The 72,089-nt window shown below is 34.5% G+C and overlaps 1 non-coding gene across 1 annotated transcript; it reads left to right on the forward strand.

Moving 5' to 3' along the window:
- The first annotated feature begins 28,007 nt into the window (after positions 1 to 28,007).
- LOC139082117 (U6 spliceosomal RNA) lies at positions 28,008 to 28,114 on the forward strand. Its single transcript, XR_011537847.1, has one exon. It is a non-coding gene; the product is annotated as a U6 spliceosomal RNA (small nuclear RNA).
- Positions 28,115 to 72,089: the final 43,975 nt, after the last annotated feature.

Genomic DNA, 72,089 nt, shown 5'->3' on the forward strand with positions numbered 1-72,089 from the left:
GTCCTTTTGGGTCCCTTCATAAACTCGATAGTATTATCATATTATGCTATTTAAATTTTCATTGTTCCTACTTGGTTCACTAGTTTTTCACACATTTGCCTTATTTCCTGTTGCTTTTTTCTGTGAATCAATATGAGAAAAGAATTGTACTCCTGCCCTATCTCTGTGTGTTCAATTCCTATCCATTTTCAATAGCACAAATAAATATTGCTTCTTCCACATAAACTTATGTGATTATCTAAGCTGGAAATAATAGCACAAAAGTGTTTCAAGTGATAGAAAACTGAGTGATCATACAGCAGAATAAAACAAGCATAAAAATGAAAGATCAAAATAATACAATTAGATGAAATTGGGGTTAAGTTTCCTTAGGAACATAGGAAAAATATAGCTCAGACATAAAAAATAACATTACATCAATAAATATAAGAATGTATATCTACATGTCATCAAGTGGGAAAATGGCTTGAGATGATAGCAATAATGCAAAGTATCAAAAATTAACAAATAAAGATGGAAATGAACTTGAAATATGTCAAACATTTCAATAGGAAGTTAGTTGCTACATACTCACAAAAAATGCCAAAGAGTGGAGAAGAAAATATATATTTTTTTCTTGAAAAGAGAATTAACATTATAGGTTGAAATATGTCACTCTAATCTGGTAAAGACTTTGACACTTTTTGATATATTTGACTATATCAAATATATCCCAGTTAAGTATTTAAAAAATAAAAAGTCTTTGTTATTGAGGCATGAAATTTGACTCTCCTATGAGTTTGGGGTGTGGGCTAGGTTAGGTGAGAGGGAGGATGATGCTTGCTGGACAGAGATATTTCATTGGCAGCATCCAGTTGCTGAAGATAATGGAAATGTTGTGAAAAAGCTACATAGTGATTCAAATATAGAGGGAACACGCAGATATTCCTAAACATTAAAGAAATATATAAATGGCTCTACTTGGGGGAAAACTAAGTCATAGAGAGTAGAATGAACAAAATCAAGAAATAAATGCAGCAGCCATGTTTTGCGATGGCTCTTACAATATTACCAGCGGAGACATTGAATCTGCTTATGTTTAAAATTAAGCAAATACAAAATAAATATAGTATAAAATGGTGATTATTATAAACTTCTTAATGCATAAGTAACCAAATATTAGAAGATAAATGTAGTAGTTTGGAAGAGATATATGTGCATTAATTTCCTCAGTTATGTTAGGGAGAATTTATAGAAAATGAAATATGTAAATAAATAAAATTTTATTTCAGAGTTTTATTGAAAAACATAAAAAGAACTATCAGAATATTTAAAATTAGTAATAATATAAATAACCTAAATTGGGAGGGAGAGCATAAATAATCACTCTGGGGGAAGTGTATGTTTATTTTCTAATTTTTCATTTTTTCCTATTAGGGGTTCTATTAGTACTGTCTAAAGTTGATTAAACAAGAAATGGAATTCTAAATATATTACATTAGTATAGAACTGAGCCTACAAAAAAATACCAAAAGGTTAGGGGCCAGCCTGGTGGTGCAGCAGTTAAGTTCGAACGTTCTGCTTCTGGTGGCCCAAGGTTCGCCAGTTCAGATCCCAGGTGCGGACATGGCACCGCTTGGCAAGCCATGCTGTGGTAGGTATCCCACATGTAAAGTAGAGGAAGATGGGCATGGATGTTAGCTCAGGGCCAGTATTCCTCAGCAAAAAGAGGAGGATTGGCAGCAGATGTTAGCTCAGGGCTAATGCTCCTCCAAAAAAAAAAAAAAAAGTTTAGAAATACCCCAAGAAAAAGAAAGAAAATACATACATGCAGACAAATAGATAGAGACAATCAAAAAATATACAAAGATCCCGTAATCAAAATAATACATTGAAAATACAATACATGTGGACAGAAAAATTAAAAAGATAATTTAAAAACCTATTTATTCCACTTTTTAATGCATAATAAATTACCTCAAATGTCAATGTCAAAAAAATAATATTATACTCACTGATTCTGAAGGTCAAGAATTCAGAAGGGGCATAATAGGAACTGTTTTTCTCTGCTCCACCACTTCCCCATTTGTACAAAGTCTGGGAGATGGAATCATGAGAATTCTAGCTCACTTCCATGTCAAGACGTTGGTCCTGAATTTAGCTAGGTGTTTGGGCAGAATACCTACACATGGCCTCTCCAAGTTGCTGAGGTTTTCTCACAATATGAGGAACAACCCTCGAAACAAAGTCAGCTCATAACTGACTTTCCTTTTATGACTTAGCCTTCCTCCACATTCTATTTAACAGAAGCAAGTCACTAAGACCAGCCCACACTCAAGGGGCAGGGACTAGATACCACCTCTGAACAGAGCAGCATCAATGTGACTTTGTAAGAAGGAATGGAATGTGATGGTGCAGTTATATTTGGAAAATAAAGCCTGCTACAATTTAAATAAGGAGAAAAAATATGAGCAAGCCAATACCAAAAATTAAATTCAATGAATTAAAAATATATTTATGGGATCAATTACAATGAATAAAATTAAAATAATCAATTTAAATTTTTTCCTAAATTGCTTAAAGAGCACGAACTGTTTGGTATATAATAATACCATCTGAATCAAAGTGATTTAGAAAATTAAAAACCAAATAAACAACAACAAAAAATAAACTTATGATTACCTTCTGCTTACTCAAAGTGATTACTGTAAAAGAAAGCATATAATTTCTAATTAAGTTCAGTTTTAACAGCTTTCAGGTAATTAAAACAATAAGCACTGTATACAGACACTCAGTACCAAACACAAGTGTCTAAGTAAAATTTTATACATAATTAAATCTTCTCAACATCCATATGAAATCAGTATTATTATGATCTTATTTTGCAGGTGTGTAAAATGAGGCTGAGAGATATTGAGTAACTGGAAAAACAGACCTTAAATCTTGATCTGTCTCACAAGGTTCATAACTATTATTTTATTTTTAAATTCATTATTATTTCTTTATTTCTTTTTTTGGTGAGGAAGATTCACCCTGAACTCACATCTGTGCCAATCTTCCTCTATTTTGTATGCAGGCTGCCTGCCACTGAGTGCTGCCTGGCTTGCTGAGTGGTGTGTAGGTCTGCACCTGGGATCCGAACCCATCAACCCCAGGTAAACAAACTGGAACTTGCAAACTTAACAACTATGCCACCAGGCCAACACCCATAACTATTATTTTATATAGCTTAACAGTTACTACCAATAATTTTCAGCTCAATTTTTAAAATTTTGATTTCTCAATTTCAAATTAAAATTGACAGGGGAAGTTTTATCTGGTTCAAACAACTATATTTTAACTATGAATATTCATAATATACCTAAGCCAATGATAACTTTTGGCACAAAAATTTACTTGAACTATCAAAAAAAGAGATACCACTTGAAAAATACTCGCACTTTTCAAAATACTTCACCTTCTCTCAGTTCAGGATCTGAGAAGAGCAGGCCACTTTCTTTTCATGATACTACATAACTCTTTATAGTGTTTAGTTGTATGGACTAAATTTTAAGTCATTTAAGGACTTTTTACTACATACTTTCTGTTCTGCATTCTGTATAGTGCCAGCAAACCTGTGGGTGTTTAGTAAGGATTAACTAGTGTCAAATGGCAATAATGACTTCTACGTCCTTGAATATTGACACCGTTAAGAGTGTGATGCTTAAATGAGTCTAACTTTATTTATAATTTCTAACAATAGCCAGGATATTTAATATGAAACAACCTTCAAAGTGACTAAAAGGGGAAAAATTATCATATAATGCAGTAATTACCATACTGTATCATAATGTTAAGAAACTGAAGTTACAATTATCCAGACCAATGCTTGGTGAAGAACGGTTGATAGACTATCACAGATACCCATTAGGCAAATCTACGTATGCAAGGTATAATCACATGTTGGAAAGATCAGTATTGTAAAAAGAACACAGACTTGGGGCCAGGCTGGCGGTGTAGTGGTTAAGTTTGCCCACTCTGCTTCAGCAGCCCAGGGTTCACGGTTTTGGTCTGGGCATGGACCTATGCACCACTCATCAAACCATGCTATGATGGCGTCCCACATACAAAATAAAGGAAGATTGGCATAGATGTTTGCTCAGTGACAGTCTTCCTCAAGCCAAAAGAGGAAGATTGGCAACAGATGTTAGCAAAAAGAAAAAACAGGAAAGAAAGAAAGAAGAAAAAAACCCCACATACCTGACAAACCTACCTGGCTGTGAGTCTCAGCTCCATTATTTATAACTTCATCATATTATTAGGCTTCAGACACACTAATTTACTTACCAATGATGTAAACCATCAAGCCAAGCCTTACAAGTTTATCTTTATGTCTAAATAAACTAAACAATTGATTGCTAAATGAATAAAAGTATACAGCTATATTAAAGTATAGCTGGAGGTCTTGTTAGAGTTCTAAAGAAAAACAACAGGGTGTATGATGAAGAGAACGAAGGAAGAGGATGAGTGCTTTGGACCTGCAGGTCTGAATGTCTGAGGAATTGACAAACACTAAATAAGATCACTTTGTCACATGAAAAATTGCATGTGTAGCTTCCAAGCAACATTCACAGCCAGCACAATATAAAGGGAGGAAGATCTTTATTTAATTCAGGAACAAGGAGGTGAATATTAAGAGAAGAGCTTAAGGAGGTAAGACAGGAGAGTCCAAAAAGGACTTTTCAGATAAGACAGATGAAACAAGATTGAGATGGAGTCAATGGCGAGCTAGAAATTATGCTGAGAGATGAAATAAGATAAAACAGACACATTTCTTTGAAGATATGACTGTGGAGATCAATAGCAACACTGACAAGAGCGGTTCAAGGAGAGCGTTGCAGATAGAGGGCACATTTCAGTGGTTTAAATAGTGGATGTAGTACATTTCTTTCCAAAATTAAGCAGAAAAGATTACCTGAAATCCTCCCCAATATACAATAAGTAGAAGTTGTAATTAAAATACAACAAACTTCTCTTTAATGCATGGCTGATGGCAAACATATCATTGCGAAAAAGCAAAGCATATCCCAGAGCTATGAAGTGGATGCTCATGTTCGAGCTGTCCAGGGATGGTCGTGGAGGTTGGATTTGGCACTTTTAGTAACCAAGAGGCTTGGAAGTTTACAGCCACATGGGTAAAACAAATAAAGCTTATCAAAGCAGGAGGTTGGAACTAAGACTACAAACTAAAACCTCAACTTTCCAAGACTCAATTCATTACTGGAAGAAGAGACTGACCCACAGAGACAGGAAAACAGCAGAAATTTTGTCTTTATTTTTGAGGCCTTCGGATACATAAAAATTATCGCTGCCTGTATGTGAGTGCCTCTTTAACCGTAATACCTTGAATGAGGTGTGGTGAAGCCAGACACGCATCAAGACAAAGAAACCAGAACAAGTTTTACAGTTTTATCAATCAGAGTTCCCAAGGGAGAGTACTTCACAGGACCAGTCAGGTGAAGCACTGGGACGGATCACAAGGCACAAGGAGAAGGAGGAACTGTGGGCATGTGCCTTTACTGTGGTTTCACAAGAAGGAAGGGGCAAGGCAGGGTAAGCAGTTTAGGATTGACCAATTTGAATAATTTTTGTAGACATTGGGGCATAGGGGCTGTCCCTTGTTGTCTGATACTTGGCCTTAAAGCAATTAGGGAAGAGACATAGTGGCCAGAGTGTGAGAATCTGATAAGGGAGGTGGTTAGGGGTGCAGACTTAATCAGCTGCTTAAGATAGAGAATGGACTGGCCTCTAGCCAGGGCCTCAAACCTGAGTCAAGATAGCATTTAAAAATAAAACAAAAAAATTCTATTACAAGCACTCAGTGGAAATAAGAATCAAATGATACTTCACTATGATATTATGAAATTGCAGAACACCAAAGACAAAAAGAAAATCTCACATGCACCCAGAGAAGAAACAAGAAGCAATTGCAAGAAGAATGATATTTATATTACTCAATACCTTACAGTAGCAATCATGTTAAGTGGAAGAAAATGAAACTGTACCTCTAAAGTGCTAAGAGAAAATGACTCATTTTGAAAATGACAATTCTGAGATTCAGTGTCCAATTAAACTATATTATAGGGCAAATGAATATAGGAGCTTGTAACAACTGAGTACTTAGTATATGTCAGACATTTAACTTTAAAACATTACATAAACTAACTCATTTGGTTTTTCAGTAATTGTATAAAGTAGATTGTATCAAGTACCTCATTTTTTAGATTAAGAAACTGAAACATAGAGATGACTTTCTTTAGTAATATGTTTGATTTCTTCTGTCTTACTTATTTGCTTACTTATTATAGGTTTCCGATTTGTGATTACCATGGGATCCTATATAATATTCTACATATATAACAGTCTATATTGAGTTGATAGACTCTTTAGCTTGACCTCTTTCTAAAAGCTGTGCTTTTTCACCTACCTCCTCCCGCATGAAACATAGGGAGATCAAATAATTTTCAAGACATCACAAAGCTAGTAAACCAATTTCTACATCACAAACTTCTAATTATTACACTCAGCTTCACTGATATATTGAGTGAGATTCTGTCATTTTTAGATCATCACTAAAGAAACATTAAAGGGTACAATTCAGAGAAGAGAAAGTTGTTCCCAGAAGGAAAAAAAAATAAACAATGATTAGAGAGCAAAGAATAGTGTGCTGGAGTATATTCAAACAGTCTTACAAGAGCAGATGACTATTTTCAGGACCTTTGCAAGGCAGTTGTTAGGGCATTAGTAGCTTGAAATTGGCTGTGGTGGGACTGTCTACACCAAAGATAACAGCAAATCTCATAAATTGGAGGTTTCTCCCCACTCACACAATGTCTAATAAATCAAATATTAAGACGATTTAACATTATCTGAAATGCATAATAATCCCATTCCCTTCAACACAAAATAAGTTGCTCCAAAGAGCGTGCACTGGTATAATTTACCTTTCAAATTGAAAACATGACTTAATTTTTCCTTAGCTGCTCTAAAAGAAAAATGTGTTTATATTTGTCTCTAAGCAGAGGTCACTGAAACGAATGAAAGTCTCTATAATTAAAATTTTCTTCTTAAAAAAAGAAAGAAATGACCTATCAACCCACATAGAGACACAGTGGAGCCCTAGAACGTCACAAGGAACCTTAAATGTGTATTGCTTAGTGAAAGAAACCAATCTGAAAAGGCTGTATTATTCAATCTGTGTGACATTGTGGAAAAGGCAAAACCATGGAAACAGTAAAAGAGCAGCATTCCCAGGGGTTCCAGGGCAGTGAGCGACAGGATGAATAGGTTGGACAAGGGATTTCTATGACAATGAAACTGCTCTGTATGATACTGTAATGGTGGATACAGGACATTATGTATTTGCCAAACTCACAGAACTGTACAACACAAAGAGTGACTCCTAATGTAAACTATGGACTTTACTTAATAATGTATCAGTACTGATTTGTCAGTGGTAACAAATGCACCACGCTAGTGCAAGATGTTAATAATGGGGGAAAATGTGTGTGAGAATGGGAAGGGGATATACGGAAACTTTGCACATTTTGCTCAATTTTTCTGTAAACCTAAATATTCTAAAAGAGAAAATCTATTAATTTAAAAAGTAGCGCATGTATATTCTAAAGGGTAGATGAGTGGGCTATTTTTATGTAATACCATCATTTGGGACTTGCTATTAAGAGATGAAAATACACACACTAAGGCAAATAATAATATTTATTTTTATAATGTTAATAGCTAATGTGAGTAAATAATGTGTGCTGTCATGAATATCGCGGGTATTTGTTAAACAGTTTCCAGATGGAATGTATTTGAAGATGCTTTGAAATAAAATCTTCAACTTTAGCATTTGACATGCCTGAGCTATATATGAAGGATAAACTCGTGCATACTATTTATGCACACTTAAAACTCTATCATGTCAACTAAAGAAAAATGAGCAAGATACTTAGGGATATTTATAGATATGTGCAGATGGTGTTCACATTCATTTTAAGGTCATTTTATTCAGTGAGTTCACTTTCTTGTATTGCTGAGTCTTATGATCAGCCTTGTTTTTCCGCAATACTTATGTCCATCTTTCCATCTTTTTACTAATAGAGCTTTCTTTATCAACTTTCTAGCCTGGACTAATTTTTTATTTATATGTAGATTATATATATATATATCTGTTCAAATAATTAATTTCCAAGCCTTTTCTTCATTCATTCTAAAATTTTGGATTTTCATACCTTTTAAAAGTAAATCATTGGTGACAGCTTTCCAAGTTTCTGCCCTCATTCTCTTACATGCTGCTTATGGTGTCATCAACTTTTTACTTTTTATGAACCCTTCTCTATTTTTTTCACCCACAAGCAGTATATTTGTAGTCTTTTTCAGAACGTGTCCTAAAAATCACTTGTTCTTTATAGTCATTCGCCTGCTATTATGTTAACTGACTGCCTTACATATATATCGTCTTTATTTACTTTTCGCTAATCATCTAAATACCTGTATTGGTCTTTCATTGTAGATTGATTTTGAATTAGAATAGCAGCAGCAGCATTTTCCATTTTGCTGCCTTTCAATGGCATGAGTTTTCAACTTAAGTTTAACAGACAAGATGAAACTGGTAAACATTTTAATGTTTTTTAGTAATTTTCTCTGGTTCCTCCTTAGAAAATCTCTCCTAAACCTCTTTATGTACTGGCCAAATAATTGATTGGTTCTGTTATTCATAGAATGATCATATTTGGATGCAGTGGCACGGTAGTACAGAGGCTAAGAATGATGGTAACGAAGCCAGAGTTTTTAAGTTAATGTCCAGCTCTATTACTTTCTAGTATTTCTTTGGGCAAAATATTTGTCTTCCTCTCCTTCGGTTTCTTATAAAAGAGACTAGCAAGAGCATTTAACTTTTAAGGTAGAAAAGAGAAATAAAATTTGGGTTTATATAATTAAAGTATTTAGCATAGTATCTAGCTTGGAAAATCGTTCAATACCTGTAGTACATTTTTAAGTCTATAACTATAATTATTGTTGAATGTATATTTTATGTAACACACAGCGTTGCTTCATGTAATATGTAATAATCTCATATTCTTGGTACTATACAGCCCAGGAGCTACGAGGATTTTTGTGCCCCGCTTTCAATCATTTTATTTTGAAGAGCACGAGTGATGCGTATGGAGAATTAAACTACTCAAGAAGAATGCTGACTTCTGGGAAAGTGGCTTAGTCTTCATTACTTAATGTGAATTGGTAATGAAAATGGAACTCAATTGTATTGGGCATCTGTAAAGTTCTAAAAATTGTAAAGATTACCTAATTTAATCTTCCTAAGGAATATGTGAATTGCATTTTATTAGTTCTTTATTTGTCAGACAGAATATGTATCTTTTGCGGTAAAGCCACATTGGAGTTTTTGGAGCCTTGGTTCTCAATCTCATATGCTGTCAGTGACACTATTATGAAAATAATCACAGAAAATCCTAGGATTCTAAATCCCTGCAACATGATCATGCTAGAAGTAATTATTTTGTTTTATTTTACTTTATTTTATTTTATTGACCTTGAACATTAAAGGCTTCGTTCTTGGTTTTCACCAGGAAACAAAGTACTAACATTCCTCCTCTCCTAGTCTAATTTAGAAGTGTATCATCAACTTCTACTGAACAGAGGCTTAAGCATCATTTACCCCACCAGTATTTCTAGGCTCTCATCTGCAGTAGACCTATGTATCCAAACTAAGTGGATAATAATGTTTTTAAAAATATATGTTTGGGGCCTGCCCATGGCATAGTAGTTCAAGTTCAGCACACTCTGCTTTGGCAGCCCGGGTTCATAGGTTTGTATCTTGGGCATGGACCTACACCACTCGTCAGTCACACTGTGGTGGCAACCCACATATAAAATAGAAGAAGACTGGCATAGATGTTAGCTCAGGGCTGATCTTCTGCAGAAAAAAAGAATAAAGTAGAAAAATTTTTTTTAAATATATAATCAGTGTTATGATATTTTCTTTTAATACTATTGTAGTTATATTTATAATATTGATCCATATTTTTGTCTAATTTAAGTTTTAAAATCAGTTGTTTCTGTCACAATTTTGCACATCCACAGCCTAACTCTTATTTCTTCTTTTATGGTGTATATTTAATAACAACACTATCATTAAATTATTGTAGTGAGAAAATTATCTTCGACTTATTTTTCCCACAAATTAACCACCAAACTGTTTAAGAGGTCTATGAAATCCCACTGTTTATCATTTTTACTGGCCTCTGTCTACAATACCGGCTCCCCAAATCTATCCTCTTCCAATAGGACTCTTGTTTTCCATTCTACCTGCTCTCCCATCCTTCTTCTATATCACCAACCTATCTTAGCATGCCACTGCCGAAGCACCATTGATGACTGTTGTACTGAAAGAATTCCCATTGGTTTAGAAGGACCCCTTATATTTTTAACATTTTACCCAACTTAGCTTTATGCCCTTATCTTCTATCACTTTCTCAGCAATAGTTTTTGCTAACTTTGCTGGTCTAATGCAATCTCCACTGAGTGCTATTGATCAAAATTATTCATATGGCCAAGCCCATAGGTGAGGTGAGGAAGAACACTCCACCCACTCTGAAAAAGTGTCAAGGGTGTGGATGTATAACTATGTTACAGAGGAGTAAGAATTTGGGCCAATAACTCACTCCTATGTGATCACTATGGACTGAATTGTGTCCCTCCAAGATTCAAATGTTGGAGCCCCCACTCTCACTGTGTTGGTATTGGGAGATGGGGCCTTAGGGAGGTAATTAGGTTTATATATGTCATGAGGGTGGTGCCTTCACTGGGATTAGTGTACACTTAACTGGAGATTCCAGAAAGTTTGAGATCTCTTTCTCTCTACCAGGTGAGGACATAGACTCTCTACAAGCCGGGAATAGAGCTCTTACAAGAACCTGACCATGCTGGTACCCTGACCTTGGACTTTTAGTCTCTAGAACTGTGAGAAAATAAAGTTCTGTCACTTAAGGCATCCAATATTTTGTTGTGGCAGCCAGAGCTGACTAAGAATTGATAAAGAAATCCAACATCATTAAAGCACAGAATCAGCCTGAGCAACTGGATATGTTTTTCTATAAAATGACAAAGAAGAGGGAAATTAAATGTATTTAGGGTCCTAACACCTTCAAAGTACTATTAATAACCTAATAATTAGAATAACTAATCTTTATTTAGTAGTTACTCCATGCCAGATCCTGTGCTATGCAATGAATGTACATGCATCAACTTTCTCATTCTTCACAACCTTCTGAGGTTTAGTCCTCTTGTTAACTCCACTGTACAGATGAGGGAACTGGACATGGAGACGTTAAGGAACTGACCAAATGAGGTCAAACAACTAGTACATAGTAGGGCCAGGATTCAAACTCAGGTGTTGTGCTCTAAGCAGCTACTCATACCATCTCTCCACATATTTTTTCATGTTCCATTCCATCACCAGAGGCATTCCAATGTCCACATAATATTTCAATGATCTTGTTAAAACATAGACTCTGTCACTCCATGCTACTTAAACCCTTCTGGATCTTATGATTCTCCTTAGCTGTGCTCCACCCTCTTCCTGCTCCACTGCTATCTCTACTGTGACACAAACACGGGAAGATTGTTCTTGCCTCAGTATCTCTCACCTTACTGTTTTCTTTGCTTGGAACACTTTCTCTAGACATACCTCTTCCTTTAATGGACATGATACATATTCAAAGATTACTTCCTTGAAATCAATATTTATTAACATCCTACAGTTTTACAACCTTGATTTTTCTATACACAATTGACCTAGCAATCTTGCCATTCTCTAAATTATTGATCAAATTTTATGGTTCTTCACAACACTTATTACTATCTAGAATACTGGGGTTTTTTCTTTGTGTATTTCTCACTACACTCAGGAGCAGGAATTGTGTCTTTATGGTGTTGTTTAACACCAGCAGCACTTGGCAAAGGGTAGTAATTTAGTAGATATTTTTTGACTAAATGAATGTAAGATGAAAGCAATTTATTTCATTTTTCTAGTTTACTTGTTTATTTTCATCTTATCCTATTAAATTGTAAGCACTATGAGTATGAAGAACTTGCACAACTTTTTCAATACCAGAGACCTATTTTTTAAAACAGTACCATGTGTACATAGTACAAGTTAAATCGATGTTTAATGATTAATGGATACCTGAACACTGTTTCCCTGTTTTCTGAGACAGGAAACTGAGAGAAGTAATTACTAGTGTAAAGCAGAATCAGGACATGAGCTCAGATCTGATTCCATGCTGTTTCCAGTGCACGATTCTGGGTAAAGGAAATTTACCTTCCTGGAAACACAGAGCTGCAAGAGCCCTCAAGAAAGAATGACATGTATCTGGGACTATCCCAGAATCAAGATTTTTAAACGATAGAAACAACTCTTACGAGGGTAATTTTGGAACAGGACATGACCAGCAGTAGCCATGGGAAGCTGCTGTACAAATCTTCAATAAGCCTAAAGAAAATAGCTTGGGAAAAGAATTAAAATTATGTTGTTTTAGAAATTTAGTTGTTCTGGTATAATTGTTACACCAACTTAGAAATCTGGTCTTAACAATTTCTTGTTTATAATTCCAGCACTTGTGCTTTAACTATTCTACCTACTCTGTACTTAACACATTTTCTTTATAAAGCAATACTTTAAAGATGAAATGCACTTTTGAATTTGTCAGGAAGAAAAGGACTTTCATCTAAATTTAGGTCAGCGTAGAGGAAAGCAGTGGGGTCTCTTATGTGTTTTAACATCCACAAATGGTGGTACCTAGAGATAAGAGTCCTGATAGAACAAACTCCCATATCTTTAATTATGCCCCACCCTCTCAAGTGTCTGAACTCTCCTAAATCAAAATTTTATTTTAATTGATAAATAAAGTTACTGTTCCAGATAATTTCTCCCACATTCGAGGACAGTCTTTACCCTTATCTTATACTCTCTGAACTTCTAAAAAAGTACAGAGCTGGGGCCAGCTCAGTGGCCTCGTGCTTAAGTTCATGTGCTCCGCTTCAGTGGCCCAGGGTTCGCCAGTTCAGATCCTGGGTGTGGACCTACACACTGCTTATCAAGCCATGCTGTGGCAGCATCCCACATATAGAATAGAGGAAGATGGTCACAAATGTTAGCTCAGGGATCTTCTTCCTCAGCAAAAAGAGGAGGATTGGTAGTGGGTGTTAGCTCAGGGCTAATCTTCCTCAAAAAAAAAAAGTACAGATCTTTTCTGGACTTCTTAGGACCACTATATTAGGGTTTTAATAGGTTTAAGTCACAGTAAAACACAGCTTTGAAATGAGACCAAAAAGAGAGTGTTTATTTTTTGGATACCTATCTCCTGCTAGACCAAATATGAGATATGGTACTAAGCTAGTAAGAAAAAAAGACCCTAGAAATCACAATTCTGATAGCTAAAGAGTTTACAATTCTAATAGATGAAACTTACTTCTTTGTTTTATGGAGAATGTTCCAAAGAAATAAAATCAAGGATAAGTGCTAGAGGCATCAGGCAAGGGAGAGAGCCCTTCAGTGGGGCTGGTCAAAGAAAACTTCATGAAGGATCACATTCCAGCTGGGATGGAAAGGATTTCAGAGTTCAAACAGAAGGCTAAAATATAATCTACCCAATTTAAAAAGTCCCACAGTGTTCACTAAATTATACTAAGAGAACCCCAAAGGACGGACGCAGTTTGATTCTCTATTATCCAGATTTGAGACAAGAGGTAGCTTGAGTTCAAGGATCATCATGTTCTGAAAACATTGTGATGAGAACCAAAGGCAATATATTGTACCAAGGAATAAGAATAAGAGATATTTTGTGCTTCTTATTTCATACTATCTGTGCCCTATATAAGAAAGTCGTGGTATGTTGAATTAGGAAACATGTTGAAGTCTATCAATGAGCACAGTTTTTTGGGGTTTAGTATCAACATAGTATTACTGTCACTTGTGAAAACAATTAAGGTCAAATAATTAAGGTGAAATAGCTGATTGGGTTCTGCCACAAACTTAAGAATAAGAAGAAAAATATTAAATCCACTCTTACATAGAAACAAAAATATTTTTTGGTTGAATACTACCTTCACACTGTTTATATTTAAACTTAGAAAAATAATTGAACATCTGGGCAATATTTTGAACTACTGCCAGGAAAGGTGTTTTCTCATAATATTAAAAAGTAATTCAGAGGTAGGGGTACAAGTCACAATAATAAGTGTCTATGTACCCTCATGAACACAAACCAATAATGGCCACAGTCAAGAAATATTTGCTCAGCAATAATTTCTTGTAAACAATAGTGATTTAAATTCAGCTAAGAGGATGGACATTTAGAAATTAACAGAAATGGTTTTAAAATTCCATTTAAAAACCAACTTTACATTTGCTTATGATTTGTGTATCTTATTCTGCCCCAAATTAGAAGAGAAGTATTTTGTTATAAAAATAATTCTACATCTTCTATAAGAAATGATAAATTATTTGAATGTAACTTCAGTGGTACAGTATAAATATTTGTGACTTAGCAATAAATTGCATGGTGCTGAATTCATATTCAAACTGACTTTGATTGCTTATAATTAATTGGAGAAAGTTTTCAGAGCTTCGTTTGCCAATTACTTGACAGAAGGAAAAGTAGAGGCTCATAGTAAGCAGGTTCTGGCATCTGACTTTCTGGGACTCTCTTCTTTAGAACGCATTAATCGTTACTACCAGATTGTTTTTACTAACAGGATTTCAGAGTCTATGGCACATAAGATCTACATTTTAACTATCATTTTGCTTATGTTGTAGATCATATTTATCTCGATACCATCAGTATGACCACTTATAAAAAGGATGATTCAGTTGCTAACAAGCCTAAATGTCATCACGTGTCATGTTTATATGTTTTTTAAAAACCCCCCAAAATAATGATTTGTCAGGCTTTTCTTGTTGTTTTTCCTTTATTTCTACTAAATTCATTTTCATTTCATGTTATACACAATTAATTTACAATAAGAAATATGCTTCAAAATGAATTTGGAAGTGTAATTTTGGCATGTTCATGAGATTGTTTTATTGTAATTCACCTCAGTTCCTTTAGTAAAAGGAATTAAGTAGAATTACAATATTGACTTGATATTTGATAGATCACTTATTTCCAGAAATGAAAATGTTTGGCAGAATGAAAAACAACTAATAGAAATAGTATTAAAAAGAGACAAAGGAGACATATACTTTATTTGAAAGAATAATTCATGTTTCTACTCTACATCTTTGCTAATTTTTTCCTTAGCTTTTTGTTTAGCAAATGTGTTAAAGAAATAAATGCCCTTTAATTTTTTTAAACATTGATTTTATAAGCTTAAATCACCTTAGATATAACTTAGGTCTTACTTATGCTCTTAAAAAGTCCAGAAAGTGTAAATATCCTCCAGAATATACCTAACAGAGGTGCTAGGGCTTCGGATACCTGGTTAGTTTCCTTTTTATGCCATTTTACCTGTAGTGAATTTAGTCCGAGTTTACCTCCTTACGTTGCGTGGTAAAATTAATCCCATCATTTAACAAATACATCCGCGATGCTACACACTTTGGGAAACAATACACAAAGTTGCCCATAAGCTCTTATATTGGAAATCTCTGTTTGTTTGCTCTGCCAATGGGTCACAGAGGGCTGATAATGCGGTTTTCAGTCTATTTATTTTTGTGCAATTTGGGGGTTTATAGAGGAATTGACATCCACATCCATCAACTCTGCAATTCATCTAGCACTAAGAATACACTGTCCATAAACAGTATTGCTTCATTTTTCTTCAAAGAATAACTGAATATGAATTGAAAACTTTAGTTTGACAAAGCAGGTTAACAGGGCTATATAAACACTAAGCCACATTTATTTGAACTAAAAAAAAGCTATTCTTCCTAAAAAGAAAACAATGTTAGTATAGTATTTACTTCTCAATAAAAATAGTCACAACCACTAACTCATTATATACCATACACATCTAATTGTTGAATATACTGTAGTAGAAAACTATAATTTTAATCAAATTAATCAGGAACTCAAACTCACTAGAAAATAATTTGTTATAAGCCCATTCCACATCATACATTATGAAAATTATGTTTTATGACTGCTTGTTCTATTTCTCCCTTTTCATAGAAATCATTGCTGTATTTTACATTTTAAATGAGATTATAGAGATTAAGTGGTTTTAAAGTGTTCATTTGAAAATCTATATAATCCTCTTGTAACTGAATTGATGGAGCTAAATATATTCTAAAAACTGTGAAAATGTATCCAGTAAATCACTGCATAAAATACACTGCAATGCTTCGATGAAAATTATCCTAGATTTTAGGGGAAAACAAATTCAAAGTTTTTAATCTTCCTATGCATTGATGCTCCATCAATAGCGTAGCACTTACTATGTTCATCAGTAAATTTCAACTTTAAAATTTTTACACAGTTGCTGTAGTTAACATTTATTACAGTTTTTGAAATTACAAGTCATTTAAAACAATGATATTGTTTTATTTTTGTGAACCTGTCTCTAAAGATGATATTGATTCATGTAATATGGAAAAAATAATGTTGAAATATAGTTTTGGATCATAGATGGACTGATAAAAGTGAGGAGGAACAAAGATGACCATACCTTCTTTGTCACCGCTCTCATGGAAAAGGGGTTTATATCTCTCCCTGATGAGAGGGTTTCTCTCTCCTCTCATACAGACGGTGGGTGGGTCTTTGACTGTTTTAACCAATAGAATAAAAGGAAAGCAGTACTTTCCTTGATTGCCACTTATGGATCTGGCCCTTATTAGATCTTGCCTACCTGCTTCTTTTTTCTTGAAATGTTTGCTTGAAAGAGATGTTATCTTTCAAAACCATGTCACCAATCTGTGAGAAGTACAAGCCACTTGTGTAAGTAATTCAGTTGACAGCCTCAGTTAGGCCCAGCTCGCTAGCATGAACCATTAGTTCTAAGAGTGAGGCCTCTTGGAAGTGAATTCTCTGGCTCCAGGAGAGCTACCCTGAATGACACCATGTCTACCCAAGGCCTATCTAAATGATGAAACTGTAAAAAAATAAATTGTAGTTGTTGTTTTAAGCCATGACGTTTGATTTTCTCTTCAATGGACTATTTAGTATTTTTAAAATTTTTTACTTATTCATGAAATTTGTTAATTATGATTGACACAGAACTGAAAAACACCTGTAAGAAACTGGTGTAAATCTTACTTGTGGGGTCTTCTCTTTCTTTCCACTACATCCAGCACTCTATCCTTTTTTCCCCCAAAATGTGTATTCAGTGATACAAATACTATGTTTTCTTTCTTCTTCTTTTTTTTTTTTTAAGATTGGCACCTGAGCTAACAACTGTTGCCAATCTTTTTTTTTCTGCTTTTTCTCCCCAAATCTCCCCAGTACATAGTTGTATATGTTTTTAATTATGGGTCCTTCTAGTTGTGGCATGTGGGACGCTGCCTCAACATGGCCTGATGAGCGGTACCATGTCCGGGCCCAGGATCTGAACCAGTGAAACCCTGGGCCATGGAATTGGAGCACGCAAACTTAACCACTCAGCCAAGGGCTGGCCTCTGTCTTTGTTTTCTTTTCCCATGTATTTTTGCTTCCTTTTTTCTTGTCTCAATAATTTTCTTTTCATTTTTTTCTAACTTCTGGGGAGAAATAATAAGCCATTTTGGTGTTTAATTTTAAAGTTTATAATATATAAAAATAGGATTATGCAACCATGGACTAAATGTTAACAGAAGTTAAATTTAGTACTGTCAAAATTTCCACAGCAGTAAATGAGCAGTTGTTATGATCAGTGGTTCATTACATAGTAATCTCTAATTAGGTTTTTATAATATTTACTTTTGTCTTTAATGGAGAACGAATATTAATTATTACTTTGCAATTCATATCATAGTGAAAGTAGTTGTAGATTTAAATTGAAAATCCAGCCATATTCTGATGATACTTGAAAGAGAGTAGATGAAAAAAATGCCTTATAAAGATCTAATTTAAATGGCACACTAATAAATATCTTTAAAATTCTTTCAAATCTTTCCTTGTCAATGTATCAGTTGTAAAATTAGTTTTTATTTAACGTGTCATCAGATCAGTTAGTGTGCTGGGTGTTTTCATTTGTTCCCCCTTTGTAAGTCAAAGAAGTAGAGTATATATTGACCAAGTTACAGCGTTTGCTTGAATGTTATCTGAGAAAAAATTATTGTAAAATATTGATTTTTGTTAGAATGACATTATATCACTATCTGCTGGAAATTTATTATATCTATATATTTAGATATATCTTTTATATTTTATATATATATATTCTTAAATATACCTTAGTATGTTTAGATATTTATATCTACATAAATATCACCCATATTTAAAGTCATCTAAATTATAAGAATTTCAAAGTAATTAGAATATTTACTATGTAAATAGATGAAAAAATCTTAGCAAAAGTACCTTTGTAAGTGTACCACCTACATAACAATGCAAAGTAGGTCTGAGGAGAGCTATGGAATGAAAAATCAGATCTTTAGGGCCAGGTAAAGAAGTGGAATGTGCTCTTATTCTAAGCCTGGACTAAGAAACAGAAGGAGGAGATGGTATTTGGGTTGAGTTTAATTGAGGCAAGCATTTCTTCCTAAGAGAAGCATAACCGTAAGGAACTCATTAGATGGAAAACCAGGGCAGGGTTTTGTTATGAACAAAAGGGATTCTGATGGTCTAATGACATACAGAGAAAATAACATAAAAAATTAGAGACTCAAACTCATAAGGTGGTGGCTCTTAGTTATCAAATCGAATACATGACCTAGTAATAAGTATTTGATTACATTTTCTAAACCTCTGCTTAAAAGTGAATTCTATCCAGAAGCTAAGATAGGACTGCACTTTCAAGTAGGAATCACATTACTTCAGTTTTCGGCTAATGAAACTTGCAGAATCGGAGATTCAAGTAATAATAATCAGATAGATGTGGTACATAATCCATTAATTAGGTGTGATATTTTTTGGTTTAATACCAAACATGTATAATCAATTTATCAAAGTCTGATGTGTGTGCTATACACATGAATTGAGTGGATTATCTCCTAATTATTAGTTCCAAACTTCTTCTATCAAAAATCTCTTCTCTGCATTTCACTTCGTCTTGAACAGCAAATTCTAAGATTTCAAGCCACTGCCTAACATTAAAAAAAAGACCTTATTAAAACTTCAATCTCATTTTCAATTAAAGACTTTCCTTCTTTTGTTATTATCAGTGGTGTTGTCCTAAAGCAATTTTGACAGGAGATAGAATATGGTCTTCTCCCCTTCCTCCATTGGGCTTCCTCATCCCCAGGGTGCTGTGAGCCAAAGGAGAGACAAGGAAGGAGACAAGCACTGTTTAGTGAACAGACATCCTCCTTGGGGCAGTCTCTGGTTATGTAGGTAAGATTGACTGGCCTGTGTCAGGTGTCTGACGTGTGGCAGGTGTCCAATGACGGGATGACTTTGAGTATTACAAATGCAAATTTTTCAGAGGACTGTGGAGGGGACCCCCGTGCCACACAGTTTTAGTGAGGGATACCTGCTTAGATTCAATGTCTTTTTGAGAAGAGACAGAGTTGGGGGAATGACTTAGGATCTAGGTATCCCTGAGTAAGAGGTTAAATTTCATCCTAAGTTCAAGAAAAGTCATTGAAAGGCTTTGGGCAGAGGTACAGAATAGCATGATTTATGTTTGGAAGAGTAGAATAGATTTTAACAGGTGAAGATAAAATAAGAAGGATTTTGGAGGAGAAAGATGATAAAAATTGGAACTAGGATAGTAAAATAGAGAAAGAGGGAAGTGAGTTAGGAACACGCTTTCTAATGTATCAGAACATGAGAAGAACACACATGTTTCCCTAGGACTTTGCATGTAAGATTAAGGGAAAGAGATGAATCAAACCTCAATATTTTTAACTTGAACCTCTGGTTGCAGGGTGGTGCCATTTACATAGATAGGCATGAGCAGCCAAAGAAAAGGTTTATGGAGCAAAAAATAATAATTTCATTGTGGAAAATTACATTTGAAGTGTCCATGAAATATTCAAGTGGAGAAACAGGACCTGAACAATTGCTTAACTGAAACAGACACTGCCAAGTGCCGTAAATGCAAATAATGAGATGAAGCTAGAATCCTAAATGAATTACAAATGGCCAATAGTAGGCTCGCAAAGGAGTGTGATACCACTGGGGACTGCAGACGGAGAGTGCTCATACACTCTTACAGACTTTTCCTCCAAGAACCTCACGAGCCACTTAGAGGGATGATTCGGGAACAATACCAAGAAGCTGGGCTGACTGGGAAAGGACAACAGCAACCACTGTAGAAACTCCACCCAGACACATCTACCTATTTCCAATATGGAACAAAAGCCTCACTCTACAGGGGAATATGTTAGTCAAGGTTCTCCGGAGAAGCAGAAGCAACAGGATGTACATATGTGTGCATAGAAAGAGGTTTATTATAAGGAATTGGCTCATGCAATTGTGGAGGCTGAGAAGTCCCAAGGTCTGCAGTCAGCAAGCTAGAGACCCAGGAAAGCTGATGATGTAGCTATAGCCGGAGTCAAAGACCTGAGAACCTGAGAGCTGATGGTGGAAGTTCCAGTCGAAAAACTGGCAGGCTCCAGACCAAGAAGACCCAATGTTTTAGTTCGAGTCCAAAGGCAGGAAAAAGACTGATGCTCCAGTTTAACCAGTCAGGAAGGAGGAGTTTCCTCTTGCGGAAGAGTCAGCCTTTCTTCTATTCACGCCTTCCATCGATGGGATAAGAGCCACTCACAATAGGGAGGTCAATCTGCTTTACTCATTCTACAATTCAAGAGTTAATCTCATTCAAAAACAACCTCATAGACACATCCAGAATAACGTTTGATCAAATATCTGGACATCCCATGGCCCAGTCAAGTTGCCACATAAAATTAACCATCATAGGGAAGAATAACAAAAATCTAGCTTCTAGCTTGAAGGCACCAGCAGGAACCTTTTCATTTGGGAGGCAGAAACAAGGGAAAACAATGACAACAGGAGAGCTCTATCGCTGGTGGAGGACTAGAAATACATGCTAGGACAGTCGTTACATTTGATGGAAGTGTGAAATACCTGTGAAGGCCACACCTATGAAGGCCACAGTTCATAGTGCCTGCCCAATCCTGAGGCATAACCGTAACTCAGAAAACACAAATGCACACACATACACACACACCACCACCATAATGCTAATAACAAGTGAGTAAAAATAAGGAAATACAGCTGTGACAACTGCAGGAGACAGATTTTTTGGGGGGAGTTGCGCAAAAAGAAGATCTAAGCTAAAAGAAGAGACAAAAATAAAATATTACTCTATCTTCTCTTCACCTCTCCTATTTGGCCTAGGTTGTCCAGCATTTAATAAGGCAATACTTGAACCATACAACAACTCCAGCACTTTCTGTCAAGCTAACATCTTCCTTTTATTCACTAGTTTTTCATATGTAATATATTGAAGGTAATTTTTTAAATATGAAAATGATTAAAGAAAATAAATCATTTTGGAACAGGTATTAAATACCAATCTGTTCATCTATTCTCTTTTTGTTAAATACATTCAGTTAAAGAATGTTGCATTCCACTTTGCTTTCTAGGACACTAAAAGTATATTTCTCTGCCAGATACTCTAACATTTAAATTTACTTTGTTATGGATGTTACTGGTGCATTTATTACCTAATCTTCTTTTAAAAATGGCACAATATAGTACATATATTGATCAACATATAGATGATTGTTAGCATAAAAGAGCATTTTAAAATCATTTTACACAATATATTTATAGCTAAAATCATTCAGTAACAATTATGTGCTCAATTTTTAACAATATTTACTTGCAATTTATTAAAGATAAGCAATTACTAACCTAATAATATTGTATACGGTTATTTAACATTTGTTATGTTTTTCAGTAGGAGGACTCAAATACACCATGTATGCATTTTTTCCTTGGCTTTTCATATTCTTTATTGGTGAAAGCCATATTCAATTTGAAGTTATGGCAGAGATGTGACCTATATAAAGGAATCTATAGAGCTATTTAAGTCTTTGGTAACTGTACTTCCAAGTTTGATTAATTATGGAGGTACTCCCTGAGGTACAAAGAGAAGAATGAAGCAAATGTGACATAGTTCATATCCCACCTTTGATATTATGACATGAGTCTATCGTAAAGGCAAAAGACTCTGGGTAATTATAGCTAACAAACACAACTGCCTAGTCTTAGTGGAGGCAAACTGTGAATCACATATCATTGTACAAATGCGGCTTTTGTGATTCAAACTCTCAGACACAAGATAAGTTTTCTTAACGCGACATTGGGTTTTTTTGTTTTTTGGGTTCTTTTGAGGAAGATTAGCCCTGAGCTAACATCTGCCACAAATCTGCCTCTTTTTGCTGAGGAAGATTGGCCCTGAGCTAACATCCGTGCCCACCTTCCTCTACTTTATATGTGGGATGCCTGCCACAGCATGACTTGACAAGCATTTCATAGGTCTGTACCTGGGATCCGAACCGGCAAACCCCGGGCTACCGAAGCAGAACGTGCGAGCCTAACCGCTGCATCACAGGACTGGCCCTGATATTGGGTGTTTATAAATCAAATAATACTGAAATTTTCCCAGTTAAAGCCAAATTTAAAAATATAACGTAAGTAAAAGACATTTGATTAGTAGACAAATCTTTATGAGTATTTAGAACTTTGGTTAGACCTAGTTTAACTTACATATTAAAACACATAATAATTTTTTTTTATGACATACTATTAGATTTTTGGTAAAGATTCAGACCAACACTGTCCAGCAGAAGTTTCTGCTGTAATGGTGGATACTAAACACTTAAAATGTGGCTACAACTATTAAAATATGGAACTTTAATTTTATTTATTCTTAATTAATTTATATTTAAATGTAAGTAGCCACATGTAACTGGTAGATACTGTGCTTGGACAGTGCCAATCCACAGTATGAATTGCATTGCTGGAATGCTGTTGGGTCTGAAAGTAGGACATATTGTGTTATTTCCTTTATATAACTTAGATCGTCAATCTTGATAAACCCCTTAGATATCATAATATAACATCTACTGAAGATTGATTAAATATAAACTAACAATAGATATTCCATCTAATTATGGGGAGACAATAAAATGAATAAGCAGAAATGTATTCTATTGCTCTATTCATCTTCTGTCTACGTCTACACAGAGTAAAGACATAAAGAAGGGAAAATCAATGCTGTGTTTATAATCCTTCAGAAATATGATACGCTTAGACATGTAAATAATTTAATAATATTATGTTATCCTATATTGCCCTCAAGTGTCTGGTCTATTAAAATGTGCATCCTGATTTAAACACTCCTTAACCTGGGAATAAAATGTTGAGTTTAACTATTTTCAGTTAATTTTTAGTTTTCACAGACATAAGAGTGTATGTTATAAAAATATGCTGTCAATTCTCTAAAAAGAACTTTTAGAAATGATGCTAGAATGCTCTTTTTTTAAACCTTCCATAAATAGGCTTTAGTTAGATTAAGTTGACAGCCAAAAATAGAGAACAATTACCAACTTTGTCAATTAGACAGCAACCTTCTTTTTCAATGAAATGTGGTCTAGGCAAATATCCATTATAATGAATATTATTTATTTTGTTTCCTTGTTACTATCTGAGCTGGAACTGCGTTCATGAAACAGTTTTTAAATTCCCCCAATTTTCTATGTATATATTTAATTTTTTACTGCTAGTCACATTCACTTTCAGTATTGCCCTCTTATATGTGAATAATATGGACTCTGAAACATCTAACATTTTTCTCTTTAATTTTTTATGCCATATATTATAAAAAGAGAGAATGTAAATAATATATTCCTTTTTCGATCTCATGAAGGAATTTGGAGATAAATTTTTCTCTATATTAAATAGAGGGAGAGCAGCTTTCTGAACACTTAACCCGAATTGCCACGCATCACCATGTATTCCTTGAAGAGTTTACATGAAGGACAATCAATAGGCCTTTAATGTAGTAGTTGGCTGTCTTCTCTGCCTTAGAGAAGCAGAGAAAAGTGCTGGAGAAACACAACTTGACAATGATTATGCCTCAGGCTAGTTTCAGCTAAGAAGTAGAAGAGACAAAATTTTTAACTTGCTTTGTGCAGAGTACATGAACTCAATATGTAAAAAGTATATTCAGCCTTATCTATACAAATCAGCAATCAAACAAGAAGAAAATAAATCATGGTTGTCAAACACTTGGCGTCCCAAAACCATTTAAAGGAAATAATAAGTAAGACCAAAAAGAGAAAGTCCTTTAGTTTCACTACAGGATCCTAGACTCTTTACAATCTTTTATTTATAATCACTTTTTTTGTTATTTTTGGCAAGTCCAATGTTTCTAAGCTCTTATCCACATTCTTATAATTCTGTTCAGATTGAAAACAAATAAAAGATGAAAATCTGGGGCCAGCCTTGTGGCATGGTGGTTAAGCTTGTGTGCTGCGCTTCTGCGGCTCAGGGTTCCCTGGTTGGGATCCTGGACACAGACCTACACTCTGCTCACCAAGCCATGCTGCGGCAGCATCCCACATAGAAGAATTAGAATGACCTACAACTAGGATATACAGCTATGTACTGGGGCTTTAGGGAGAAAAAAAAAAAAAAAACAGGAAGATTGGCAGCAGATGTTAGCTCAGGGACAATCTTCCTCACCAAAAAGCATACCTAAAAAAAAAAAAAAGATGAAAATCCAACTTTAAGGATGGGGATAAAAATATAGCTGAAATAATAAGAAGCAGATAATAAACTTTACGTGTCACATGGTAGGACTCACTAGTAAGCAATTGGTAGTAAAAGCTGAATGAAGTTTTGAAACTAAGTGATCTTACTAAAGCATGATGTCTGCTTCTAAGGTGCAAAGGAAGAAAAGGAATTAGATATAGAAGAAAAGTTTCCAAATTCTAATTATTTTTAAAACTACAAAATTAATACACAAATATAAACTGATTAAAATCAATTTATAAAAAGACATATAAAGAAGATGTTCTTCCTAAGTCTCTTGCATTTTTGCATGTCTTCCGAGTAAGGGGCATTGAAAGCTTTAGTTGCAGACAATCTCTTCAAAGCTGTTTGTATAAAAAACAGCCTTGGAAGATAACAATAGTGTCTTACATCGGGACAAAGGGAAGATTAGCTTCCTGACAAGGATAATGAAGACAGTGTCCTCCTAGAGAGCAAAGGTTGGATAGGAGTATTGCTGGCCTCTCTGTGAGAGATTCCTCAGCCAAGGCACGCACATCCATGTGTGCAGCATCTACCTGGACCACTCAGCATAACCCTGAATAGCTCTGGGAGTGAAGGGAAACCAAGGCAATCATGAAACACCTGCTACCTCTGGTTTGTGAGTATTAACATCCTTGGTCCTGACTCAGGAATCTTGTGTCCTCTCCCAGCATCTATAAAACTATGGCAAGTTAGCAGGTAGCTTTCAAGTGGGGTAAAATCTCAGGTGCCTTACAGTTCTTGACTATGGTAGGTAGACTCACAAGATGATTCCCAAGATTCTCACCTCCTGGTATACACGTTCTCTACAACACCCTCTCCTTGAACGTGGGGAAACCTGTGACTATGAGGGGATATCATGTACATGATTAAGCTTGAAAGAAGACTCTGAGCTTCAGATAAGACAACAGTCAAGACAACCTCTTGATTGCAAAATTGTGAGATTCAAAGCATGCCCAGACTATGAACCTATGGAAACTGAAATAATACATGTATGCTGTTCCAAGCCACTAATTTTTTGATAATTTGTTACGCAACAATGGGAAACAAATATACTGACACTTTTTGCTTATTTATTTACATTATATCCTTCTCGCATTAAAGAACATGTACAGTTTTCTGGTTGTTAAAGAATTTTTCAAGTGCCTCTCAAATAATTGGTTTCCTGAAATGTTTTATTTCCCATTGTAGTTATCTTAATCCCACTGCTTAAATCTTTGGACTATCTCAAAAATAAATGACTATCTTTTGATAAATATTTATATCAATAGTTTATTTGGAAAAAATATTTAACCTATGAAAAAGTAAGTTGGTGCTTAGATTTTTGGGTGCCTATACTATGCCAAATTCATTTATTTCACCTGAAACCTCTTCTGCTTTTCTCCTTTTCCTAAGTATGTCTCTTGAAACATATTTACTTCAGGTCTCTTAACAGAAACTTCTCTAGATTCTACATCATATACAGAATTCTGGAGCTCCAGGATGCCTCTCTTAGCCTCTCTTCAATTTTAAATTTCTCCTCGACTCCTAAGGGCAAATCTCATCTCTCACTAGTCATGTCTAGTCTTCGTGCAGGTACCAAGAGCTGCCTATGAGTCAGTCCACTTTCCAGCATGATATCAAAACCACAGTTGAAGTATCTCCCTTATATATAGTCATATAGATTATACTTTTGTTAAAATTTTCTGTATTGTAGGTAATTTTTAGCATTTGATTTCTTATTCCCAGGTTCAATAGAGTTTCCCTTGCTTCTTTGAACACTCAGTTATTTAATGTCTCTCAAAGGAATATCATTTTAAAGTCTTAATACAACCATAGTACATGAAACACTGTGTTATGCATTCCAAGAGAAAATATGTTAAGAACTACTAAGGTAGTTAAGAAAAAATGCAATAGTTCAAACTGTTTTTATTTTTAATATACACAAAATCTGTTTTAAAGTATTTATAATTTCAAACATTTGTTTTGGTTATAACTGAAGTAAAATTTAGGCTTGAGTGAAAGATTTAAAAGCATAATTCGAAACTTTCATGAAAATAACAAAACTTAATTGCGATCTTCTGCATGACTAATAGGTCGGAATTTCATTCCTAATTTCATAATGCAGTATGTTAACTATGGTCTTTTGCTTAAATAAATTTAATTTCCTACAAGATCAAGTTACTACTACATGTATGCAATATCTGAATACCTCACATTACTATTCTTAATTTCATATCTACTGAATTTGATTAATGGTTTACTTTGACTTTATTGTCAAAAGACACAAGTTGAAAAACTTTATTTAAGTAAATATTATTGTTGAAACAGAACAAAGTAGTGATGAGCTTCTAGCTTATTACTGTTTTGGTGTAGATATTACCAAGGTGAAAATATAATTTTACCACTTCCATATTTTTGCCCGTAGTCTTAGGAAATTTTTTAAGTTATAACAATATGTAATAGATTCTAAATTAAAAGTAAAGAAAGCATATGAAAGTAAGGTTTACAAAGACTTTTCAATCAAACTATAAAATACAATTCTGAGGAAAATTTTGACACAAGTTATAGGACTCAAAAGGTTAAAGTTAATTCAATCTATTTCCATCCAACTTTAGAAACCTCCAGGCAGGGTGGATCTATGCATTCTAGTTGTAGGTACTACGCCACTCTGGAAAAAGCTACTGCTAATTAAGACTAGCAGAATATCTGAGCAATAGTTAATTTCTCCACCACTCTCTATATATTTTAGCACATTTTGGAACAGAGTGGAAACTAATAAAAATTAATGTAACTAGTGCTGGAATTACTACTAATCACACACCTATCATATGATTATGTGAGTGAGTATACACACACACCTACTAGACATACATACACTATGTCTATATATAATATATGCATACATATATTCATGTTTGTTGAATAAAATTATTCATTAGTTTATCCTTATTGCTACAGATTGCTACAGCAATGAGCAAAAAGACAAGAATTCTTGCACTGATTTAGTTTATATTCAATTCTATAAACAAACAACAGGTAAGTTTTCCCAGAACCAGAGGAATATAATTATGTTTAGCCCAAATTAACAGCTGTGAATCTTGGAATTGAAAATCCTTTGTGCTTGGTTTGGCAGCACGTATACTAAAATTGGAATGATACAGAGAAGATGAGCATGGCCTGTGTGCAAGGGTGACCAACATATTCATGAAGCATTCCATATTAAAAGGAAAGAAAGAGAGGAAGAAAATGGTAACTATGTGAGGTGATGGACATGCTAATCAGCTTGATTGTGGCAATTATTTCACAATGTATACACATATGAAAACAACAAGTTGTATACCTTAAACATATATACAATTTTTTTGTGCCAATCATACCTCAATTAAGATGAAAAAAAGAAAATTCTATTTTTGCTGCTACCACTACCTGCTATGACAAAGATGTCACATCAAAATTTATATTGCTTCATTTATTATGCTCTTTCACATATGTTATAATGCTTAATATTCACAAAAATTTGATCAGGTATGTATTATTATCACCATTTTATTGACAAGAAAGTAAAGGCTGAGAACTTAATTAACTAGCCCAATGTCTGATAGCTAGAAGAATGTTACAGGAATAGTAATAGATGTAAAGAAAGAGCAATTTCTGTGTACATAGGATGATTAATTCAAAAGATATTTTTTATTAGGATATACCATGTGCTGAAAATATAAATATAGATATGGGTTAAGATCTATCTTCTAGACATATATGAAATCAAATAAGCATGGTGTAATATAACAAATAAGAAATTATGTATATTAGGAAGGTAAATAGAAATGAGGCTTATTATCAAATCCTAAAATATACTTTTAAAAAATAATAATGACAATAGTTGTTTCAACATTGGGAACTATACATATTTATATATAAGTGAGTAGATAGTTAGATATGGACCAAACAACAGATTTTTTAAATCAGTAAAGAAAAGAAAATTTGACATAATTTAAAAACTTAGCATAAAGGGCATAAATAAATACAATATCTAACAGCTGAAAAAAATCTTTTGCAAGAGTACATAGAAGTTCAAAGAAGCTACATTTCTCAATAAATTTAAAAACTGATATCAAATAGAACAAGATCTATTATATACAGTAAGATCTCTCATCACAATATTATTATACCAGAAATCAATAACACAGTGTCAGAAAAATTGCATATATTTAGCAATTAAGAAATTCACTTCTCAATAATTCAAGGTCTGAGAAAAATCATAATGGAAATTAGAAAATATTTTGAACTAGAAAGCAAGAAATACACTACAGTATAAAATGTGGCATTTTGGAGGGAAGTTTAGAAATTTAAATTCTTAATCTTAGAAATTAGTAAGTTAAATTTGTTTTGCATCTATTTTAAGAAATTAGCAAAAAGCAACAAGAAATGGAAGGAAATAATAAATATATACATAGTGATTAAGAGTATAGAGAAAAAGAAGTCAAGAAATAAAGCAAAGAGATGTTAGTTCTTTGAAAGCATTAAAGAATTGACAGACCTTGGTGATGGATGTTAACAAAGCTTATTGTGGTAATCATTTCATAATATATACATGTAACAAATCATTATGTTGTACATCTTAAACTAACACAAGGTTCTATGTCAATTACATATCAGTAAAACTCGAAAGAGAAAGAAAATTGACAAACATCTAGAGAAACTGTTTAAAAAAATAAGAAACAAATACCCAATATCCGAAATGAAATGAGAAGTAATTATATATCAGGTGTCAATAAACTTATTCTTAAAGGATAGGATGATAAACACCTTAGGCTTCTTGAGCCATATGGTTTGTTGAAACTAGTCAATTCTACTGTTGTGGCACAAAATAATTATAGACAATATGTAAATGAATGATCATGACTGTATTCCAGTAACACTTTACTTATAAAAACTGGCTGGCTCACAGCTCACAATTTGCTGACCACTTTTGTAGATAATACAAACATTCAAAAGATAAATCAGGGTCATATGAGCAGTGTAGCTCAATAAATTTAAAATGCATGTGAAATATACAATTGTTTGAAACATGTATTTCACTAAAAGTAAGTAACCTAAAGGGAGATACAAAACCTGAATTATCCTATATCAAACTCATGTAATCAGTAATCAAAAATCAACTTATAAAGATCATTTCAAGCCTTGATGTCTTTACTGGCAGGCTCTTCCAAACAGGAAACAAAACAATAACTCCAATATTACGTATGATTTCTCTGAGCATAAACCAGGAGGGGACATACTGTAATTCATTTTATGATGTTGTAACAACCTTGATATCAAAACTTGACCATGAAAGTAATGGAAAAGTAAATTAAAGCCAACTTCACTTACAAAAATGTGATGAAGAAAAATTTAAGATTATCAAGCAGAAATCAGCAATGTTTTAAAAGTAAGATATCAAGGCCAAAAAGGTTGATTCCAAGAAACCCTGGAAAGCAGTGATGGCTTCTCATGAACGTATCAAACAATGTGATGCACTGAAACAAAGATTTAACAAAATCATAAGCTTAGTCCATGCTATGTTCTTTAAAAAAATCATACATTTTAATGTAGAAGTAAAAGAGAATGTTCTTAACCTGATAAAGTTTGTGTTCAAAAGTCCTTTAGAAAGCAACATACTTAACAATGAAATGTTAAAATATTTCCTTTGAGATTGACAAGATAAACATCGATGCCATAAACAATTCTATTTTTCATATTGGAGGTTGTAGACATGGGAGTAAGATTTATAAAATGAAAAACATAATGGTTGGAAAAGAGAAAACAAACTATCATATCATTGATGATATTATTACACACACAGAAAATTCAAAGGAATCACCAGATCCATTATACTAATTTATAGAGATTTTAGCAAGGTTGACACAAACTCTTTATACAATAATGAATTGCATTTTATATATGAGCTACAAACAAAGTAAAACACCATCAATATGACTTACAATAGAATTTTAAAATCCAGTTATTAAGAATAAATTCAGCAAAAAGTACGCTAGATCTTGTGGAAAATGATAAAAAAAACGTTATCAATAGTAATTTAAGATAACTCAAACATGCAGAATTTTACCATTCTTGGACTGGAAGAACGTCAAAGAAGTCAAATTCATCTTCATAATCAATGCATCACAAGTAAAATCCTAGTAAGATTTTATTTAAATGTTGTCAAGCTAATTCTATAATGTACATTAAACAACAAAATGCCCAAGTTTAGCGTACAGATTTCTGAGGAAAAGAATAAATAAAGAATAAATTGAGGGATGTATTATAAAATTATAATTATATATAATATATACTATATATTATATATTATAATCATAATAATACAGTGTGGTATTAGGAAAGTAATAGACAAACATATCAACAAAATGGAATAAACAACATAAGAAAAACGTTTATATGGGTACATGATATTTAGAAGAGCTAATATTATGGTTCAATGATGAAAGATGGATTTGTCAATAAATGCGGCTGGTAAAACTGGTTATGCATATGGACAACAATTAAAATGGTACCTGAAGCTGGGAAAAATTGCAGAAAGCCCAACATAAAAATAAAGGAAAATGATTTGTACTTGTGCCTTATGAAATGTGAGATCTAAGTGTCCATAATACATATTTAGAAGTGCTCAAACTTATATGTAATCAGAAAATCCATATAAAATGCTACCAGATATTATTATTTACACAACAGTTTGACAAAAATAAAAAAGTCTCACACAGCAACTTTTGGCAAAGAGGTAGAGTAATGAGAATTTCATATGTTTTCCTGGGAATGAAAATTGTAATTTTCATTTTTAAAAAGAGTTTTGGAATTTCTGGTACTATTGAGGATAGTTATCTACTCTAATCAGGAGTTGAATTCTAATCCTAGGTTTGCATGTGCATGTTCATTAAGAAACATGAACCCAAACCTTTAAAGAGTCAGTCAAGTACCGGAAACAATGCAGAAGCTCATCATCAGTATAATGTGGTCTGTAGTGGAATATTACATTGTAGAAAAAAATAAAAGAACTTAATTTAGATGGATGAGTACGCTTTACTCTCACAAACACAATACTGAATGATTTAATTGTCACAAAAGAATACATGCAGCATGATCAACTTAAAATTCAAAACTACAAAATAGCAATTTACACTTTAGAAAAGATTTGCTGGATACTAAATCTATAAAATAATCATGGAAATTATGTTAACAAAATCCAGGATATTGATTGCCTCTCAGATATAAGAAGAGGGTTATTCTCAAGAAGGGATTTCTAAGGCCTTGTTCAATATTTTTAACATTGGTTACAAGTTACATGGGCATTTGCTATAATGTTATTATATATATAAGATAATTATATATTTTATACATATACATGTACATTCTACACATATGTCTTATATTATTTCGTACATATATATTTATATATATATGTGAAAGTAATATATGCCAAGCAAATTCTATCTAAAGCAGAGCAGACATAACAACAGGCATATTAGGAAAAAGGTAGAATTTGTGGCAAAAAAGGAAGAATTATAAAGGAAAAATAGAGCATTTAATATTTATAAAAGCACATGGATTAAACAACACAGATTCCAAAAACATATATCCAAAATCTATAAAATTAATGGAGGATGTAGGAAAAATGAGGGTCCTAAATTTCAATTTCCCTAAGCAGAAATTAATTGTGTGGATGCTTTTAATACACATTCCCACACTCACAGACAGACACAAATATTGTTCAATGCTTTCTTGTTCTTTTTTTTTCTCCCTCAAACGAATAACGTGCCTTCACCATAGCTTCACGAATCATATTCAGGATTGTATAGACTCAGTTCAGGAGGTCCCTTCTGAGGACATCTTACCTGTCACTCAGCTGTCAGGCCACCAGGGCTTTGCCCAGCTATTTGCTGAGAATTTTATTCTTATCCTCCTGGGGTAGAGCCAGTCTTTTCTGAATTTTGTGTCATCCCTTTTAAGATGCTTCATTCTAATGTTGCTGGAATGTATTGCCAAGTAACTCTCCCCAAAAATGGTACACAGAAGGAAAAATTACTCAATTTTTCAATATCTAAAATTTTTTTCTTTAATTCTTGAAAAAAATGGCTAGGGGTATAATTACAGTCTTAAAATCATTTTTCCCTCAAATTTAAATGCATTTATTTATTTATTATCTCTAATGCAAAGTGTTAATGAGAATATTTACTACCAAACCATCCACACTGCTTTTAAGATAACAGATTTTTGTTTTAAATTTCTCTCAGATGTAATGTTACAATAAGCAAAGAATATTGATTAGGTGCTTACTCTGTGGAAGGCTTCATTTTCCAGTGCCCAAATCTGCTCTAGAATCACGAGGTCATGCCGGATACTGTTCAAATTATTTAGCAAAATCTCTCTGAGCCTTTAGTTGTTGCCGCTATGGCTTATTATCTGTTTGCTTGGATTTTTGTTTGATTTCTGAGGTTTTTGTTTTGTTCTGTTTTTCCTGTCAAGGATGCTGGGCTGTTGGTTTCTTTGCACAGAGGTATGGCGTTGGCTTTAGAAGTCCAGCTCATGGAAGAGTTCTATAGATACACCTTCGTTTAAGAGTTTTGTTTTCAGCCTCACTCTTCACTCTGCAGGAATTTTTGCCTCTTAAATCCAATTTCACAGCATTCCAGGTGGTTTGGTCTCCCCCTCCACTATCAGCCCACATGATGTATACATTCTTTTTGTCTGCTGCCTATACAGAATTATTTCAATGCTAGCCTTCACTCTCCTTTCCTACTTCCAGAAATTTGTTTAAACCTTTTGAATGCTTAAGACCTTTCTCATTTCCCATATTATATTTAATTTCCTTTTATACTTCATTTACTACCTTGAAGAGGTTCATGGGAGATAAATCATGTTTTTCAAACTAAATGTAAACACATGTTGCTTTAAAATGTAAGTAGTGATCAAATTCCTAATAATTAAACAATATTTGAGTGTTGTAAATTTAGTTTTCATTGACTTTTGTCTCGCCACCAGAAAAACTGGTGATCTCCTTTGGTAAGACAGTACTAAGAGGTAATACATTGATGTTTTTACCACTAAATTTTTCAGATACAGAAATATACTTTGCCAGGAAAGTAGAGATCATCATATTTTCAAGACAACTCCCTGTAAACAAATTCACAATAGACAGCTGTATAAATTAGTTACCAATTTTGTTTCACAGTATGAAAACTGTATTTCAAATAGCTATCCTAATTAGATGTATTACTAATGAAACACCCTTCCTATTATCAGAGGTCTTAGAAAGCAGATTAGATTTAATTATCAAAGCTTGCTTACAAAACACGTTATCTGCTAAAGGAAAAAAGGCTGATGGGGTCTTCAGTGATCATTCATTCTGATCAAGGTGATGAGTATAGATGTCTCTGTGACTATTCCATACGGTGTCTCTCTTCTCTTGACTATACTTTATAATCACTGCCTCTCTTGTTCTTTCTGTAGAACAGTCTTCTCTGATCCTGCCTCTCTTTAGATACATCTGAGATTGTGAAAGCAAAAACCAAAACCAAAACTATTCGGTTGATATACTTAATTTTGTTGAAAGAGTTTAGGCGAGATTTTATGAAGGTGACACAGCTATACAGATAAAGTCCGGGTATATTCCAGTCCCATCCTCCTGGGATTCCATCCTAGTCCCCTGGTTATATTTGAATGGTCAACAATTTTTTCCCTCCATCTTTGAAGGTAATAGTTTTGGATTCTGCTAAAATGTAAGTCCCCCTTGTTATACGTGGGTTTCATTCTTTATTTCTCATAAGCTAACTACATTTTCATATTTGGTGAATATCTTGGTTTTACATTCAATTTTCCAAGTAGTATCCATCTATATCATTATAATACTCTCTATTTTTTTCTATATAAGTGATAGAGCAAAATTTGTGGTTTTCCTAATTTTTAGTATGTGTGCCTAATAAAAATAACTATGTCAAATTTTTTTCTTATTTATTTGTCTAATTTTTTTCTGGTCAGAGTCCCTTCTCTAGTTTCTTACATAATCTATTACTGCTTCAAAACTTATTGAGGTGGTGACCACAATAACCTTAGCTATTTCTCAATTTTCCACAAGAAATAGAGCAGCTGAGTCCTACTTCTTCTGGGAAATTTATTGCCTTTTAAAATAGTGTTTATCATTTGTATCACCTACTAATACATTTTGCATACTAAAATAATAAAACATTCTTACTGGCTCTAAATAGTCACATGATCAGAAGCAGGAGACACAGGCTCAAGTTCTCTGTGAGCAGTAGAGGCAAGAATATCTGTAAAACAATTCTCCTTAATGAGACCCAAACAACGTGCATAAGAACGTTCTATCAGCGAAGCCAGATCAATCTCAAGATGACATGTGCATGGAATTCGACTCTAGGAGCTTATTAAAAAAATATATGCTATCTGGGCCGGCCTCAGTGGCCTAGTGGTTAAGTTCAGCACGCTCCACTTCAGTTGCTTGGGTTCAGTTCCCGAGCATGAAACCAAACCACTCGGCTGTCAGTGGCTATGCTCTGAGGGCAGCTCACACACAAAAAGAGGAAGATTGGCCAAAGTTGTTAGCTCAGGGCAAATCTTCCTCAGCAATAAATAAATAAATAAATAAATAAATATCAGTACATGCTAATTCTTGGATTTAGACTACAGTCTTGCTACATAAGTGCTATGGACTGGATATTTGTGTCTCCCAGAATTCAGATATTGAAGTCCCAATCCCCTATATGATGGCATTTGGAGGGGGTGCATTTGGGAGGTAATTAGGTCATGATAGTGGAACCCTCATGAATGGGATTAATGTCCTCACCAGAAGACACCAGAGTGAAATAATTTCTTCCTACCATTCAGCAGACAAAAAGAAGATAGCAGTCTGCAAACTAGCAAATGAGTCCTACCCAAAAACTGAATCTGGTGGCACCTTCATCTTGGACTTCTCAGCCTCCAGAGCTGTGAGAAATAAATTTCTGCTGTTTAAGCCCCCCAGAGTATAGTCTTAGTCTGTCTGAGCTGACTAAGACAATAAGCTTCAGAAATTTTACTCTTTCTTTAATTTTTAAAAAATAATTTATCGGAATTCTTAACTGCAAAAAAGCTGTCCATTTCCTGCATTGATCAAATAACATATATTTTACATTTTAAGCCACGTACTTCTTAAACCCAAAGTTTACATTATTGCTTTTAAAAATATTTACTGTATTTTGGATGCAAATGAAATGTATAATATAAAAGTTATGGGCTAGGGTTCAATATTCCCAAAACATTTGCGAGAAATGGTAAAATTCCCAGTTCTTTTTTATTTTATCCTCCATTTTTTTCTTTCTTTCTAGCTCTCCAAACTTGATAAAGTTTTCTATTTGTTACATTATTTTACTTAAAAGGATAAGATATAAAATAATATAAATAATAAAATAATATATGTAATGAAATAATATACATAATTTTACTCTCCACCTTGCTTACATCACTGGTTTATTCCAACTTCCATAAAATGTATTGTATGAAACAGACAGATTTGAAAATATATACTTTACAGTCGATATTTATTTGATTGTGAAAATGGAACCATTATCAAAATAAAATATAAATAAATAGTATGCTTTACTTATGTGCTTTTCCATCTTTTCAAGTTGATCAGGTAGATGGATAGCACTCTAAATAATGTTTTGAATTTCGAGAATGCATTAAATAGAAAAGAACATCGTGGAAAATAGAAAAACCTTTCCATTAAGGGTCTCAGATATGAAACGTTCTATTCAGATACAAACTAAACCTAAAATGAGATTTTTTTTTTTAACTGAAAGAGCTAGAGAGTAATTAAAGGTAATTGGCATGTTATTATTCTTAAAAGGTTCCCTTTTCTGTTCTAAGAATACCAGGGAAAAATTGAATAGATAAAAAGCGAACTATAAATTGCCAAATAGATCTTTTTATAATAATACATCCTTCTAGACAAAAGATATTTCAAAGCCATAAAAAGGAGAGGAGGTGTACTTGCCTGACTGGCCTCACCGCCTGCCTGACCACAGTGAAGTTGTGTCAGAAATTTAAACACACAGTGTTAGAAGCTGTCTTAATGGGTTAAGAAGGAATCAAAAGTGAATGTGATGAACTTGAGGGAGACCAGTTGGTTGGCAGGGTTTAACATTAAGTGAGTAGAAAATTACTTGATAAATGAAATTGAAAGCTGAACAAATACTTTTATTTAAGAATACCTATGGCAGATTGATGCTGTTAACATTATTGATCTAGTCTGGGAAGCCCTCCCTCTTGCCCTTTCTCCATCCAAATCCTGCATATTTTTTCCAGAATTGGATCAATACAAATTCTCATTATGAAGCCATTTATTTACTACTCTGTTCCTCAGTGAGCTCTTGTACAGACTTCTGTCCCACCTCTGGCCAATTCAGTGCCACACTCTTCCCCTCTCATCTATAGTTTTTCAGCCCAAATAAGACTCTCTCAGAGGCTTAATATAATTAATTTAGTCTTTTTGTTTGTTTGTTTTTTGGGTTTTTTTTTTTTGTTTTTGAGGAAGATTAGCCCTGAGCTAACATCTGCTGCCAATCCTCCTCTTTTTGCTGAGGAAGACTGGCCCTGAGCTAACATCCATGCCCATCTTCCTCTACTTTATATGTGGGATGCCTACCACAGCATGGCTTGCTAAGGGGTGCTTTTTCTGCACCCGGGATCCGAACCAGCGAACCCCGGGCCTCCGAAGCAGAACGTGTGCACTTAACTGCTGCACCATCGGGCCGGCCCCTAATTAATTTAATCTTAATCTAATTAAAATATAACCCCTTACCCATTTATTCTCTCCAAAATAACTAGTTTTTCTGATTTATAAATTTACCATACTGTTTAAAGTTATTTTTATTTGTACTTTTGCTATTTCTTCTATTTTAAGGCCAAAAATTGTGTTCTTCCGTGTTTTGTTTGTTGTGTCATCTTTTCTTTATGCTTTATTTCTAGAAGATACAAAATACGGTTTATTTGGGGGCATCACAATTTAAGCGAGAGGGAATATAGTGAAGAACTTAAGTAAAACAAAGTTTATCTTCATCCTGTACATGGTAAGAAGACTGGTTAAAACTCAAGAATTCTTCTTACCATCTGCTCTACTTATCCCACTTTTATACCACGTAGTGATGATGCTGTTTTACTCGGTTTTGTAACATGCACTGTCAATTAATTTTTTACAGTTTTCTTGAGGTATAATTGATATACAAAAAACTTCATATATTTAATGTATATAATTTGATAAGTTTGGACATAGGCAAACACTATCACAACAACTAAAGTAATAAACACACCCTCCACCTCTAAAAGTTCTTGTGCGGCCTTTTGCTTTGTGTGTGTGAGTAGTAAGATTACTTAACATGAAATCTACCCTCTCAACAAACTTTTTAGTGCAGAACACCATATTGTTAATTATAGGCACTGCGTTATGGAGCAGACATCTAGAATTTACTCATCTTGTCTAATTGTAACTTTTTATTCACTGAACGACATAAACCCAAAACATAGCCTTTGAAACAGCTCACATACAGGAACCAAAATCTGAATTTATCAATGAATGAAAAACTGATTCCTATATAGATATTTAAATTTAATCTTAAACTTGATGAGGACTTAGTCAATATGTTTATTATGTTCAGTGTAGGAAAATGGAGTCAATTTTAACCTAGTATTCTATATATTGTTGAGTCCAAAGACTGTATCCAAATTTCAAATGTAGGAGTTCAGAATATTTTACTCCAAAATACTCCACTTTGGCATATTAATTATTTTGAATTAAAGGTACTTGAGAAATATCTGGTACAAGAAGGATACTCTGACTGCCCTTTGTCTCCCTGAAAGCAGGAGATAAATCTCCAGAGTGAAAGGTACTCTGCTTGTGCCAGGAGGGTAGAAGGCATCCTTATCACCAGAGACAGAAAATTTGGGGCCCAGAAGGCTGTAGAAACAAAACTTGTTACTTCTTCACTACTTTACTACTCTAAGCTCAAAGCCCTTTGTCTTGTCAATTCTTCACAAATATTGCTTCTTTGTCTAAAAGTTGTCAAATCTTCCTGCTTTTGTCACTCTTTGAGTCTCATACTTTTATGAGTCTCCCATACATATGAAATTAAATGTGTTTCTCTCCTGTTAATCTGTCTTATGTCGATTTGATTGTTAGACCAGCCAAAGAATCTGGAGGAGAAGTAAGGAAAGTTTTTCTACAGTTTGGGCCCACATTGGGCTCTCCACTGACTACACACTGCTTGTTCTGGAGCTGCTGCTGCTGAGAGATCTTGAGACCTCTGACAAGACCTGGCAGAAGGTAGGAATTCTTACCACACCAGTCTCCTGGATCTCTGTCTGCAAGGCCCAGTGAAAGCAAAAGTAGTGAGAGTACTTTTCCTTTTCTAAATTTAGATTAGCAGGAGAAAATATTTGTGTAAACTTGTTCCCTAGGTAAAGTGGCTCTGGTAAAGATTTTGTTATGAGTACTCTTGTTTTCTATTGATCCCTTTTCTCCCTGAGATGGTCATTGTTTTCTTTTGTCTCATTTGTCAGAAGGAAGAAAACAGTAGGGTAGAATGCAGGCATAGGTCCTATAAGTCTGTTGTTCAAGCTAGTCTGACAGACTGATGAGTTGATGGTTCTCACCAGACCAAGGTCTATTTAGACAAACTTTACTGTGAGCTCCTTTTATTAAAACCAGATGAGATTTTCCTTTTGTCTTGTTCTATGTCCTGGGAGCTTGGCTTTGTGATCAGTGAGAATGCTTTCTCTGGCCTCTGCCAGCCAGAAGGTGCAAATGTTAGTTTGCAACTGGTGGTCAGTCAAACAGGCTGGGGATTTGAGACACAAAGTGACAAGCAGCATTCTCTTTGTCTGACCACGCCAGCTTTCAGCAGAGTTCTCTTAAGGGTTCCTAATCCATAAAGGGCCTTTGTCATCTCAAGCTTCATTGTCTCATTAGTACTGGAAAAGTCTCAGCATTTAGTGCTGGGAAAGCCCCATTCCAGTAGCACCTGCCCAGTGCTGCAGATTAACAAGATTGTGACTGGAGGCATCTCATGTTCTCGTGGGCAAAACTGGAGACACCATTCTTATTGCTTGTGACAACAAAGTTCTTTGCTATCCTAGGCTAGCTCTGGGAGTAAACTTTCTGGATCTTGTGAGAGCTGCATCCTTTTCACCCTCTTTTGGGGATACCTCTTGCATCCATGGTTAAGCCATAACCATGCTTAGCCAAGTTTAATGGTTTGAGTCACTATGAGATTGATATATCATGGAAGATGCTACTAATCAATGGCCAGACAATGGATCCCTTGAATTGGGAAAACTTTCATATTTGGAAAAAATTTGAGAGAGCTCTCATCTTAAACGATTGTCCTATTGTTATCTATAAAAACACCAAATTAAAGAGGACACAAAGGTAGACTATAATGTCTCAACTTAGGGACTCCATGAACAACATGAAAGAGCAGAAATTAAAGTCCACATCCAGTGTAAATTTCCTTTCACAAAATCTAGCCCCATCTCCTCAGCAAATTCCCTTAGCTCCCAAAACTTCTCTAACTTCCCCAGAAATGTCCTTAAATTCCCAGCTGCCTGATCTAACTTCCCTTTCCCTACAAGATTTACAGGGAGCTTTTTGCCCGGATCTCCAGGCCCAGTATACAGATTGCTCCTATAAATGCTGAAGGCCAGGAAGTAAATTTTACAGCAGTACCCAGGAAAGGCTGTGGAGCTCACTTTGCTGTCCCTTAACAACTCCTACTTTCCAAGTTTCTATGATCAGGCTCTACCAGCTTCAGGCCTTCCTATACAATGATCTTCCAGATGTATCCTGGACTCTCACTGCAGGTCTCCTGGAAGCATCAGATACATTAAATTATAAAGGCCTTTTACCTCCACTTTTACAAGATCCTACCAAATTTACAGAAGAGTTAGAAAGATTAGTGGCCATTTACAGCCCCACTCTCAGGGACTTTGATTGGATGCTAAGGGGTGTCCTTCTCATCCATGACTATATTGTAGTTAACAGACAAGTCAGACCCTGGGCAAACTCCCTCACAGAGGAAACAGATGACCAGAATTTCTCCCAGGTCTTCCTACAAATGACCAGGAAATGGATTACCCAGAAGCTAATGTTCAGGGGCTGATAGAAACAATAGTAAACTCTTTCCCTGCTAGGGTGAATTGGTCCAATGTTGAAAGGTAAACTCAGAAAAAAGAAGGACTTTAGAAGGCCTATGCTGAATGCTCTATACAGACATTTTAAAAGGCACACTGAAGTAAACCCTGAAGCTCTAAAACATAGAAATCTTTTTATTTCCATCGTAGTAGGAAATCTTCTCCCTGATATAAAGAAATAAATTAAAGATCATGTAACTGAGTGGGCAGCCAGCCCCTTTATATCATTCAGGCTGGAACCCAATTCTTTGAGGAATTAAAAATAACTGTGCTTGTCTTACAAATCAGAGTCTTTACAAAACCATAAACGCAACTCTAGAAATAATTCTAAGTCCACCTATCTTTACCAACCCCCGACCTCCCTTATTCATGTCAAAATGCTTGCAGATATTGTAAAAGATCAAAACATTGGAACAGAATTATTCTAAAAAGAAGGAAAAATTTAAATAGTAATTACCCTAGGCTTCTGATAATAGACAAATATACCCCAAAACTCCCAGAAGAAAACTTACATTCTTTCTCTGTCTTTTGAAATATAAATCTTACCATGTCTTTGAAATGTAAACTCCCTGGGAGATAACTAACACTCTGCCCACAATCCCCTAAGACTGAAGGGGGAAAAGTGGGTGAAAGGCTTTCTAAAATATAAACTACTATAAAAACTCCCTTGCCCAGAATCTAGTCCACAGCCTTTATAATATGACCTGTCAAGGGCAAATAGAAATCTTAAAAGTTTTCTCCACAAATACTAGTGAAAAGCTTTAGCCATCAGAGTGGGTAAACTTCACTTATTTTAACTGCCAGAAACACAATTTGAATTCAACTGTTATTTATAAACTAGTGAATTTTGGGGGCCGGCCTGGTGGCGCAGCAATTAAGTGCGCACGTTCCACTTCTCAGCGGCCTGGAGTTCGCTGGTTCGGATCCCAGGTGTGGACATGGCACCGCTTGGCACGCCATGCTGTGGTAGGCGTCCCACATATAAAGTAGAGGAAGATGGGCACAGATGTCAGCTCAGGGTCAGGCTTCCTTAGCAAAAAAGAGGAGGACTGGCAGTAGTTAGCTCAGGGCTAATCTTCTTCATAAAAAAAAAAAAAAAAAAACAGTGAATTTTGTATTGTTGCATCTGATTCGTGGCTAAAATTTTAGAACAAAAGCTATAAAATTTCTGTTTGTATCTGTCTGTATGTTTACACGTCAAAGGATGTATGTGACATATATGTGATATTTTCTACCTCTGGATGGAATTGACAAAATTAATTGGTTTCAAAAAAGCTCTGTTTAATTGGCTTAAGGAAAAATAAGTGCTTATCAAATTAAATATTTCTAAATTCTCAGAAATATAATAGAAACTAACCCAAATGCTTTACAAGTTTAGGTCATCTGGGATAATCGTCAGTAAATAAAAGCTAGCTTAAATTTGTTGGTTTAACTAGAATAGGTATGTCTTCAGCGTTATCAGCATTAAGTATAGTGCAGAGATACAACTTTTGTTCCACTTGGGTTTATTAGTCAAATAAGCTCATGTTATCTCTGTTACAAAATGCTCTTATTAGGCTTTCTTTTTTTTTTAACATTTGCAACCTTCTCGTGCATCTCTGTAAAGAGAAATTACACTCCTAAAAGATTGTTATTTCCTGTATTAATTCTGATTCCTTGGATATTAGTTCTGTTTGCTGAGCTTTGTGTTTCTCTTTCTTGGTTTTCTTAAAAGTTTGACGACTTTTGACTTTTTGCGTGAAAGTTTTTTCTGTTAACTGTAGCTTATCTCCAGTGATTAGGAGGAGGCGACCAGCTGTGAAGTTGAACGTTTCCTTGTCTTCAAGCATCGCTGTTCCCTGTTCCTCCTGATTTTGCCAATTACCTGGGGCTGTGCTCTGTGGATCTTATTCATGTTCCAAGACTCACCTTGCCAATTGAACACAGTTTTATCATGACAAAAGGAGGCCTCTTCATCTTTTAGCTTAATGATATCTCCCTGCTTTCATATTTAGGTTTCTTCCTTCTCCAAATCCGATGCCTTTTTTGTCTCTAAGATCTCTCCTATCTCAAAAATAAAACAAACATTGTCAACAACAAATACTGAGTCAGAAAGCCTCACTAATCAATTATATCAACTATTTCAGAAGGAATAATACAATTGTCAAATAAACTCAAACAAAGTAGATAGGGGGAAAAAAATCTACCCAGTGCATTTTGAATTCAGCATAACCAAGATGACCACGATACCAAAAACTTGACAAGACAAAGAAGGAAAATTACAAATCAGTGTGATTCATCAGCATAAACTTCAAACCCTGAATAAGATATTAGATAGTGAAAATCGACAATATATTAAACTGTTTAGTACACCATGACCTACTGTTAGGTTTTTAGTATTCTTCTTTGCTAGTATTATCCTCCCTGAGCATGCAGTGTTCTGAGCAGGGTCAGATTTCTTGATAAGTATATAGATGCCCTCTTTGCTCTAGTCCTGACCCGTACAGAAATACCATGAGATCCATGTCAGCTGAGCTAAGTGAGGATATAGGCACCCATAGACGAGGGACAAAGAAAATAATTTTTCTCTGCTAATAAGAGGAAGGAGGCAGCTTTTCCCCTTCCCTCCTGAAAGAATCTCCTTCTTGCTCTAACCTTTTAGTTTGTAAATAAAACCTCTATAAGAGCCAAGTGACAGAGACTCCTAGGCACCAAGCTTCCTCCCTCCTTGAGACATGAATCCCTAGGACGATCGCTGCTCCAGTCTTCCTGGCACCATGAGGTTTGACCTAGGGACCTCGTCTGTGGCTGTAACTATAAAATCAGTTTGATTATCTTTTCAGACAGAACAATTAACTAGGCAAATAGCCGCAGATCTCACCCTACGTAAAGAAGCTTGAAAGACTGTTTGCAGGAGCACTTGGAAAACCAGGGAGGATAAATTTCCCCATACCAATTGTAGTTTATCCTAGGAATGTTCTGGGTTGTTCTAATACTTGAAAATCAATCAGTGAGAATAATGAAGAAATATCAAATCCTATCATCTCAAAAATGGAGAAAATTATTTAATAAAATTCACATTCCAATTTATGATAAAAACTTAATGAACGGAGATATATGAAACTTTTTCAATCTGATAAAATGTACCTATTAAAAATCTAATTAATATTGCAGTCACAATGTAAGACAACACAATAGAATAAGAAAGGAAAGCAAGAAAATTGGAGGGTAAGAAGTAAAACTATCTTTATTCACAGTCCATATATTGCATATGTACAAAATCCTAATTCATCAGTTTAAAAAAATGTATGAACAATAAGGAGCAAATTTAATAATGTTTCATGATAAGGTCAATATACAAAATACAATATGCAAAAATTAATTGAATATCTACATATTAGAAATAAACAATTGAGAATACATTTTTAAACACAATTTTTAATGACATCGAAATCATAGAATACTTAAAATTTTAAAGAAACATATAGAAGACTTCTACACTAAAAATTATAAATTTTACTGTAGCAAGAAGTTAAAGACAGCCTAAATAATTTAAAGATCTACCACATTCATGGATTGGAAGGTTCAATATTGTTCAATGTTAATTCTCTGGAAATTAGTTTTTAGACTCAATGAAATCTATAGTGTGCAATTTATAGATTATAATTTTATAGTAAATTCTAGCTAACTTTTTGGGATAAATTGACAAGTTATTTCTAAAACTAATTTGGAAAAGGACCTAGACTTGTCAACATAATTTTGAAAAAAAAGGAACAAATTTGCAGGCTTTTTACAAAGCTGCAGCAATCAAAACATTGTGACATAGACATTACAAAGTTAGAGATGAGTTCACAATTAGGCCCACACATATACAACCAATGAACTTTTTACAAAGACATCTAGGCATTTCAAGGGAGGATAGTAACAAATGTTTCTGAAATAAGTACATTCTTATATGAAAAAAATACATGCATCAGTTCTTATTTCACTCAATACACACAAATTAATTCAATATATTGAATCTAGGAATAAATGAAAAAGTTAAATTTAGAAAGCTTGTAATAGAAAACGTCAAACAACATCCTTGTGCTCTTCGGGTAGGGGAAATATTTTAGAATAGAGAAAACACTAATCATGAGTAAAAATTGATAAATTATACATTTAATTAAAATTTTGTCCCAATCTAATTGCAAAACACAAGTGAAGAAAATTTTAAGCTATAGTCTGGGAGAAATTATTTTAGATATGCATGACAAATGATTGATGTTCAGAGTATACAAAGTACTCTTGCAACCTGCTAAATATGTGCAAAACTCTTAAACAGATACTTCAAAAAATAAGACATACTAGTGGCCTATGAAAATATGAAAAGATACTCAATAGCATTAGATAAGGTGAAAATGCATGCAAAAATGCTTTAAGATTCCATTTCACACCATTAAAAGAACTAGTATTAAAAGAAAAAAATGGCAATACCAATACAGGCAAATATGTGGGGAAAGTAGGAGTTGTGTATCTTTTTAGTAAGAGTCTAAAATGTCACAACCATTTTAGAAAAGAATTAGATTGTTTCTTAACTAAACATACACCTACCTGATAACATACAGAATTGACTCCTAGAAATTAATCAACAGAAATAAAAATACATATTTACACAGACTTTCTTGAGAATGCTCATAACAGCTTGGATCTGTAAAAACCAATGCTGAAAGCAACTGAAATATCCATTAAGAGAGGAACTTCTGTCACATACATAGACAGCTCAGAAATAATAAAGAAAAAGTAACTAATGATCCAACCAGTTGAGTAAATCTCAAATACCCTCCGCTAAGCACAAGAAACCAGACACACACACACCCCACCCACATCCTCTAGGAATTCTAATTATTAGATGATAGAAACCGTAAGACAGTTTGCCTCTGAAGTGGAAGAGGAGAGTAGCTTGAATAAGCACAAGGCTATTTTCTGGACAGGAGTGGTAGTGTGCTAAGAACATCAGTTTATCAAAATGTATGAAACTGTATACTTAAGATGTTAATTATTATATATAAAATATAGCTCAATAAAATGACTGTTGGAAAAATTTCTGCATATTATTATCTGAAGGGAAGAATAGTATCCCTTGGTAGAATTAATAAAGGTATTCATTTTTTTATAAGAGGTACAGTTTTATCTATCAATCTATGTAAGTATACACAGGTAAAAACAGCCATTCAACGGTTAACGGGCACAGTAGTTTGTGCCAAGAATTTTCATATAAAGCTTAAGCATTAATTAATTCTCACTTAAATAACTGACATTTTCTTTTGATTATAAAATTCTAATAAATATAAAATTTGAAAAATAGCTCAACTTCTCTAAATATTTCAAGCATAGTGATATTTCATTTTTTTTCCTATAGAACAAATTGCAAAGGGTTCAAACTCAAGGAAATATTTTTGAGGAAATGAATTAATAATACTTACATAAATTGAATTATTCTAGTTTCTGTATTTTATATTTCAGAAAAAAAAATTCTGACCAAATTTTATCCTTCTAATTGCCTCCTTTTTTATTAATGAGGTTTGTTGGCTACTACATATATCACTTTTATTAATTTAGTTTTGTGCAGAATGTGATTATTTTGCTTAATTTTCAGGGAAGATTTCCAAAACCAAACCCTGTGATTTCCTGTTGGTATATATCTCACCTTGTCACATCTAGTTTTTTTCTCTAAGCCAGCTGTAAAAATAATATTTAACAATAAATGATTTGTAGAGCCAATTGAAAAATATTTATGCTATATTAGAAAACTCCATGAAAATGTATTAAGCTCACGAGTTTCTACAGATTTGTTAGTGCCCGGAATCTGTATGTGGAGACATCCAAGAAATCTTACAGTATAAACCACATAACTTAGTGAAATATCAATACAGCATACTAATGTTTCATAGGATGACACAACCTGGCCCTATTAATTTTTACCAAGCAAATAATCTCGAAAGAAACATCGTATCCCCAAACCAATATTTGTTTTTACGTCAGATTCAGTTAAGTTCAATGAATATTTATTGAACACTTTAAGTACCAGATATTGTGGTTGGTCCTGGAAATGCTAAGATAAAAATTTCTTTTTTCCTAACCTTAAACTCACAGTGTAGTGGAGGAGAGAGAAGCATGGGCATGTACTGTCAATACAATATGATAAATAAGATGATAACAGTACTTTTTCTTAGTTTTCAGATAACAAAATTACTTATTTACAAGCAGTTCTTTGAGAGTGATTAATTTTCTCCATAGACATTAACAAGAATCTACTTGCCTTGCTTGGTAAAAATAAATTAATCGTAGCTTTGTGCAGATATATCCTATTGAATTACAAGGTTATGCTTGCCAGCACCATTACGATAAGGGATTCAGAATTTGTATACTCTCTCTCTCTGAATATATAATATATATATATATAAAATACATTTATATCACGGATGTATTATATATTTGTATATTATTTTATTTTGAAAAACTCAATTTTTTTAAATAAAGTGTCTTTGTTAGCTTTTAAATGTCAGATCATGTTACGTCATTTTGGCATGGACTAAATGTCTTATGAACCAAATGTCTATGGACATTTTGGACAGGGCCAAATGGTTGCTTATCGCTAATTCAAAGTCTGTGGTTGTTACACAAGGCTTGTGACGCTAGCACTAAGAAAAGAGATTCAGGCTAGTTTCTCAAATCAAAACTGTGACCAATTCTGAGTTAACCATTATAAGGCTAGTTCCCTATTTAGAAAATTTGAGACAGACATTAATGCTTTGTGTACATTATTGTTGTACCACATATTTTCTTGTAAAACAGGATATAGTTTAATTACAAATCATTGCCAAATTTCTAAAGTAATTGCACAAGTGTCAGTAATATCTTTAGCTCTGATAGCCATTACCTACTTATTATTGCAGAGGCCTTCTTGCTGACACAGCAGGATCTGGTAAATGGCTTCCTATGATTAACTATAGGTAAAGAATAAATTATTAAAAATAATACTGAATTAACTGGATGTTAAATGTGACTTTTTGATTCACTCTCAGAATTTCAGCAAGAGCCCTAAAAACCCAAAATAATAAGTGCTACATTATCAATGTAGGATATACCAAGAGATTATAATAATGGTGTTGTGACCCCTTTGTGTGGTCCATTTGAATATCAAATATGGTATCTCTTATCCAGTTAAAGATATGCTGCATTCCCAACTCAGTCCTGCTTCTGGCGGGGCAAATAGCAATGGGACATCAGGATAGAATTTTTATTAATTCTCAGTTTGCTCTCAAATTTTATCCAATCTCTCTGTTCTCTCTGGCCCTTACAGGGTAGGAATAAGGGAGGAAGGAGTCTGAAAAGGAAGGAAAGGAAGATATTGTTTTAGCATGGATAAAAGAGAGTCACATGAAAAAAAGAAGCTCCTTTCTTCAAGCATTCTACCAAAGATAACTCTTTCAAAGACAAATTACATAGCTATATCCTAAAGAATTTCTTTTAACTTTAAGTACATAAATGAACATATCCTTGCCAATTATCCTATGGGAGAAATTAGGTCTTAACTTTGCATATGGATTTTTTTCTTTTTTTTTTCCAGTTCTACTCTCTTGGCAAATTTCAGTTATACAATACAGTGTTATCAACTACAGCCATAATGTAATACGTTAGATCCTCAGACCTTATTCATCTTATAGCTAAAAGTTTGACCCTTTTGCCAACCTCTTCTGAGTTCTCCACTCCCCCATCCCCTGGCAAGGGCTTAATCACTTTTCAATTTACTCTATTTCTGTGAGTTTAACCATTGTTTTTTAGATTCCGCACATAAACAACACCACGCAATATTTGTCTTTGTCTGGTTTATTTCACTTAGCATAATGCCCTCAGGGTTCATTTGTGTTGCAGCAAATGACAGGATTTGATTTCTTCATTAATGGACACTCAGGTTGTTTCCATGTTTTGGCTATTGTGAATAATGCTGCAACAAAATTGGGAGTGCTGATATCTCTTTGAGATCCTATTTTTATTTCCTTTGGCTATAGACTCACAAGTGGGATTGCTGGGTCATATGGCAGTCATATTTTTAATTTTTTGAGGAATTTCTATATTGTTTTCCATAGTGGCTGCACCAATGTACATTCCTGCTAACAGTGCACAAGGGTTCCCTTTGCTCCACATCTTCACCAAGAAGTGTTAGCTCCTGTCTTTTTTCTTATAGCCATTCTGAGAGGTGGGAGGTGATATCTCATTATGGGTTTGACTTGCGTCGTCCCTGATGCAACATCAAGTGATGCTGAGCACTTTTTCATGTACCTGTTGTCCATTTGTGTCTTCTTTGTGAAAATATCTATGCAGTTTCTCTGTCCATTTTTAAATCAGATTCTTTTTTTTTTCTGAGTTGTAAGAATTCTTTATATATTTTGGATATTAACCCCTTATCAGAGTCATGATTTTCAAATATTCTCTCCCATTCCATAGGCTGCCTTTTCATTTTGTTGCTGATTTCCTTTGTTATGCAGAAGCTTTTTGGTTTGATGTAGTCTCATTTGTTTGCTTTTGTTTTTGTTGCTTTTCCTTTTGTTGTCATATTCAAAAAGAGCATTGTGAAGACCAATGTCAAGTAGCTTAACACCTATGTTTTCTTCCAGGGATTTTGTGGTTTCAGGTTTTGCATTCAAATCTTTCATCCATTTCAAGTTTACTTTTGTGAATCATGTAAGATTAGAGTCCAGTTTCATTCCTTGAGTGGAGCTATCAGTTTTCCTAACAGCATTTACTGAAGAGACTGTCCTTTCTTCACTGTATATTCCTGGCACCTTTGGCATAAATTAATTGACCATACGTGTGAGTTTATTTCTGGCCTCCCTATTCTGTTCCATTGATCAATGTGTCTGTTTTCATGCCAATATCATACTCTTTGATTAGTATAGCTCGTTAATATAGTTTGAAATCAGAGGTGTGATGCCTCCAGCTTTGTTCATCTTTCCCAAGATTAATTTGACTATTTGGAGTCTTTTGTGGTTCCATACAAATTTTATGATTGCTTTCCTATTTCTGTGAAAAATGCCATTGGAATTTTGACAGGCGTTGCATTAAACCTGTAGATTGATTTGAGTAGTATAGCCATTTTAACAATATTAATTCTTCCAATTCATGAGCATGGAATACCTTTTCATTTATTTGTGTCTTCTTCAATTTCTTTCATCAATATTACATAGTTTTCAGGGTATAGATGTTTCGCCTCCTCAGTTAAATTTATTCCTAGATGTTTTATTGTTTTTCATGCTATCATAAATGAGATTTTGTTAATTTCTTTTTCTGATAGTTCATTGTTAGTGTTTAGAAATGCAATTGATTTTTGTATATTCATTTTATATCCTGTAACTTTACGGAATTTGTTTATTAGTTTTAACAGATTTTTGATGGAGTTTTTAGGGTTTTCTATATATATAATATCATGTCATCTGCAAATACAGACAGTTTTACTTTTTCCTTTCCAATATGGATACTTTTTATTTCTTTCTCTTGCCTAGTTGCTCTGGCGAGGAGTTTTAATACTCTGTTGAATAAAAGCGGCAAGAGTAGGCATTCTTGTCTTGTTCCTGATCTTAGAGAAAAAGCCTGCATTTTTTCACTATTGAGTGTGATTTTTAGCTGTGAGCTTCTCACATATGCCTTTATTATGTTAAGTTACATTTCCTCTATACACAATTATTGAGAATTTTTATCACCAGAGGATGTTGACTTTTGCCAAATACTTTATCTGCATCTGTTGAGATGATCATGTGATATTTATTCTTCATTTTATTAGTGTGGTAGTCACATTAATTGATCTGTGCATGTTGAAACATCCTTACATCTCTGGACTATATCCCACTTGATGATATTGTATGATTCGCTCAATGTACTGTCGAATTTGATTTGTCAGCATTATTTCTTCTGGCATAATGTATACTTTTGCTTTTTTGAAATGGACCAATTAGTTCAAGGCACATAAAAATGAATCAATTGTGCAGATAACCTCCCCTACAAAATCTTACAGAAGTCTGACTCATAAATTCAATTTGTCAGCATCTTTTAGTAGTTTGAGTTTATCAGTTCTCTCAGAACCATTCTGTTTTCTGAGAAATCATTTTTTTTCACTTTCCTACTCATTTATCACTGTTTTGCATAATAGTTATTTAAATTATCTGGCTACAGTAACAACTGTGTCAGACATAAATCTATTTGGGAACAAAACAACCAACTTTTGCCGTACAAATAAGCAGTGGGAGAGGAAATGGGCGAGCATGTGAGAGAGAGCTAGCCCGAGACATCCCCTGCCCGGGGCTGGGGAAACCGGGGCAGCTGTTGAGCAGAGACTGAGACGAGTTCCTACGTTGGATGCAGACATGAAGGAGATATATAATAATATTACAAAAAACGGAAAATTGTAGAAGTCAAGAAAAAAGCAGAGATTAAAAACCGAAGTAGGAAACTGAGAGACTGATGGGGTGACGTATTTTTTTTGGCAATTAATTGCAGCAAGTGCCCAAAGGCGCCAACTGTACCACAGTTTGCCTGCCTACCATTGCTTTATTTAACCACAGGAGTCTATCAAGATGCGGCACAGCCTTCCTTTGGAACAGTCATTCTCTCTTGAGAAATTTAGACACTCAAAGGTACATACAAATAACAAACAAATTTTTTTCTTTAAAGAAAGCCATATATATTTACTATGCCTGATATTAGAGATGAATATTCATTAAAGTACCCAATGATGATGATATTTGATTTTTCAATCCTTCAGTTATCAAATATCTTCACTTTAACATAGCAGATTAACTAATGGAAGAATAACAACTAGATAATAACAGAAATGTTTTATGTCGAAGCTTTCAAGAAAGGAGAAAATAGAAAAATACCAAAGACATTTCCATCATTCTTAGATCTTATTTTCACTTAAACGTTTCCTCAGGCTTAAAAAAAATCCTAACAATTAAAACGAGTGTGATTTTGTTTCCATTCACCTGAAATCGATATTTGCCATTTTTTAAATCATACTTTATTTTTTGAGATTAAAAAAAGTAAAAGAACAGGAAATTTGTGAAAAGAGAAAAATTACATAGAAAGTAAAGTGGTTATTGGAGGAATAGGCAAGAATTTGTTGAATAGTGCTTGTGTATTTGATTTTTTTTTTTTTTTTTTGAGGAAGATTAGCCCTGAGCTAACATCCACCTCCACAAATCCTCCTCTTTTTGTTGAGGAAGCCTGGACCTGAGGTAACACCTGTACCCATCTTCCTCCATTTCATATGTGGGGTGCTTGCCACAGCATGGCTTGACATGCGGTGCATAGGTCCGCACCCCACATCCAAACTGGCGAACCCCCCCAGGCCACTGAAGCAGAATGTGTGAACCTAACCACTGCACCACCAGGCTGGCCCCTGATTGTTTTTTCTTGATTCCACAAATTTCACTCTCAGAAACTCTTCATTTTGCAATCAACTCAGCTGTAAGATTGGTCGGAGTGGCAGTGATAATTGTAGATGTGCATGGCAGTGCCCTTTGCTTTATACGAGTTATAGCTGAGATTGACATCAATTGTCTTAATAAATACACACATATATTTGGATTTATTTAACAACTCTATCACACATACTACAGTACACTCTTTATTTTTCTGCATTATTATGTCTACATTATTACATTATTATTTACTATCTTATAGTAACAATTTAGTTTTAGAAAAATCCATAAATATAATAAAATACAACAGAGGAATTAATTATCTCATATGGAGATCATTTCACTTGACATTGATGCACAGAGAAATAAGTGATTCATCTAGGAATAAATGTAATACAAGAGAGAATACTCTATAGTTTTGGAAGGTGCAAATGGTCACATGATTTTGGTACATTCTAGATAATTCTAGGGAAATTATCATTCAATAAAACACTTTTCATTTTTACAGAAAGGAAAACCTCAGGAGACAATGTTTTGGCTAACAAAGAACCATACCTTGCAATATAGACTATGTTTATATTTTATTACTTCACACAGAATCCATTTCTAAATCAAGGAGAAAAAAAAGAAAGGAAAAATAAGGTTAAAGAAAAAGGCAAAGAGCTACTCTTGAAAGTAAAACTTTTATATAATTGTTCTTAGAAAAATAAGTGAAAATCAGTATGTGATGTCAAATGATTGCGTATTTTTATAAACTCTTAGGGAAAAAATTTCTCTGAGCTTCCTGTTGCCAGTTGCTGAGAAGTTTAGAATTAGAGTTAGTGTCTGTACAAACAGATGTTGCTATTTTATGGTAAATTTGTTTTAAAATTGAACTAGAAAGTAAATAGTCACACATTTTGAAAAAGTATGAATTTAAAAAGGTCTAAGTTTGAATACCTATAAACTGATAGCTATAGATTAAAAGAAATCTAGAAATACCATACTTTAAAAAAATTGAAAACATTAATCTTTTCATATTGACTTCCTTATAATGAAAACAAAGGCAATTAGAGACATAATTCACTTTAAGAAATATCTTTGTAAATGATGTTTACTAAAAAAGATAAATGTAAACCTAAACGATGTGGCATGTAATAAATATAGATTATTGAGAACATCATCTTGACTACACGTATTTTTTAAATTATTCTCTAATGGAACAATTCTACACAGGAAAAGACATTTAAATGAAGGCAAATTGAGGTCTTGGAATATAACTTTGAGAGGGTTAATAGTCAACTGACAGGCAATTCAGGACAGCTGCTGTTGGAGGAAAGGGCATAATTACAACTAGTACTTGATGCAATTAGTGTCTGTCATACTTACACACAAAAATATCTGCAGTAGTTTCTGAAGACAACATGTGAGATTTCACCTTTCCCAGTTTATATGTATTTTTCAGTCATTTCGGTATTTTTGTGTGATAGTTTCTCTATTTCATGTTTGAACTTTTTAAAGTGTATGCAGACCTCAAGGGTGTAAAAAGTTTCCATTGGTCTTTGGGCTGGAAATATGACAGAGAGAAGACTCTTCCACTAATAGAGCCAGAGAACAAAAGATCCAAGCCACTGACTAATTTTATACTGAACTTACTTAGGGAGACAGACAAAGTGAATGGAAAGCAGATTTTGTGGTTGGCCAATTTTGGATGAAATGTTTCACAGCTGTAAACAAATGTGCTTCATTAGACATGTTACATAACTTGGTTTCAGCTAATCCGTCTTCATTTAACCCTTCATTCAACTTAATATAATCCTTCTTTTCTTCCTGCCTACTTACCTTCTTGTTTTCATTAATGAGTAACTGCTCTGTTCAGGCATTGCTCTCACTTATGAAGGGTAAAGTAATACACACTTTTAACAAAATCCTTACTCTTATGAGACTACATTCACTCAGCAATTAATTAAACATTAGTGCCATTTTATGAAGAATGCGAAGAAGTGAACTGGGGAGTAAAACATTATGATGAGCTGTTTATTTTACATCTAATTTCTAGTGGATATCATTAGAGAGGGCATACACTTGAGACTCATTAGTCAATCTGTAATATAAGTTAAATTATAGTGTTAAAGATTAACTAATGACTCTCAAATTCACCTAAGTTGAATGCACATAGGTAAGAGAAAACACCCGATAATTTATTTCTGGAACATTTCAGAATGTAGAGATAGTTCACACAGAGGAGAAAGAGCCCCAATAAGAGACTCAGAAGGAGTGGATATGGACATAAAACAACAAGAGAAGAGTGTAGACTCTGAGTGGTTCAGTGAAGAAATAATTGTAAGAAGAGAGCCATAATTTCTGCCAAATATTATAGGGAGATCAAAAATGCTGAAAAGCGAAAATTGGCTAGTAAATTTGGTAAAATGGTGAGTATTGGTAATCTTATCAATATTAATTTTAGTGAAGTGGCAGAGTTTAAAAAGTCACTAGAATGTGTTAAGAGAAACTAGAAGAGTAAGTAGAGAAAGAGACTATAGAAAACCCTTTTGATAAAAGACTAGGGAAGAGAATTGGGTTAATGCTGGAGGGTTAGAAGGTGACATGAGGTCAAGAGAGAGTAAAGCTTATAATTCAGAATAAAGAGAGAGAATTTAGAGAGGAAGTCCTTGAATGGAGCAGGAGAGGGTATTACTCAATTACAAGTGGGAGGGTAGATCTTGGATTAGAGCAGGAGAGCTGATCTATCCTAAGAAGAAGAAAGGCAATGTGTGCGCAAGGGTGGCGTGTACAGATGTAAAGAGGGTGGTAGATCTCTGGGTAGGAATATTGTGAAATTCTCTGCTAAATGTTTTTATTTTGTCAGTAAATCATAAACAATGTCTATAAGTAGAGAGTTAGGAAGAAGGTGGGCAATATTGGAGGTTTATGCTGAGAACAGATGGATGTGTGGTTTTTACCTCCTTAGACTATGGGGAGGGAAATACTGAGAGAAATGATCAGAGAAACAGAAGTGGATAATCACACAGTTCTTAGTGTTCACTCAGTATTATTTGATAAGAAAAAATATCTTTAAGAGAATGAAACGGCGTTTCTCCTTGGCAGATATGTGATATCCTCTCCCCTGACATTGTTGATAAAGTCTCTATCATGATACAATTAACTCATATTGTGGCTGGTGCTCATTAAAACCGGATTCTTCTGGCATAGATGAGGCATGGCTAAGGCTAATTTTGTACAATTTGAAGTCATCAGAAAGATGGTGCAGTTTATGCTATGGTAAATCAGTAATCCTTAGTAATTCAGACTAATTGACAATGAAACCAATCAACATAAGTGAAAAGACTAGTTTGTTTAAATAAATCCCTGTGTAGAAGTTCTTTCATGTCTTTTGAAACCAGAATCAGCCTAAGAATGATACCTAATAACATTAATTTATTTATAGATAAATATCGCCAGGGACTTCATACAGACTGTTTATAATCTACTAGTACATTTTAAAGGGGAGTCAATATACTACTCTATAAGAATAAAATCTGCTATTCAAATGAAATAATTTAATCAAGTTTATATAGCTGGCAAGTTAACAAGGTCAGAGCCAAACGTGTCTGACTGAAACCAATGACTACGTTCTTTTTACTACATTAGGCTACAATCACAAAAATTGCCTATTAAAATAATAAGAAATTATTTGTGAGTATGTATTAATGGGTTAAAAATGACACAAATGTAATGTGTTTTTATTTGTAGTGATCATACAAGTGATGTAGCATGTTTAATACTTGCATCCTTGAAAACAGTTTATTCTCTGAAGATATTTTTATTACTTCTCTAACATGTTTATGCTTTTAATTTAATGCTAATATAATATGTTTTAACCTGAGCAACTTAAATACTTTATAACGAGAATCCCAGTTGATAAATTTTTTGTTCTTCAATTGGTACTATATTGAGATCCCTGCTTTGACCACAAACCAGTCTCTAATAAGTTATCACAGAAAATTGCTGTTCTGATTCAAAATTTTTCAAGTTTCTTCAGTGAAGTAGACATTACAAAAGTTATATTTAAACCCAACACTGTGAACTCAAGTCACAGAGGCAAAGAGAAACTGTTGTATTTGCTTTGAGCATCTACACATTGTAATAAAGGATATTGGATGCAATTCAAATCTAACTTCATTTGAGGATAACCTCAAGCATCCTGTGTCTGTATTCCTTGTAATTTTGGACTGGCTATTGGAAACTCATTCAGTTTTGCCTCAAAGCACCCACTAACCTCAGACCGAAAAGCATAAAAACTATTATGCAATGATTAGCCTCTGCAGACTAGACACACAGGTATGTGCAATTGCATAGCGCTGACAATTCACACAAAGAAAACAATTCTCTCGCTCAGAGGAAGTGATGAGTGAAAATAATTACCTAACCTAAGAATAAACATTCACAGTTTAGCAAATATAGTTGAAGGCAGTCAAAATGGATTGTATTTAATATAGCCTTTTAAGATGCCTTTTCTTTATAAGAGTGCTTCTTCTCCTCTATTCGACTGCAAATATTTTGATCAGTAGGTAAGTTGTACTTTATTTTGTATTCCTCACAGAACCTACCATACTGCTTTGTACAGTAATGATCACCCATTAATACTGTTGAGTTGAATCGCGTTTAGTAATAGTTCAAAGGTATTTTTGGATGGATAAATGAAAACAACACAACTAGGTAAGTTACTACTGAAGCACTTCTTGATAATAATATCATGAAGCATCTTTCGCCAAGGTAAGAATTAAAATGTAGGAGTAAACAATAATGAAGTAAGTTCAAATTTGGAATTTAATAAATATAGATATTACCTTTCAGATCTAAATATTGAAGGATTGATTTTTATGAAACTTTGAGGTTTAAAATTATTTGTAGATATGTTTATTAAGTATTCTACTCGAGATTAAAATGTTTGACAACAATTGGAAAATGTACAAATGAGAGAGTTGCTAAACCTGCCTTGAAAGCAAAGAAACAGCCATATGTCTTAGCTTAATGCATGAAATCATATAGTAAATGTAAGCAGGTCATTTCCACTTTTATCTAAAAATTTTATTTATCATTGGGAAAGGGTAGTCAACTTTTACTACTTTATTATTGTTAAGCATATAACGATGAACTAAACATATTTATTTCTGCAGTGGGTAAAAATGGGTCTTGTTTCATGTAACATTTAATCTGGGTAAATTTTATCTTGAGCATCTCCTTATCTCCTCAGTAACATTTTCTATGCTACCCACATAAAGTCTCATTTCCTCAAATCCCTCCTTTATGTAATGATCTTCTTGATGAGGCCAACTTAAATGATGCTGATACTTCCATTTCAGAATACAAAAGTAGTTAATAATTGAGGTTAGGAAGGGGAATTTCTATACAGATCATATAACTAACTGTTCCTTTATTATGTGTCTGGGTAGAATTTATACAGGACAAAATTGGTTTAAGACCAAGGCTGTCATTACTTGAAAGATCAAAACAGGCAAATTCCGTATGTTCACTGAAACACAAAAGTGGTATTTCTGTGCAATGTATTCATCTTCTGTTAAGAACCCATAGTGATTCTCATGCACAATTGAGTTTGAGAATATTGTGTAAATAAAACAAAGCACTTACAAAGACGATGGTTAAGATAAGGCAATTCTGAGATGGTGCCAAGCCATTTACTGAGAATAAAACCTGAGTTTTAGGGTAATTTGTATCACATACTTGTATCCCCTTCAGAAAAATATTTTAACTTCTATTATTCACAGTTTTCTTCTCATTAAAACCGTGATATGAATACATACTTCAGGAGGTATGTGAGTTTTTGAGATAACCAAATATGGCAGTACATGCAAAAGTAATGCAAAAATAACCCATAAAACATTTTGTATAGTATGGTGTTAGTAATCTATTTTTAACTGATACAAAAAATCCAGATCAATTACTTTTAATAGCAAAAGTGGGACATTCCACTCATATATGAAGTGTCAGTGATATAATATATTTAGAAATATTCTACGCTCCTATGAAAGAATATGTCTAGAAGAATCCCTCAGATTGAAAGTTTCTTTTTAAGGCTCCTAGATTAATGGTGCCTCGTTCAGATTTCTCTAGCATTATACAATGTTTGTGATTCCTAAGCGATATTAGCAAATTACTTGTGCATATATTCAAATAACAAAATGGAATCTTCTCTGAACAATTACCTCCTTGTTACTGCTGTTGCTATCATAATAAATATTTAATGCCACCTATTAAATCCTATATAAACCTTCAAAAACTAATATTTCATATAATACTAAAAATTTAAGAAGATATAAAGCAGAAAAAAAGAACATTTCAGAATACAAAAAAAATGACGTTTTCCTGTATTACTCGATAAAATTTAGGGTACACGCTCAAGAAAACATTATTTTTTTTCCTTCTTCTGCATCAGCTCATCCACAAACCAATTTATTTCTGAAATAGGCCCCAGGGGCAGACTGGTTGTGACTGTAATAGGGGATATTTGACTGGCCACTCAAGGAAATTGCTATGGACTTTTAATCTTATTTTGATTAAGTTCCGTGTAGATTGTGTCTGCCAGGCTGGCACTAAGATTACTATTTCTGAACTCCTTTGGCTGCTATTGGACTGAGACTCTCAATTTTTTTTTCTGTGCTTTCAAGGTTAAGTTGAAACAATATTACCCATTTCTTATAAATAGTATATGTTTACGTTTTAAATTGTGCTAGAAAGTGTAATGTTAATCAAGACATCATATTTAACAAGTCATAAGTTTGTAAAAGTCACTTTATTTTGGAAGAGAAGTTTAAGATTAAAAAAAAAGAAAGGAAAATCCCATTAAGGGAAGGACAGAAAGACACAATGTCTTCATGTGTTTGAAGTTGCAAAATGATAATTTTATGTGGAAATCAAATATAGCTTAAAAATAACTAATCAAAGAGATACTGAGTGTAGAAAAGCATGGATATGGATAAACTCTTGGAGGTTTTATTTTTTTATCTATTTGCAGGAAAGATAAATCAAAAAGGAAAACTTGATGTGTTCAATTTCAGAGCCATCACAAGAGAAACCATGACGTTGCCTTTCATCTTGTAGCAGAGGAACCTTTTAAGTGTCTACCCATCAATCCATGCTCCCTCTTCTAAAAGCATTCCTGATTTTGTGCAAGGATCTACCCTCTCCCCACGCAGCATCGGTTAATCAGGGTAACTTCATCTTACTCCAAAGGGCGGAGATGGCCCTGTTTGATCAACCAATCACAGCAAGCCCTTTCCCTTTGTTAGCTCAAAGATAATAGGAAACCCAGATCTACCTTTGATTGTTCATGGCATTGCTTCCAGATTGATATTGATTCTCTGGTGGGCAGATGACCTAATCTGGTTTACTCAGACTCAAGCGATGAACTTGTGTTTCATTGTTGGAACATCAATTTTCTGTCTGCTTTCCCTATGTGAATGACAAAGCATGCTGCACCAGTTGTTCTTATTAGAATAAAAAAAAAATGCCTTAATATTGAACACTTCCTTCTTTAGGGCATGATATGAAAATTTCTTTTTTGTTCAAATAAGCTAAGAGTTAGGATTTCTGTTTCTTGATTTGAAAGCATTTTGACATTTGTGGTCTTATATATTGACTTGTCAGGTTTATCTGTGGCTTAGAGCAAAACTTCCCAGCTATCTGCAGCGGTACAGTGCTGTGAAAGTGCGTAATAGGAGAGGTGACTTCTGATCCCCACAGCCGTCCAGCAATCAGATGGACCCCAGTCAGCCAGAATCTTCAGGTCACTTGGTTCCAGCCATGAGCAGTGTGCTCTACAACTATCATTACCCTATTTGAAAGCAGTACGATTGGAAATGATAGTGAAGGGCTGATCTAGAGGATTTGATTTATAATTCAGAGCAATTCAGTGGCTCATAGTTGAGTGGGCAGGAGTAGTCTAGTCATCTCTTCAAGTATAGTAGCTTCATATCTTTCCCACACTAGCAAAATGTAATCTTTTCCTAGTATACACTTGTTTATTCAGAAGTTGGTAAAGCCTAAAAATAGTTTATAACGCTACAAGAAGAGGTAGTATGCAATGTGAATTCTTCTTGTAAACCTTCAGTAGTCAACATTTTGCTAACGTTTTTGTATGTATCCACTAACTTTAGAGAGAATTAATGAAATTTTTGACCATATATTTAAAATTTAATAATATATTGAAAGGTTGTCCTACAAATTAAAATAATAACAATTATAAATTTTTCTATGGTTTATTCTCTAATAATTAGTTTTAAACCATTGCCTTATTACACATTTGCTTCTTAAAAACTCTTTCCAAGTTAGTTTTAAACTCAATATTCCTAAGGAGATGTATTAAATAATATGAGAGTAACTTGTTATAGTTACTGATATTTTCATCAACAGTATATACAAAACTATATGAGGGTATGCAGGAAAGTCCTATTTTCCACCAGTGGGTAGTTGTAGAATTCAAAATAAAATACTTTTTTCCTGCAGAGCTATTTTTTAAATCTCTTTTAAAACATTTTCCCAATCTATTTGCATGTAACTTTGTAATAGGTCGAATGGCATAATCTATATCAATATAAGCATACTGCTAATTTAAATGCATCAAGAAAGAGAAAATCTGAAAAAAGAAAAATAAGCCCTAAAGCCCCCACAGCTGAGCTTGGAAAGGAAGTCTACATCAGGCAGTAGGAGCAGTAGTCATTCATATTTACCTCTGATCTGCTCCATGTCTTTATTCCTAGTCTTGGGGTTATTTCATTTTCTCATGGCATAATAGTCCAAAGAGTCAGTTACAATCTCACTTTTCCATTTTTTAATTTTAAAGTGTAATTTATGTATTTAGTTTATTTAAAATTTTTAATTTAATTAAATATATCAGAAGTGATACTATTTATACACACACATATATCATCTTTCGAACTCTATACGACAACGGTCCTTGAGAAATCTCAGATTTGCAAGGATGCGCTTGACTATGAAGACATACTCTGTGTCCAGAGTCACAATTTGAACCCTGTAAAGTCAGCACGGCCATGTGTTATTCCCTCTGTAAATGCTTTAATGCAAACATAAATGAAGCCTTTCCTTGCTTATTGTTGATAATGCTCCCTGATGTCCTCCTTTTATTGGTGATCTTTATTCCAATGGCAATCAAATATCAAAGCAGTGTGTCTCCCTCCAAACAACACCTATTTTTTTTTTTGGATGAGGAAGATTGGCTCTGAGCTAACATCTGTTGCCAATCTTCCTCTTTTGTTTTTCTCCTCAAAACTCCCTGATACATAGTTGTCTATCCTAGTTATAGGTTCTTCTAGTTCTTCTATATGGGACGTCACCTCAGCATGGCTTGATGAGGAGTGCTAGGTCCATGCCCATGATCCAACTCAGCAAACCCTGGGCACTGAAGAAGAACACGCAAACTTAGCCATTCAGTCATGAGGCCAGCCCCCCAAACAACACCTCTTTGATTCAACCAATGGATCAAGAAATTATAGCAGCTTTTAAAGCCTACAACCTGAGGAGGGCCTTTGTACAGGTCATTTATGCAACTAATGCAATTCTGGAAGGATTACAACATCTAAGACTGCATCAAGAACCTTAGTTGGGCTTGGGGTGACGTCTCCAAGGAGTGTATAATTGGCTTCTGTAAGAAGACAGTCAAGAGGTTTGTCTATGACTTCAAAGGATTTGCCAAGGATGAGGAGGCTGCAAAAGTCAACAAGGTTGTGATTTAGATGGCAAACAACTTGAACCTGAGTGTGGATGAGGATCGCATTGAGGAGCTCCTAGAGGTGGTTCCTGAGGAATTGACTAATAAGGAGTTGTTGGAACTGGACCAGAAACATCTTGCTGAAGAAGAGGTAACAGAAAGGGAAACTACAGGAGAAGAAAAAGAAGACCTCCCAAGAAAATTCACAGTGAAGGATTTAGCAGAAGCTTTTGCAGACCTCAACAAGCTCCTTAAAAAGTTTGAAAACATGGACCCCAACACCAAAAGGTTTTCATTAATAGAGAAGAATGTTCGTGGTGTATTATCTGCTTACAGGCAAACATATGATTAAAAAAAAAAAAAAAAGAAGGGGCTGGCCCCGTGGCCGAGTGGTTAGGTTCATGTGCTCCGCTGCAGGCGGCCCAGTGTTTCGTTGGTTCGAATCCTGGGCGCGGACATGGCACTGCTCGTCAGACCACGCTGAGGCAGTGTCCCACATGCCACAACTAGAAGAACCCACAATGAAGAATACACAACTATGTACCGGGGGGGCTTTGGGGAGAAAAAGGAAAAAATAAAATCTTTAAAAAAAAAAAAAAAAAGAAACAAACCAAGCAAATCACCATGGACGTATTTCTAAACAGAGTGACTCCTCCTCGAGAAGATCTTCAGGCATGTCCTTCAGGAGGTGTTCCCGAAGAAGGCATTGTTATCATCGGAGATGACAGCTCTGTGGGTGTTATTGCCCCTGAAGACCTTCCAGAGGGACAAGATATGGACGTGGAAGACAGTGATATTGGTGATGCTGACCCTGTGTAGGCCTAGGTTAATGTGTGTGTTTGTATCTTAGTTTTTAACAAAAAAGCCTAAAAAGTAAAAACAAAAAAATAAAACTAGAAAAAAGCTTATAAAATAAGACTGCAAAGAAAGAAAATATTTTTGTACAGTTATACAATGTGTTTGTGTTTTAAGCTAAACGTTATTATGAGTCAAAACACTTTAAAAAGTTTATAAAGTAAAAAGGTTACAGTAAGCTAAGATTAATTTATTACCTAAGAAACAAAAACAAAATTTTTATAAATTTAGCGTAGCCTAAGTGTACAGAGTTTGTCAAGTCTACAGGAGTGCAGAGCAATGTCCTAGGCCTTCATATTCACTCCCCACTCAAGTCACCTGAGTAACTTCCAGTCCTGCAAGCTCCATTCACAGTGAGTGCCCTATACAGGTGTACTATTTTTTATCTTTTATATCATATTTTTATCATACCTTTTCTATGTTCAGATATGTTTATATATGCAAATACCTACCATTGTGTTACAATTACCTACAGTATTCAGCACAGTAACACGCTGTGCAGGTTTCTAGCCTAGTAGCAATACACTATACCATATAGCCCAGGTGTGTAGTAGGCTATACCATCTGGGTTTGTGTAAGTACACTCTGTGATGCATGCACAGTGATGAAATTGCCTAACGACGCATTTCTCAGAACGTACCACCATCGTTAACTGAACTATGACTGTATACTGTTATAATTATTCCATTACATTGTTAGCTATTATTAATCTCTTACTATGTCTAATTTATAAATTAAACTTTATCATAAGTGTGTATGTATAGAAAAAAACATAGCATATATGTAGCCGCCCCTGACACAGGAAGGGTTAATAATCACTGGAAAAAGCTTGCCAATAAACTGTGACCCGGAGGTGAGAAGGCCGGTTAGCCAATGACGGGTAAGACCCCCTGGGGGGGCAACCTAAGCCAGGCGGCGGCCGCCTGGGGTCACAGATGGAGAAACGATATCGATATCGGGAGCAGGAGGGACCGTTGCCTAAGAGACCTTTCCTGCTCTGAGATAAAAATATACGAGCACAGCAGTAACATGATAATATCAAAACAAAGGCCAGGGGAGGGCTCCTTGAGAAATCGCTAAGAATTCTTGGCATTCGCTAATTACTTCATCCAGAACACCTGTGTATGTTTAACAGATGTAAGCTATGTATATATTGAAACGCTGGTTATAATAAACTCAGAGTGGACATCAGCCCTCTCCGCACCTATCCTGATGTGTACATTGGATTGCGACACCGACAATATATATGGTTTGGTACAATCCCCAGTTTCAGGCATCCACTAGGTGGTCTTAGACTGTAACCGCCACGGATAAGGGGGACTACTGTATTTGTATCCCTTCCTTTGTGGAGATATTTGTATTTTCTTTATTCACTAAAGTATCCATAGAATGTATTTGAGGTTTTTACAATTTAAGCCAGAGGTTACAGAACAAGAAAATAGGAACATGGAAGAAGTTGAAAAGGAATCTACATTATCCAGGGGTCCTGGACTTGAAGCTGAATACAGAATCTGATGTGATTTCTGATTTTCTACTTCAAGAAGTGGTTGAGTTTGGTTTTGGTTTTATGAGTTTGGTTTTACAAGAAATAGCTTAATTGTGTTAGAAACTGCAATTTTTGTCTCAAAGAGAATATGTGTTCTTTTTAGGACAAGTGGGCCTTTGTCAAGTTTCCCGACATTTTCTCTTTCTTTTTTTTCTGGCATTGTTGAGCTGTAGCTGACAGAACTAGTTTACGTATTCATCCTGAGAAAGAAGGAAATCTTGCCATCTGCCGCAACATGGATGGACCTCGAAGGTATTATGCCAAGACTTTCTCTTATGTAGAAATCTGACCTATAGTGGAATTTCCCATTTTGAAGATGTTTGTGAGTAGATTTTCCTCTTCTCATCACCTGGAGACTAAATCATGCACTAGACTTAAATATGGCTGGTTAACCCCACACTCTTTGGACTTTTATCCTGCAGAGGTAAGAAATCGGTGCAGAGTCTAAAATGACTCATGGCAACCAGACAGATTTTTGAACTCCAATGTTGAAATAGTAAGTCACCAGGTGAGGCTGAGTCCAGTAGCATTACTGGAAATGTGTGTGTGCTATGCTGGCAGCTGCCAATGGCAAGGGGCCATGGCTGACAGGTCAAAGGCAATATGACAAAAAGACCTCCCTCCTTTTCCTGATATTGGCTCTGAGTTGCTCTGTAATTCCTGCCTGAGCCTCATTCTTTTGCTTTTTTTTTTTTTTTTTGGTCAGTTCTAAGAAGTATCTTATTCCTTTCCAATACATTTATTTCTTGTTGCTTAAAACTACTAATAATTTATACTGTTTTCAACCAATAACACTATTTGAAATAATGCTCAAATACATGGCTAAACCATTTGTGAACTTTAATCAATATACTTGCTTTGAAAAAAAATACTGTATATTTTTCTAATATTATTTCTTATTAGTTTACCTCTTCCAATTGTCCTAATTGTTTCCTCAAGAGTGCCAAAAATTCTTGGATTATATGCAGGCTTTGGACTGCTGTCATCCTATTTTTTAATATTTTAATTGCTGGGTCTTTTTCATATACAGTGTTGGAGGGCTTCACACATTTGTAATACTGTGTTATTATTTCAGTATTCTGCAACAACAATTCTGACATTTACCAATCCAAGTCAATGTCAGTATACTTTGTTTTGACTTCTTAAAATTTTGTATTCTCTCACCTATGTGTAGTTTAATTCCAGCTTTGTCGACTCGACTCTGAAGTTTTCCTTCCATTTCTGCCCATTCTTCATATAAATGGTTTTTTTCTTCCTGTTTCATACAAGTCACTTCTTTTTGAAAGCTACTAAAATGGATTTCTCATTGTCTTCTAACAAAATCTGGAATTTTCAATAGATTACAGTCATAATTAACATTGACTTCTTTACAATGTTTTCCCTTTTCCTTTTTGCACTGTTTTTGTATTCCATCAGAGAGACAGTTTATTGATCTTCGCTGATAAAATTATCTATTAGTGGCATTTTCCATTAAGAACAAGATATGAAATCTACTTTTGTTTGTCACGTTTTTGTTATTAAAGTTCTTTATTTGCAAGCAACAGATACCATCTCTTACTAAATTAAGCAAAAAAGGACTTACTAGAAACATACTGGTAGGCTTACCGAATTGAATGACAATATGAAAAACCAAGTCCTAAGGAGGATAGAGACCTGGGAAGAATTAGACTCAGCCACAGAACTAGTGAGCTTCTTTCATAGGCACTGGAATCACATAATAAGGCTCTTGTTCCCTTCCAGCCTTATGTGTTTCTGCCAGAGATGCAAACTTTTGGGAAGAGAGTCGAACTGGCCTTAGGTAATGACCTCGTCCTTGTTATCAGATGGAGGAATCTGTGATTGGACCCCTACTGGAAGAACAAGGGAGCAGAGAAAAGACGGGGAGGTCAAAAGTGATGTTACAGCAAATCTCATCCCCCTTTTCAAGTTTGACTCCCTTTCAGTTTCTAGCAGAATCCTACTGGTCTTGAGTGTCTTCAAAGAGTTGTTTATTATATTTCATCCAAAGTTTAGGAGTGTTATCTGTGGGAGGATATAATCTTTATACATTATATCACCATTATTACAAGGAGAACCCCTATGTGCTTCTTATTTTTTAAGGTCTCTTCTAAAGTATTTTTGTGCAGGGTTTTATCTAAGTCCATTAGATCAAGTTCATGTATTTTAGGTAGTTCAAACCTTTCATTTTCGTAGTAATATTTTTTCCTTTAGTTATATAAGTTACTGAGAAATTGTGTTAAAATGTTCCATTGTGACCATGATTTTATTGTAATAATGAAAACTTTTAAATTACATATTTTGAGGCTATGTTATATTCTTTAGAAAACGCCCTTATTATCTCTAATAGTTGTTTTGCCTCAAAGACTGTTTTTTTCTCATACTAACATGGTTATGTGAGCTCTCTTTTGGCTAGCATTCCCATGTAACCCCTTTTTCCCCCATTGCTTAATTTTTGAACATCTGCTTTCCTGCACTTCAAATCTATTAGCTATACATAGAATATAGTAAGGTTTTATTTCTCTGCTTTCAAGTCTCTTGTAACTAGATGACTCATGGTAGCTTTTTATTTATTTATTTTTAATTATTATTAAATGACATTTGTGTGTGTGTTAAAACCTTTGATCTTAAGTTATGATAATTATTTGTCCAGCTTGATGGAATTAGTTCTCTCATTTCGTCTGTTCTTTTTTATTTCTATTATTTCTTTATTCTAGTTCATCCTTGTTTTACTCTTCATTGGACTCCGCTAGCCTTTAATATTCTAGCTTAGGGTAGGTCGGGTCTCTGGCTAGACTCTCCATTTTACGTCAGCCATAGGCTTTATTTCTGTCTCTTTCATCTGAGGATTCCATCAGAACAAAAGTGCACATGGACTAGATGCGAAGATGACCCCAGTTCTGTGTTAATTGTCCTCCCTAAGATCCTAGGTTCTCTAATTGTTACCATGTGTTTCACATGACATTGGTTCTTCTTCCTTTGACTTTCATTGGATTGATTGAATAATTAATTCCCTCCTTTCTTTGTTGAGAAAGATTCACCCTGTGCCAACATCCATTGCCAATCTTCTTTCTTTCTTTCTTTCTTTTTTTTTTTTTTGTGTGTGTGCTTGAGGAAACTTAGCCCTGAGCTAACATCTTGCCAATATTCTTCTATTTTGTATGTGGGATGCTTCCACAGTGTGGTGGATGAGTGGAGTAGGTCCGTGTCTGGGATCTGAACCCACAAACCTGGGCTGCTGAAGCAGAGTATGCAGAACTTTAACCACTCAGCCATGGGGCCAGCCCTGAATAATTCCTTTTTTTGATTTCTCTACATACATTCTTGACTTAAAGTAGTTCAATATCACTAATTTATTCATTATAGCATGCAAATATCTTATAATGTCTAAATACTGATTCCCTGTCCCATTTTACAGGTCTTTTAGTGTTTTCTGGCATTTGTTTTATTGTATTATTTTTGTTTGCTTCAATAATAGCAAAAACTTTCTTTAGACTTACCCATCTGTTCATGTGTATTAATATTTTTCCTCTATTGATCATGCATTCTATTCATCTATTCCTCATTGCTTCCAAAGTTTTCTGATGATTTAAAGAAATATGATTTTTAAAGTTAGTCCAGCTTTTCCTCATCATTACAGTGGGAGTATGGGTCTTACATAACTACTCCATCCTTCCCAGAAGTGGAAACAAACCATTATCACTTCATTCTTTCCATTCTTTCTGTTCTCTCTTTCTGGAACTCCTATTAGATGTTCCTTGGATCGTTTAATTCTATCCTCCATAACTTTTGACTTCTCATATTTTCTGTATTTTTTTTAATATTATGCATTCTGAATAATCCCTCTTATTCACTCTCTAGCCTGTTGACTGTCCCCTCAGCTAGCTATAAACTGCTCTTTATTTTTTTTTATTGAGTTAATGATAGGTTACAATCTTGTGAAGTTTCAGTTGTACATTAATGTTTGTCATTAGTGTTGTGGGTGCACCACTTCACACTTTGTGCCCACCCCCCACCCCACCTTTCCCCTGGTATCCACTAAACTGTTCTTAGTCCACATTTTTAAATTCCTCATATGAGTGGAATCATACACAGATTATCCTTCTCTAGCTGGCTTATTTCACTTAACATAATTCCCTCAAGGTCCAACCATGTTCTTGCAAATGGAATGATTTTGTTCTGTTTTGCAGCTGAGTAGTATTCCATTGTATATATGTACCACATCTTCTTTATCCACTCGTCTGTTGATGGGCACTTAGGTTGCTTCCATGTCTTGGCTATTGTAAATAATGCTGCGATGAACATTGGGGTACATAGGACTTTTGGGATTGCTGACTTCAAGCTCTTTGGATAAATACCCAGTAGTGGGATGGCTGGATCGTATGGTAGTTCTATTTTTAATTTTTTGAGGAATCTTCATGCTGTTTTCCATAGTGGCTGCACCAGTTTGCATTCCCACCAGCAGTGTATGAGGGTTCCTTTTTCTCCACAACCTTTCCAACATTTGTTACTATTAGTTTTAGATATTTTTGTCATTCTAATGGGTGTAAGGTGATATATTAGTGTAGTTTTGATTTGCATTTCCCTGGTGATCAGAGATGATGAGCATCTTTTCATGTGCCTATTAGCCATGCGTATATCTTCTTTGGAGAAATATCTGTTCATGTCTCCAGCCCATTTTTTGATTGGGGTTGTTTGATTTTTTGTTGTTGAGTTGTGAGAGTTCTTTATATATTATGGATGTTAAACCTTTGTCCGATATATGACTTGAAAATATTTTTTCCCAGTTAGTGGGTTGTTTTTTTGTTTCAATCCTGTTTTCATTTGGCTTGAAGAAGCTCTTTAGTCTGATGAAGTCCCATTTGTTTATTCTTTCTATTGTTTCCCTTCTCTGAGAAGGCATGGTGTCCAAAAAGATCCTTTTAATACTGACGTCAAAGAGTGTACTGCCTACGTTTTCTTCTAGAAGCCTTATGGTTTCGGGTCTCACCTTTAGGTCTTTGATCCATTTTGAGTTTATTTTGGTGAAAGGTGAAAAAGAATGGTCAATTTTCATTCTTTTACATGTGGCTTTCCAGTTTTCCCAGCACCATTTGTGGAAAAGACTTTCTTTTCTCCATTGTATGCCCTCAGCTCCTTTGTCGAAGATAAGCTGTCCGTAGATGTGTGGTTTTATTTCTGGGCTTTCAGTTCTGTTCCATTGATCTGTGCACCTGTTTTTGTACCAGCACCATGCTGTTTTGATTGCTGTAGCTTTGTAGTATGTTTTGAAGTCAGGGATTGTGATGCCTCCCGTTTTCTTCTTTTTTCTCATGATTGCTTTAGAAATTCGGGGTCTTTTGTTGCCCCACATGAATTTTAGGATTCTTTGTTCTAATTCTGTAGAGAATGTCACTGAGATTCTGATTGGGATGGCATTGAATCTGTAGATTGCTTTAGGTAGAACGGACATTTTAACTATGCTTATTCTTCCAATCCATGTACATGGAATGTCTTTCCATCTCCTTATGTCGTCATCCAATTCTCTCAGAAAGGCCTTGTAATTTTCATTATATAGGTCCTTCACTTCCTTAGTTAAATTTACCCCAAGGTATTTTATTCTTTTTGTTGCGATTGTGAATGGTATTGTATTCTTGAGTTCTTTTTCTGTTAGTTCGTTATTGGAGTATAGAAATGCTACTGATTTATGCAAATTGATTTTGTACCCTGCAACTTTGCTGTAGTTGTTGATTACTTCTAAGAGTTTTCCAATGGATTCTTTGGGGTTTTCTATATATAAGATCATGTCATCTGCAAACAGCTAGAGTTTCATTTCTTCCCTCCCTATTTGGATTCCTTTTATTCCTTTTTCTTGCCTGATTGCTCTGGCCAGGACCTCCAGTACTATGTTGAATAAGAGTGGTGATAGAGGGCATCCTTGTCTCCTTCCTGTTTTCAGGGGGATGGCGTTCAGTTTTTGCCCATTGAGTATGATGTTGGCTATTGGTTTGTCATATATGGCCTTTATTATGTTGAGGTAGTTTCCTTTCCTGCCCATTTTGTTCAGAGTTTTTATCATAACTGGCTGTTGGATCTTGTCAAATGCCTTCTCTGCATCTGTTGAGATGATCATGTGGTTTTTATTCCTCAGTTTGTTGATGTGGTGTATCACGTTGATTGATTTGCGGATGTTGAACCATCTCTGTGTCCCTGGTATGAATCCCACCTGATCATGATGTATGATCCTTTTGATGAATTGCTGAATTCTGGTTGCCAAAATTTTGTTTAGAATTTTTGCATCTATGTTCATCAGTGATATTGGCCTGTAGTTCTCTTTTCTCGTGGTGTCCTTGTCAGGTTTTGGCATCAGCGTGATTTTGGCCTCATAGAATGTGTTAGGAAGTGTTCCATCTTCCCTAATTTTTTGGAATAGCTTGAAAAGGATAGGTATTAAATCCTCTCTGAAAGTTTGGTAGAATTCCCCAGGAAAGCCATCTGGTCCTTGGGTTTTATTCTTTGGGATGTTTTTGATGGCTGTTTTAATCTCTTTCCTTGTGATTGGTCTGTTCAAATTGTCTGCCTCTTCTTGAGTGAGCTTTGGGAGATTGTAGGAGTCCAAGAATTTATCCATTTCCTCTAGGTTATCCATTCTGTTGGCATATAGTTTTTCATAGTATTCTCTTATAATCTGTTGTATTTCTGCAGTCTGTTGTTATTTCTCCTCTTTCATTTCTGATTTTGTTTATTTGAGCTTTCTCCCTTTTTTTCTTTGTAAGTCTGGCTAGGGGTTTGTCAATTTTATTTATCTTCTCAAAAAACCAGCTCTTTGTTTCATTGATCCTTTCTACTGCCTTTTTCGTTTCAATACTATTTATTTCTGCTCTGATTTTTATTATTTCTCTCCTTCTGCTGACTTTGGGCTTTATTTGTTCTTTTTTCTCTAGTTCAGTTAGGTGTACTTTAAGATTGCTTATTTGGGAGTTTTCTTGTTTGTTAAGATGTGCCTGTATTGCGATGAATTTTCCTCTTAATACATCTTTTGCTGTATCCCATATGAGTTGGTATGGCATGCTATCATTTTCATTTGTTTCCAGGTATTTTTTGATTTCTTCTTTAATTTCTTCAATGATCCATTGCTTGTTCAGTAGTGTGTTGTTTAGTCTCCACATCTTTGTGCCTTTCTCAGCTTCCTTCTTGTAATTAATTTCTAGCCTTATAGCACTATGATTGGAGAAGATGCTTGTTATTATTTCAATTTTTTTTAAATTTGTAGAGGCTTGCCTTGTTTCCAAATATATGGTCTATCCTTGAGAATGTTCCATGTGCACTTGAGAAGAATGTGTATTCAGGTCTTTTAGGGTGAAGTGATCTATATATGTCTATTAAGTCCAATTGTTTCAGTTTTTCATTTAGCTCCACTATTTCCT

This window comes from Equus przewalskii, chromosome 2 (assembly GCF_037783145.1).
Source record: "Equus przewalskii isolate Varuska chromosome 2, EquPr2, whole genome shotgun sequence".
Classification (NCBI taxonomy): domain Eukaryota; kingdom Metazoa; phylum Chordata; class Mammalia; order Perissodactyla; family Equidae; genus Equus; species Equus przewalskii.